At 39.6% G+C, this 70,835-nt stretch overlaps 4 protein-coding genes, 1 long non-coding RNA gene and 1 pseudogene across 24 annotated transcripts in view; 3 read left to right on the top strand and 3 right to left on the bottom strand.

Moving 5' to 3' along the window:
• The window catches only part of LOC126611877 (uncharacterized), a 5,193-nt pseudogene extending 3,018 nt beyond the window's left edge, over positions 1 to 2,175 (bottom strand).
• A 4,249-nt stretch (positions 2,176 to 6,424) lies between these two features.
• On the top strand, positions 6,425 to 7,782 carry LOC126610713 (uncharacterized). Of its 4 annotated transcripts, none has more exons than XR_007618612.1 (4): positions 6,429 to 6,763; positions 6,899 to 6,996; positions 7,081 to 7,178; positions 7,354 to 7,782. XR_007618612.1 is itself a non-coding variant. In XM_050278826.1 (3 exons), exons 1-3 carry the CDS (start codon positions 6,738 to 6,740, stop codon positions 7,539 to 7,541), a joined length of 312 nt encoding a protein of 103 aa, XP_050134783.1. In that variant the 5' UTR covers positions 6,425 to 6,737; the 3' UTR covers positions 7,542 to 7,782. The 4 variants fall into 4 exon arrangements, 1 of the variants encoding a protein (XP_050134783.1); XR_007618611.1 differs by having other exon boundaries at positions 6,430 to 6,768; XM_050278826.1 differs by lacking the exon at positions 7,081 to 7,178 and having other exon boundaries at positions 6,425 to 6,763.
• A 23,364-nt stretch (positions 7,783 to 31,146) lies between these two features.
• On the bottom strand, positions 31,147 to 34,600 carry LOC126610711 (uncharacterized). Of its 2 annotated transcripts, none has more exons than XM_050278823.1 (5): positions 33,936 to 34,600; positions 33,227 to 33,540; positions 33,059 to 33,115; positions 32,359 to 32,783; positions 31,147 to 31,902 (listed from the first exon to the last, which is right to left on the bottom strand). In XM_050278823.1, exons 1-5 carry the CDS (start codon positions 34,316 to 34,318, stop codon positions 31,594 to 31,596), a joined length of 1,488 nt encoding a protein of 495 aa, XP_050134780.1. In that variant the 5' UTR covers positions 34,319 to 34,600; the 3' UTR covers positions 31,147 to 31,593. The 2 variants fall into 2 exon arrangements, with proteins under 2 accessions (XP_050134780.1, XP_050134779.1); XM_050278822.1 differs by having other exon boundaries at positions 32,359 to 32,792; positions 33,936 to 34,599.
• A 3,531-nt stretch (positions 34,601 to 38,131) lies between these two features.
• LOC126610712 (uncharacterized) lies at positions 38,132 to 41,105 on the top strand. Of its 2 annotated transcripts, none has more exons than XM_050278825.1 (4): positions 38,132 to 38,448; positions 40,139 to 40,197; positions 40,522 to 40,703; positions 40,916 to 41,105. In XM_050278825.1, the coding sequence occupies exons 1-4, from the start codon at positions 38,286 to 38,288 to the stop codon at positions 40,986 to 40,988; spliced, it is 477 nt and encodes a 158-aa protein (XP_050134782.1). In that variant the 5' UTR covers positions 38,132 to 38,285; the 3' UTR covers positions 40,989 to 41,105. The 2 variants fall into 2 exon arrangements, with proteins under 2 accessions (XP_050134782.1, XP_050134781.1); XM_050278824.1 differs by having other exon boundaries at positions 40,136 to 40,197.
• A 2,821-nt stretch (positions 41,106 to 43,926) lies between these two features.
• Positions 43,927 to 55,587, bottom strand: LOC126610710 (protein THALLO). Its single transcript, XM_050278821.1, has 17 exons — positions 55,212 to 55,587; positions 53,611 to 53,742; positions 53,243 to 53,334; positions 52,803 to 52,869; positions 52,177 to 52,319; positions 51,854 to 52,000; positions 51,557 to 51,696; positions 49,702 to 49,789; positions 48,461 to 48,640; positions 47,415 to 47,588; positions 47,242 to 47,319; positions 46,972 to 47,111; positions 46,769 to 46,892; positions 44,770 to 45,023; positions 44,492 to 44,558; positions 44,319 to 44,387; positions 43,927 to 44,228 (listed from the first exon to the last, which is right to left on the bottom strand). The coding sequence occupies exons 2-17, from the start codon at positions 53,729 to 53,731 to the stop codon at positions 44,097 to 44,099; spliced, it is 2,016 nt and encodes a 671-aa protein (XP_050134778.1). The 5' UTR covers positions 53,732 to 53,742; positions 55,212 to 55,587; the 3' UTR covers positions 43,927 to 44,096.
• A 15,086-nt stretch (positions 55,588 to 70,673) lies between these two features.
• The window catches only part of LOC126612672 (uncharacterized), a 14,419-nt gene continuing 14,257 nt past the window's right edge, over positions 70,674 to 70,835 (top strand). For all 15 annotated transcript variants that reach the window (XR_007619235.1, XR_007619236.1, XR_007619233.1 and 12 more), the window contains exon 1: positions 70,674 to 70,835. This exon is cut by the window's right edge and continues 92 nt beyond it. This is a non-coding gene — a long non-coding RNA (uncharacterized LOC126612672).

Here is a 70,835-nt window from a genome sequence, read left to right as displayed (position 1 = left end):
TGAAAACATACTTGGCCACTGAGTGAGCCGCAGAATTACTCTCCCTAGACACAAGGGCAAACGCCACTGACGTCAACCTGCGTGCTAGAACCTCAATATCACCAAGAATGCAATCCAGACTAAAGTCAAATGGCATTTCCTTCCTGATCATCTTTATGATCACCATTGCGTCAAATTCAATGATGATCTTTTTAAAGCCGAGCGATGTGCAAGCCAGGATTGCCTCGCGATCAACCTGTAATTCTAACAATGTATTTTTATCACCTGAATCGTCTAGTTTTAAGCTCTTTCCTTAAATATTATTTTTACAAAAAATCACTCAAATTTGAAATTAGATATTTTTGTGGTTTCGAATTTGTCAAATTTTGTGTAAAGAAGATTCAAACCATTAAGTGGGGTCTTTTGGTATGGGTTCAAAGTAACTAAAAATTGGACATATTTCAAAAGTCAAAAGTCACTAAAAATATGACCTATTTCAAAAGTAGGCCTATAAAATTGGACTTATTTCAAATTTTCCCTAAGTTTGTAGATACTTATTCAAATATCACCCTTACAAATAATTAGCCGAGTCAGACAACAAAACTTCCCTTCATCTTTGCTGCTACAATGGAACCCTTAAAATCAGAAGAAACTTCCTCTTTGGGTCATCTAACTAGGAATTGGATCCTCTCCGAGGCAAACCCTTGGGATCCTCGGGATCCTCTAACATGAACCGTTGGATTTCGATCCAATGGCTACAATTATTATAATTTTTAGAGGAGCCTCCTGTTTGTAGCCGTTGGATCGAAATCCAACGGCCCGTGTTAGTGGATCCCGAGGGTTTGCCTCGAAGATGATCCGGTTCCATCTAACTATAACAAAACAAGACAAATACACAATACTTGGGAAATGGATGAGATGATGTTGTGGAATGAGCTAAACAAATATTTAACATCGTATTAACTTATTAACCAATAAGCGCTTGAGTGCTTCTGAATTTACAGATGTCATGTGTAGAAAGAGGGAGAGGATTTCAATCTGACATGCAATTTTTTTTTACGTAACCCCAATATGTTGATTATAAATAATGACGCCAACAGATGGTATCATGATTCATTCGTAGAGATGTTATTTTAAGAATTTTAGCCAAAAAGGTCCTTGAAATTTGCATAACACATCACTGTGGGCCCTAATATTTGAAATCAATAAAAGTGGTCATTGAGATTGTCCACCATCAATCATTTTAGTCATTCCATGCAAAATTATGTTAAATAAGGATCAAAATAACAAAGATACCCTCAATTTAATAAACAATGGGCGAAAATGATTTGACAAAAATTGAGGGTATTATGGTCATTTTATTCTTATTTAATGGAGATTTTTCATGGAATGACCAAAATGATTGATGGTGGACAAACTCATGAACCAATTCTATTGATTTCAAATCTTAGGGACCAAAGTGTGGAGTTATGCAAATATCAAAGATCATTTTGGCTAAAAAGCCTTTTAAGAACCCAAAAGCTGCTGCATAGAAAAAAGGCATGATTATGGGAGAGATTTTTTTCATTTGTCCCCTCCACTTGTATTATGACATGTGTGACAACCCGTCCCTACTTTTACGATTTTATTAATTTTAAGTGAGTGAATTGACAAAAATGCCCTAGAGACGATATTGTTGACTTTCATTGACCGTCATTTCATGACGTGTACGAGTTATTATTTTATCGTAGTCTCAAAGTACTCGACGGTGCGAATGCGTAGGCGCAAACAGAATCGAAATCGTAGTTACGATGAAGATTTTACGGAATTATGAATTCAAAAATACTTTTGTAAAAATTACTATTTTAGATTTTATATATTTATTTCAAAATTTTATATTCTTATCTCTTTATTTTAATATTTTTTAAAATAATATTTTAATATTTTACTAATTTATTTTGGGGCCCGTGGGCCCACACTCACCTCTCAATCTCTCCCGCGTGTCCTTTTCCCCAGTCTCGGGCACTTTCTTTCTTTCCTTCTCTTTTCTCTCTCACTCAGACTCTCACGCTCTCTCTCTTCTCCCTCACTCTTCCCTCACCTCTCCCGAGTCTCTCATCTGCCATAACATTGATGGCAACACGGCCACCGCACACCATCTTTGCCGGTGTACACCTCTTTCACGAACTCTCCACCGATGAACGATGACGGAGTCATGCACCCATCCACTCTCTCTCCCTTTTTCCTCTCTACACAATGGCACCGCCACTGTTCAAGAATCTCTCTGGTGATTTCTCGCCATTTTCGGTGAGGGGTTATAACATTTTTAAAAGGTTTTTATTAAAACTTTATTTTCATGCCCACTCATCCTTGTTTTTCGCCCCTCTAGGTTTTAGTAGATGAGTTTTCGTATCGACGAGGATTCTTGGCAAATCTTGGTATTGGAGATTACCTTCGATGGTATAATTCTCATCCTACCCTACTGTACTTTGCTTATGCTCTGACATCACGTGTGAAATGGGTTCATACCCGTTCACAGCGCACTCTTATATTTAGGCACTTTTAGGTTTAAATTTACACATATCTTCCACATCACTACACTTTATGGCTTCGTCACCTTCCAGGTGTTGGCCAGCACAGCTCGATTCAGAGTCCTGGTGGACATTCCAGGTTGGGGTGTGTTAGTTTGGTATTAAAGCATAAATTTGGGCAGTATTGCGCTCATCACACGCGTGAAGTAAGCATTCTTGGTTCTCGAACCTAAGTGTTGAATCTTGCCACCTCGTCGACTACGAAAAATGTGTTAACTTTTTCTAAGTTTTGAGTGACTTAGTTGATGTTGATGCACAAAATCAGCGAAGACTTTGGTACAACAGAAAGTGTCAGGTTTTGTGACCTTCGCTTGGTTGCTTCGATCACTAGTGAGGATAAGTACGTAAATGAATAGAGACAGAGAAGCAAACACAGGATGTACGTGGTTCACCCAGATTGGCTACGTCCACGGAGTAGAGGAGTTCTCATTAATTGTGAAGGGTTTACACAAATACATAGGTTCAAGCTCTGGTTTAGTGAGTTCTAGTGAATAGTTTAGTACAAAATGACATTAGAGATTGTTGTGGGAGAATGATCCCTATTTATAGAAGAGAGTTTCTAGTTTTGTTCTAATATTGACACATGTCGTGTTGTGATTGGCTTCTGATGTTGACACGTGTCGTGCTGTGATTGGCTTCTGATGTCGACACGTGTCGCATTGTGATTGGCCTTCTGGTTGAAGGGAAACTCTTCTGGGTCCTTGACGGTATAATGTTGACCGGTGCTCGGTGGTTTCGGGATTAGTCAAGTATGGTACAAACAGTGCTCCCCTAAGTTCCCGAGTGAGGGAAGCTCCTCGGTTGGGGACTTGCAAGATCCAAGCCGCTGAGTAATCACGAAACTTCTAAGTACCGAGGTGTGGTATCGTCTTCACTTGCCTTATCTTTCTCATAGGTAGATGTGGCATCTTCTCTGGAAGTACGCTTCCTCCATCCAGGGGTGGTATCTTTAACCGATGAAGATGCACAAGGTAATGTTTCAATTTCACTTGAAGCTTACTTGTAGTTTCGGGCTTGGTCAAGTGCGATACAAACCCTATAGTAGGAGTCCCCCAAGTCGCCGAGCTAGGAGATCTGCCGAAAGAGGTGACAGACAAGGTAAGCAGTCAAACTTCCAAGTAAGCAACCCAGGATCAGAGGTTTGACTTCGGCTTCCGGTTGATTGTTCTCCTTCTCCTTGTCTCTCATTCAACTGCCAGGATAAGGAGAAGCAAATGGATAAGAGATGATATGAGATACTTTTGCTTTTGAAGAAGTAACTTTCCACAGGCTTATTCTTGAACTATGCTGGAGGGTTTTCTGGTGCCCTTCAGAGTATAAGGCCGACTCAAAAATTTGAGGGTCAAAACAAGTCCATCAAATCTAGAGTACGTTCGACCTTGATGATATGGGATACTTTTGCTGTTGACGGAATAATGAATGTGGTATGGAAAGGTGTTGTGCTGTAGTGATCTGTTTCAGCTCACCGTTGAACCTTCTGCTTCAATCTTTTGCATGGCAGAAGTGGTGTGCAACCTTTGCATTTAAATGGTCATTCAGAACATTCCTTCATAGTGACTCATCCACGCTTGGCAGCTTCAGTGTAAAGAGCCAATATCTGATCAACTGTCATGAGGTATTTGCCGGTGGAATTCGTGACCTTGACAGCAGTTGAGGATGAGTACTCGAGAGCAATGCTAAGTAAGCAACCAGGCAAAGGCTCCAGGCAGTCAGTTCCAAATTGGAGGTTTGATTTCAGGTTCCGACTGACTGCTCTCTTTCTCCTTGTCCTGCAGGTGTGGACAAGGACAAAGACAAAGACAGGGAGAAAGCATGATATGGGATACTCTTGCTTTCGACCCTGATGATATGAGATACTCTTGTTCTTGGTGTGGCTTATTTGCTGAGGTATTATCGGGGGGGGGGGGGAATAAAGCTGAGTATTTCGAGAGGTTATGTTGAGGGTGCCTTTTCGAATGCGAGAAAGGGTTGAGCATTTTTGCAGGTTTGCCTGTCCGTTGAGGAGGGAGGTCAATGTATATAGGGATTTCCCAATAACAAGTAGTAATGCTATTCCTTTACCCTTCTTGGTCACAGCAATGTAGTGGGAGCTGCCAGCTTCACGTGTTTTAATTTTGTCAGAGCACTTTGAAAAAGTGGTATATGGTATCTGGAAAGCTGATGTTACGTGTGAAGATTACAGACAAGCTTTATCTAAGGAAATCTGGCTCTCGAAGTTCTGAGAGTTGTGCCTCTTCAGTTTTCGAACAAGCAATCCCGTCGAGGATCTGACTCTCGAGATTCGGAAAGCGGTGCTACTCCGGTTTTTGAGAAAGTAATTATGTTGGGAGTCTTTTCTCGAATGTGAGTAAAGGTTGGACGTTCTTGCCAACCTGTCTTGCCGCAAAACACGGAGGTCGACACACATAGGGACTTTCCAGTTGTCAAGCAGTGGTGCTGTTCCTTTACCCTTATGGGTAATAGTAGGGTAGCTGGAACTTCGAAATTCTCGTGCCTAAACTTTGTCAGAGATCTTTGACAAAGTTATATGTGTTACCCGAGGAGTTGATGGTGCATATGGAGAGCGGTGATTGAACAGTGAGATTCACGTGCTTTCTACTTCACCAGAAATCTGCCAACAGATTGCCCGTAATTTCCGCAAAGCTGAGTGTGCATGTGACAGGTGCTGACGAGGCTGAAAAAGCAGGTGCTTCTTCGATTTCTGAGATCGGCCCTCGTGGTCTATGAGCAGCCCAGCTTTTGAGAAAGCAAACGCCTCTTCGATTTCTGAAGCTCCGTCGAGTGCAGATTTTTATAGAGGCTGGCATTAAGTTCCACAGCACACTTGAATCTCTACCAGTAGAAGCTCATTTCTTGCACTTCTAAGATCTTGATTTGTCTGACCTCTTCCCTCTTCAACACATTTGAAAATGTCTGGACCCTCCGACCGTCGTTTTGACTTGAACCTTGGAGAAGAGACAGCCACGCCTTCTCCAGACAACTTATGGCGCCCATCCTTCATATCCCATACTGGTCCTCTTACCGTTGGGGATTCTGTGATGAAGAATGATATGACCGCTGCAGTGGTGGCCAGGAACCTTCTCACTCCCAAAGATAACAGACTACTTTCCAAACGGTCTGATGAGTTGGCTGTTAAGGACTCTCTGGCTCTTAGTGTTCAGTGTGCAGGTTCTGTGTCTAATATGGCCCAACGCCTATTTGCTAGAACCCGCCAAGTTGAATCATTGGCTGCTGAAGTGATGAGTCTCAAACAGGAGATTAGAGGGCTCAAGCATGAGAATAAGCAGTTGCACCGGCTCGCCCATGACTATGCTACAAACATGAAGAGGAAGCTTGACCAGATGAAGGAATCTGATGGTAAGGTTTTACTTGATCATCAGCGGTTTGTGGGTTTGTTCCAAAGGCATTTATTGCCTTCGTCCTCTGGGGCTGTACCTGGTAATGAAGCTTCAAATGATGAACCTCCAATGCCTCCTCCTTCTGGGGTTTTGTCAAGTACTGAGGCTCCGGATAACCACCCTCCGGTGCTTTCTCTTTCTGGGGCTCTACCGACTGCTGAGACTTCCCCTAAGCAACCTTTGTGAAGGCTCCATTTTGTTTGTTTATTTTGACTCATGTATATGTACATATTTGTGGCTTATCGAAAATATTAATAAATAAGCTTTGCTTCATTTCAACATATTGTGTTAAATACACCAAAGCCTTCTTCATAAAGTTCTTTGAATTTTTGCTTTTGTTGAAACCTGTATTGTTGAAGCTTTGTGAGTGAAGCATGTAGTTTGAGGTAGTGTTCCCTTAATTTCCCGAGTAAGGAAAACTTCTCGATTGGGGACTTGAAAAATCCAAGTCGATGAATAGTCGCGAAACTCTTGATTACCGAGACTTAGTAGCATATGGCGGGAGTCCCCCAAGTCTCCAGTCGAGGGAGTTGACGAATGAGGTGTCTAGCTAGTAGTCAATGTCATGAGTAGGAAAACTTCACTTGTTTCTTTTCGAAGTGGTAACCCAGGGCTCTTTCTTCATATATTGTTTTTTGTTATGAAGATGTGTTAGGCCCAAAGAAGTGGAGGCCTAGGCCCTTTTTTTTTTTTTTTTTTTTTTTTTTTTTTTTTTTTTTTACTCCCTCCCTTTTTCTTTGGAATGTTTGTACAGATATCTATAATGTGGCCTTTGTCATGATTTTGGAGGATGGGTGTATTCGAATCCAATGAGGGGTAGGGTATGACTCATTATCATGTGCCATGATTTTGTCTTCCTTTAGCTTTTCTTTTGCTTTGCTTTACCATTTTTGCTTTCCTTTAGTCTTCCTTTAGCTTTTCTTCAATATAACACCATTTTCTGTGGCTCAGATCGCAAAACCATCTTCATGAAAGTTGTTCCTTAGCTCGTGAACTACAACATATCCGAATTGGAGATCCATCGGAGCAGTACAACTCCAGAAATTCAGGTATGATGAGTGATTGTTCGTCATTTGTATATCAACGCGTCAGACTTGTTGTGAGCTTCAAAAACTCCATTTTCTCTTGCTCAGATCAACATACTTTCTTCATCGAAGTTGTTCCTTAACTTGTGAACTACAACATATCCAAAATTGAGATCCCCCGGAGCTGTATAACTCAAGAAATTCAGGTATGATGAATGACTGGTTATTATTTTTCTGTCAACCCGTCAGATTTGTTGTGAGCTTCGAAACTCCATTTTCTATTGTTCAGATCAGCATGCTTTCTTCATTGAAGTTGTTCCTCATCGTCTCTTTCATAACATATCAAAAATTCAGAATGAACTAATGGTTAAATATTTCCAGATCTTCGAAACATCACAGCAGCTTCGAAATCTGCAAGAATCCGACTGTCATGTTTGGAGCTTCAACACTTTAATTTCCGTCGCTCAAACAGAAATGGTTCCTTCTTGAAAGTTGTTCATATGCTCAAGAACTATAGGGTGTCCAAAATTCAGCTCCATTGGAGAAGAGCAGAGGTTGCAGAAATTTGATAGATGAAAGGAGGCGGAAGAGGGAGAGAGAGAAAAAGTCTCTTGGGTTGGATTTCTATTTTGGGGCAGATTCCAATATTTGTAGCACCTTCATTATTGATGAATTGCTTGTACTTTTGTCCATTATGAAACTTGGGACTTTGGCTTGTTGTTGGATCTATTATAATATGTTTGGGAACATATAGAAGTGAATAAATAAGAAGGAAAATTTTGGGCCCTTGTGGGTGTAAAACAAAAAATGTTTATGTTTACCCAAGTGTTTTTGTACAAGTTCAAGGGCATCTTGGGTTTTGTGAACAAAATTTGTTTATTTGGAGCAAGGTTTTGTGTTGAAGCTTTGTAGGTGAAGCTTTGGTGTTGAAGCTTTGTAGATGAAGCTTTCTAGGTGAAGCTTTGATGGTGAAGCTTTGTAGATGAAGCTTTGTCGATGAAGCTTTCGAGGTGAAGCTTTGATGGTGAAGCTTTGTAGATGAAGCTTTCTGGGTGAAGCTATGTAGGTGAAGCTTTGTAGGTGAAGTTTTTTGGCTGTGTATGAATAGATCTATTGTTTGGATATAAGTCATTGTTTGGTTGTTCCTTTCTTTGTATAGTCTTGTCGACACATACTTAGATTTTGTTTCGTGTTGGATATATCTGCTTTGAGGTTTCAACACTTGAGTGTTCCATTGATAGGAATGTAAAAGAGTGAGGGCCGAGTTGGCTAAATTACCTCTTTATTGAATTCATTGCCAAATGGCCTTCATTACATAGGATGCCGAACGGCTATAGCTCAACACTTGTACATCGTGAGTCTATTTGTAGTAGTACTTCAAGTGATCAGCGTTCCATGGATGGCCAAGGGTCTTGCCATCGGAGCTTCTAAGTGTGTAAGAGCCAGGGCGACTGATGCCAATGACTTCATACGGTCCACCCCAGTTTGGACTAAGTGTGCCTTCACTCGGGACTCTGTCGCAGAGTAATCTTTTCTTTAAGACCCAGTCTCCTATTTTGAAAGAGCGAGGCTTGACCCTAGAGTCATAATAGTTGGAGATGCGCTGCTTGTAGGCGACATTCCTCAAGTGAGCTTGGTTTCTGTGTTCCTCGACTAAATCCAAGTTGAGGGTGAGTTGTTTGTCATTTTCACTTTGAATGTAGTTCTGGACTCGGAATGTTGCTTGCTCGAGCTCAACAGGGACAACCGCCTCTGTGCCAAAGGCAAGTGAGAATGGAGTTTCTCCTGTTGAAGTCCGATATGAAGTGCGATATGACCAAAGAACTTGGGGTACAAATTCTGGCCAACAGCCTTTAGCTTTGTCCAAGCTGGTTTTCAAAGTGCGCTTGATTATTTTGTTGATGGCCTCAACTTGTCCATTAAACTGGGGATGAGCTGGAGAGGCAAAGCATAAGTTGATGTTGAACTTAGAGCAGAACAACCTGAACTTCTTGTTGTCAAACTGTCGCCCATTGTCAGTGACTATCGCATTGGGAATGCCGAATCTACAAAGGATGTTCTTCCACACGAAGTCTTCTATCTTTGCCTCAGTAATGGTTGCCAAGGGTTCTACTTCGGCCCACTTTGTGAAGTAGTCCACTGCAACGACTGCGTAACAGACTTTGCCCTTCCCTGCCGGCATTGGGCCGATCAAATCAAGTCCCCACTGGGCGAAGGGCCAAGGGCTGATCATAGGAGTAAGAGGCTCTGGAGGGGAATGAGGAATAGTCGCATATCGTTGACATTTGTCACATGAGCGGGATACTTTGATGGCATCCTGGTGGAGTGTTGGCCAGTAATATCCTTGGCGAAAAGTCTTGTGTGCTAGGGAACGAGATCCAGCATGATCTCCACAGACTCCCTCATGTATTTCCCGAAGGACGATTTCCGCCTCGGCAGGCGTAAGACACCTTAAGTATGGCAGGCTAAAACCTCGCTTATAGAGTTGATCATTGATGATCAGGTAGCGGGTAGACTTGTATCGAATTTGCTTAGCCTGGACTTTATCATTTGGGAGGGTGCCATGAGCAAGGAAATTATAGATCGGGGTGATCCAACTATCCCCCTGTTGTAAGTTGCATACTTCTGCGGCCATGGTGCTTGGTGTTGCCAACAGTTCGACATGAATTTTTCTTCCAATCTTGTCTTCCACAGCTGAGGCGAGGCGAGCCAGGGCGTCTGCATGACTGTTTGCCGTTCGAGGAACTTGGGTGATCTGGTAGTGGAAGTGCTTGAGCAAAAGTTGTGTTTGCGCAAGATATGCTGCCATGGAGCTGTCCTTAGCATCAAAGTTGTTGGTAACCTGGTTGACCACTAATTGGGAGTCACTGAAAATATCAATTTGTTTAACCCCGAGGTGTTTGGCCAATCGTAATCCTGCTAGAAGGGCTTCATACTCGGCCTCATTGTTTGATGCCTTGAATTTGAAACGAAGAGCATACTCCATTGCTACTTTGTCGGGCGTAGTCAAGACTAGTCCCGCTCCACAGCCCTGTTGGTTGGATGAGCCATCAACATACAGACTCCATGCTGGGGTTGTTGGTTCTATCTTCTGAGCTTCCGGGGGTAATGAAGCCACTGCTTCAGGTGTAGAAGCAATGTCAACCGGATATGTGAAGTCAGCAATGAAGTCTGCCACTGCTTGGCCCTTCTCAGCTGGCTTTGGTTGGTAGGAGATGTCAAACTCACCCAACGCTATTGCCCATTTGATCATTCGCCCTGAAGTGTCAGGACTTTGGAGTATCTGTCGAAGAGGATAATTGGTAAGCACGATGATGGAGTGCGCTTGGAAGTAAGGGCGGAGTTTTCGAGCAGACATGACCAATGCTAGAGCTAATTTCTCAATGTTGGAGTATCGTGTCTCCGCATCTTGTAGGGCCTTGCTAGCGTAGTAGACGGGCCGTTCGACACCACTGTCCATTCGAATAAGAACAGAACTGACTGCTGAAGCCGAAATCGATAGATAGATGATGAGAGTGTCACCAACTTCTGGTTTGGAGAGCAGAGGGGCTTTACTCATGTACTCTTTGAGGTTCCTGAATGCCTTGGCACATTCCTCCGTCCATGTAATGTACTTCTTATTTCCCTTGAGTGCTTTGAAGAAAGGAGCACATCTGTCTGTGGCCTTAGAGATGAATCTGGTTAAGGCTGCCACCTTGCCAGTAAGGCTTTGGATGTCTTTTGAAGTTATTGGCTCTTTCATGTCGAGGATTGCTTTGATCTTTTCAGGGTTAGCTTCAATGCCTCGTTGGCTAATCATGAAGCCTAAGAATTTGCCAGAGCCCACACCGAAGGCACATTTGTTGGGGTTCAACCTCATTCGATACCTCTTTAGAATGGTGAAAGTTTCAGATAGGTTGGTGATGTGTTGGTCAGCATGTTTGCTTTTGACTAGCATATCATCAACGTAAACTTCCATGTTCCTCCCAATTTGTTCGGCGAACATTGAATTGACCAGTCTCTGATAAGTTGCTCCTGCATTCTTTAGGCCGAAAGGCATGACTTTATAGCAATATAGTCCCCTGTCAGTAGTGAAGGCCGTGTGTTCTTGGTCTGAGGGGTTCATGAGGATTTGGTTGTATCCTGAATAAGCGTCCATAAAGCTCAAGAGCTCACACCCTGCCGTAGAGTCTATAAGCCTGTCAATAAGAGGAAGAGGGAAACTATCTTTCGGACACCCTTTGTTTAGGTCGGTGTAGTCAACACACATCCTCCACAAGACCTTTTGAAGCAAAAGACTTTCTTTGGTCGGATTTTTCCTAACAAGGACCACATTTGCTACCCATGTCGGGTAATTGACTTCGCGGACAAAGCCTATGCCTTTGAGTTTTTCAACTTCTGCTTTCATTGCCTCGTATCGTTCAGCGTCATAAGATATTCGCTTCTGTCTCACCGGCTTGATCTTGGGTCAATACTCAAACGATGACAGATGACATCGGGAGAGATGCCTGGCATGTCCTCGTATGACCAGGCGAAGACTTCAGTGTTCTCTTTCAAAAAAGATATCGATGCTAACCGAAGGGGTGGTGACAATGTGGTGCCAATATTCACCATGCGGTCTGGATGGTCTTTGGAGATAGAGATCTTCTCTAACTCTTCAGCGGGTTGTGCTTGCTGGGTGAATGAGTCATCTCGAGGGTCGTCGGGTTGACTGTTGCCATCCTGAAGACCCGAGTTGGATTCATCTGGACTGGTCTTTACGACTTGGTTATGTATAAAGAGAGTCTCCTTGGGGACAGGCAGGTGTTGTTGTTTGACTGAAGTGTTGTAACATGATCGAGCACTAAGTTGATCTCCCCTGATGTACCCATTGCCGAAAGGGGTTGGAAACTTCATCAACAACATATGTGTGGATACCATGGCCTTGAGATCATTGATGCCTGTGCGCCCAAAGATGACATTGTATGCCGTCGGGCAGTTGACCACTAGGAAGTTAGTGGTAATGGTAGCCGTGTAAGGGCCTGTACCAATAGTAAAGGGTAAATGTATGCTCCCTAAGGGTTGCACGATATCACCGGAGAAGCTTATCAGAGGAGAAATCGAGCGATCGAGCAAGTGTTCATCTACACTGAGTGCCCTGAAAGCTTCGGCAAACATGATATTGACCGAAGCCCCTGTGTCTACGAGGATTCGTCGAACATCAAAGTTGGCTATGTGAGCCTCCACGATCAATGGGTCGTTATGAGGGTAGATGATGCCTCTTTCTTCCTCAGGGTAGAAACATATCGGATCCCAGTTAGGCTTTTGATACTTCCCTCCCCTGATGTCTTCCACGTGAAACACTTGGTGACCAGGCCTCAGAATTCGTTCACTGTTTTTCATGGCCCTATTGGAAGATTCAGATATGGGTGTGCCGCCGCTTATGGAATATATGACATTCACCTGGCGTTGGTTACGGTTATCCCTTTGAGGGTGAAGAAGGAATTGATCAATTTTTCCTTCTCGTGCCAAAGCTTCAATACGATCACGGAGGATGATACATTTCTCGCTATCATGGCCGTTATGCTCATGGTAGCAAGAAAACATGCCCGCGTTATTCGGGGGCGTGTAATCTGGGTGCCTCGGCTTTGGCTTTGGTATCAGGTGAGCTATGCTGGGGTAAATGGTCGCGCATGTGGCATTCAAGGGCGTGTATGTCTCATACCTTGGGGTAGGGGGTATCTTGACGCGGGTTTGACCCACTGCATTGACTGCCTGGTGGCGAGCGTTATTGTGGCGATACCCTTGGTTATCGGGATAGTGTCCCTTACTCTTTTTACTGAAAGGAGAGTGGTGAGGATGGAAATCCTTCCTCTTGCCTTGAAATTGATATGTCTGTTGATTCGGCGAAGCATTATGCAAGGCATGGGGAGGTGCCACTGCTGTTTGGAAAGTCGAGGTCTTCTCATTTAGGTGAGTCTGGCTTCCACCTCCCACTTGTTGATAAAGGATGGTTGTAGGGGGTTTCTCCTGATATGTCTTTGCCTCGGCGGAGGCATGGTTATAAGCCTGCGCCATCACCTCAGAGTAAGTCTTCCAAGTATTGGCATTGATCATGTATTTAAAGAAACAATCACGTAGGCCTGCCATGAAGGCTTTGAGGGCAGTCTTGTCGTCTGCCTCGGCACACCGGGAGTATTCATGGCTGAAGCGGCCAGCATACATACGTAATGACTCGTCTGGCTTCTGGCGGATAGTGTACAAGTCATCTGCAGAGTGCAAGCGATCGGTTTGGAAAATGTGTTGGGAAACAAATAGTTTCCTCAATTCCTCAAATGAGTCTACCGTCTCAGGTGTAAGACGACAATACCAATTTAGAGCTCCACCAGAGAGGGTGGAGGGGAAGAGAAGACATCGCTCTTCGTCGGTGTGCATCCGGTATGCCATGGTGGACTCAAAGAGGTTAAGGTGCTCAATTGGGTCCTCTTTTCCAGTATAAAGTTGCAAGCCAAGCTTTTGCTTTGTCTTTGCTTGAAGGGGGGTGTTGAGGATCCTCCTTGTAAGAGGGCCAGGCCTGGGTTGGTTCCAGTCAGGTATTTCAGCCTAACGTTCAGCCTTCAACTTGTTTACTTCCTCAAGAAGTTGTAGGACAAGGGGGTCCTGAGCGGAGTTATGTGTCACTGGAGCTTTCTTTCGTAAATCTCCATCTCCTCTTGGAATTAGGAAGGTTTGATCAAGGGCATGTGATTTTTCCCTGGACTCGCTGTACTGGCTTCCAGGGTATGTCTGTCGGAACACCTCTGAGTCCCCTGTACCCTCATGTCTTTCTAGGACTTGTTGCCCCTTCCCCAAATTGGTGGCCGGCTTGGGCCGTGGCAGGGGACCGAGTCTCTCAGAAATCCTTGGGTCATTAATCTTTGAGCTTATATGGATGGAATTCTCTCGACGTTGCTTCAGGAAATCCCGACAATCGCGAAAGACGGCTTTCGATCCTTCTGCCCCTTCAGCAAAGAGGTGTCTCCCTCCACTTCTCATGGTTCGGGTCGAAGCAACTGGGTTAAGAGAAGCCTCATGTTGATTATCAAGTCGAGGGGTAATCTGTTCCCTATCAGGGATATCTATGTCGAATGCATGTGACCCTCCATGTTGGAGGGCACCCAGTTGATGGTTGACTTCCACGGGGGCAACAAGCTCGCGTGTCTGAGCTTGCCTAGCTTCGTGGAGTGTCTCGAAGAGCTTCTCATATTGCTCCTGGAGGACCTCATTCCTCATTGCTATCTTGTTGTTCTGAGCTTCCAACTCATCGACTTTAGCTTGAAGAAGAACTCGTTTTCCTTCCTTCTTTCGTTGTTTCGCACTATGTGCAAGGGGGGTGTCATTCTGTGTGCTGTGGCTTCCTTCGCTTCCCATGTTGGAGAGGGATGCCTGGTCAAAAGAAAGTGTACGAATGATAGAAACCAGCTTGACACAGCTGAAGAGAGTAGGAATAAGTGTCGTTTCCCACAGACGGCGCCAAATGTTGATGCACAAAATCAGCGAAAACTTCGGTACAACAGAAAGTGTCAGGTTTTGTGACCTTCGCTTGGTTGCTTCGATCACTAGTGAGGATAAGTACGTAAATGAATAGAGACAGAGAAGCAAACACAGGATGTACGTGGTTCACCCAGATTGGCTACGTCCACGGAGTAGAGGAGTTCTCATTAATTGTGAAGGGTTTACACAAATACATAGGTTCAAGCTCTGGTTTAGTGAGTTCTAGTGAATAGTTTAGTACAAAATGACATTAGAGATTGTTGTGGGAGAATGATCCCTATTTATAGAAGAGAGTTTCTAGTTTTGTTATAATATTGACACATGTCGTGTTGTGATTGGCTTCTGATGTTGACACGTGTCGTGCTGTGATTGGCTTCTGATGTCGACACGTGTCGCATTGTGATTGGCCTTCTGGTTGAAGGGAAACTCTTCTGGGTCCTTGACGGTATAATGTTGACCGATGCTCGGTAGTTTCGGGATTAGTCAAGTATGGTACAAACAGTTGACTTATCGACTTTCTAGAATAACATTTTGTCGACCGCCTCTAGACTTTAAACAAAGAATCTTCCTGCCAAGGAAAATTCCGAATTGAGACAAGTTGATGGCCTTGAAGCAAGGCTAATGAATCGATAATTGTGTGCCACCAGAGATTTAACAATCGATCCCACTACCATCTAGTCATTTCTACCAACCCTTTTGAATTAGGAAACCAGAAATGGTTTTGATTCCTTGGCAGTACCCGTTAGTATACCATCTATTAGAATTTCTATGAAGTTTATTTTGTCAAGATTCCAAAATTGCCTTGAGCGACAACCTGGTACTAAAGTGGTAACACTTGACGGAAGAACATCTGGGGGACAACCACTTTTGGTCCCCGATAACACTAATCTTCTTAAACGCACTAGTTATCATTCCGGATCTTCAGGAGGAAGATCGACTTCCGTTTAAGTCCATTCTAAGGTAAGTTTTTAGCAAATTCATTTTTCCGGCCTTAGAACGTTCCAACCAATACTAGTTTTCTGAATTTCTTTTGGTGATGTACTCGTCATCTCGATGAGCATAGGCACAATTGTATGAGTTATAATACCTACGATTAGTAGAAAACCCAGAAGTAGTAAGTATTTTCCCTAGAATTAATGAAACCACCTCACATGACCAGTTCCTTATCAATCCTCTGAAACCATTTACCTGAGCGGGATCTAACCTGTAATTAGCCTATGGAGGCGCTACTAATTGACAATATTGTTCGATATCCAGGAACTGTCAACCAGTATTTAGGCGGTATGATTTCTAATATTAAACATATGTACTAGTATTTGGGAGTGATATCTTTGTGCCAGAATGCCGGTTCACAGTTTCAGGGTAGTGAACCATATCAAAATATCATTTGTGCGTTAATTAGCGGCGCGACTAATAGACCGATTAACAGTGACTACCTGAGCCGAAGAAACTTAGGAACAAGCTTTGTACTAAGACAATAAACTCATAGTTTCTTTTTTTTACCTTATCGCCTATCTAGGTAAACAAAACCTCTTCGACTAGCCACCTTTTCAATTACTTTCGTAGGTAAACAGTAGAATCGAAGTACGAGTTAATTTCTCACTGTTAAAGTGAATTGAATATCGAGAAAGTTGTGAAGATCTATTAGCACGTGTCGTAGAGAAGGTAGTAGTATTTTACGTTTCGAGGACGTATATCTCTGGAGTCATTTCTCCAAATTTTACTTGAGATATCACCAAATGGTGAAGTGAAGTACATCATCGATCCACTTTCTTGTACTACACCAATTTTCCTCGTATCTTTCAAACAACTCATATTGAGACAACTTAGTTATAAAAGCTTACCGATTAGAAATTAATCTAATAAAACATCTTAGCTAGGGAACCTCAAACCTATCGGTAAAGGTGAAAGGCCAAACTTTAGGGTCGTACCTAGATTTTAGCAACTCAATTGGGTAATGATTAAAACCGTTAACCCATACTTCGAATTGTTGACCTTTTCGATAAACTTCTTGAGCCCTAGTTTTCTTCCATAGCCTGACAAATACATAGTAGTCTTGCTAACAACTTTCTCACCTATCCCAGCAAAGAGATTAAATTCCCTAAACACTTGCAGTCAACTTTATACAAAGTCCTTAACTGTAAACTTTGATTAAATTGGTACTTTTCTTGGGAGACGTGATCTCCATAAACGATATTCTCTTCTTTTTCCAAAAAAAGGGTTTAGTAGAAGAAGGTTGAATTCTCACAAAGTGTTGTGAAATTCGAGATATCTTTGGTCTTGTCAATTTTATTGAAAATTGGTTAGCAATTTTTCGGTTATAGTATTTTTCCTCACTTATTACTGAGGAAAGTTAGTTTAGTTTGGGATGTTGGATATGAATAAAGTTTCTGACAATCGAACTATTGTCTCACCTCACCTTTATTTTACACCTTTCGAGGACATTGATCATTTCGAAATCCATGGTGACATTTTCTTTGAATGTTTTGGCTGGGTAGATGTAGCATGATGGAGTATCGCTTATGTCTTAATGGTGGGGACTGTACAAAATGAACCATCATATTGGTGACCTAGAGTCAACAGTTATCATCTTCATTTGAAATATCGGATGACACTTCTCGGTGGAGAAACATGTCCAAAATATTTATCAACCCGAGATTTCTCAAATACATCTTCAATTGAAAGGAACTAGATTTCTGACATTGGTGATGGAAAAAACAAATCAACGTTACTATTATGTATCATCTCGGTTGTGCAAACGTAATTACTATTTACCACAACGAAAGACATATCTACCCTTGAACATTTCCAACATTTCCTATCCCATTCCAGTTGGAGTTCACAAGCATTAAGTTGACGTTATTTACAAATCATCAAGAAATCACTCAAGTGGTTATAATCACTTCCTGTATCCAAATGCAACTGGAGAATATCACCATAAACTTCTGATACGAGACATCTTGTACATGTGGAGATTATGGTGTTGTTTTAGTGATTATAGATCAACTTGACAAGTACCTTTCGTTGGTCTAGAGGAACTACGTTTAGACAATTTGGTAAAACTCCTCATTCTTGAAATTATCTGATTTCTGACATTTCGATCAACATCTACTCTAATTGCGATTCCATATTCACTTCTTGTGCTGGAAGGCATTCCAGTTAATTTCAGTACAATTATTTTAACTTTACGTTATTATATATATGTATTTTGACGGGAGGCTGTTATACATATATAAATACTTTCAACTTATTGTTTTTGTAAGAAGTATTATATTATAGTATTGTACTGAAGAAGAATGAAAGTATGAGTTTGGAGGTATGAAAGAAGAATCATTGCAATCCGATTGCAACGAAATGGCACTCTCTTTCATGCAACCGTCCTAGCTTGATTTCTTCTTTATATATATTTTTTTCTATCTTTGAGTATTTTATGTATAGCAACTTATTTCAAATTTTAGGGACAAAATTTGTTTTAAGGTGGGTAGATTGTGACAACCCGTCCCTACTTTTACCATTTTATTAATTTTAAATAAGTGAATTGACAAAAATACCCTAAAGATGAGATTGTTGACTTTCGTTGACAGTCATTTCATGACGTGTATGAGCTACTATTTTACCGTAGTCTCCAAAAACTCGACGGTACGAACACGTAGGCGCAAGTGGAATCGAAATCGGAGTTACGATGAAGATTTTACGGAACTACGAATTCGAAAATACTTTTGTAAAGATTACTATTTTATATTTTATATATTTATTTCAAATTTTTATATTTTTATCTCTTTATTTTAATATTTTTAAAAGGATATTTTAATATTTTAATATTTTATTAATTTATTTTGTGGCCCCTGGGGCCCACACTCACCTCTCAATCTCTCTCGCGTGTCTTGTGAAGCCAAAAATAATCAAGAGACGACAGGTGGATTTTTGGGCAGAAATGACAAAATTACCCTTAAGGAGCATCGGAATTCCCACGCACAAGCAGTGAACAATCATCCCACAATCAAGTCAAAAGTGCCCAAAATAGGTATTTATTCAAAACCTATTTCATTCATCTTCTCCACAAGGTAACCCTCAAAACATTCCTTTCAAATTATATTAATTAGCTAATTAATAGATTTATTACCTAATTAATCTATTAATGGCTAATTAAATTACCAATTAACTACAAAATACACTCAAAAACACCACAAGAGGCCGACCACCTTCTCCCCCAAGGAGGCCTGTCATGCCCTATATATACTACCTCATTTTATCTAAAACCTAGGTCTACACTCTTGCTAGATACTCAAAATTCTCCAAACACTTTTCCCTCAAAATTCTAACTTTGACATCGGAGGTTCTTCGGCCAAAGCCCCCCCCCTAAAAAAAAAAAATCATTGTGGGCGTGTGAGACTATTGGCCTTGACCTAAGGTGTTATTTGTTTTATAGGTGCAATTTTATCCAAGAACAAGGAGGAAGAAATTTGCATCCACAAATTGGTGCTTTCATTGAGAGTTAAGTCTCACACTCATAGAAGACTCTCGCATCCAAGGTTTTTCTATTTTTCTTGTCCATTTGTAGATTTTTCATACTTTTTTATTATTAGAATTTTTTATTTGTAAAAATTCTTTGATAAAACGTAAAAAAGAAGTACAATGGCTAGAAATTTAGAAAATTCAAAAAGTGAAAATTCCAATATTCAAGAGATGGGACAGCGGCAATCCACGAGGCTAAATGTGACAATAAGTGGAGCGGCACCACCACCAAGAGTTTCCACCACGGGAACCACCGCAGTGGCTACCACGGTAGCGCAGCAAGGTCCATGGTGTCACCACCACGGCCCGAGCAGTGCCATCCAAGGCCCACGACACCAAGGTCACAGCCCAAGCCAAGTCACTCTATGCTTAACGTGAGCCCAACGCATTGCCAAGCCAAGCCCAAACCTCACATCTGCATGCACCACACACCAAGCAGCCCACTCCCGTGGCCTAGCCTACTCCCACGGCCCAGCCTACTCCCACAGCCCAGCCTACTCCCATGGCCCAGCCTGCTCCGTTGGCCTTCCAAGCAGCCTAAATCAATCCAAGATTAGTTCAACAGTCCCGACGATCGAAACGGGAGCATTTTCACCACATTTTTTTACGGATTTGACATTTCCCAACTCAAATCTCGCGCTCGGAGTCTACCACACTTCCACTGCTCAATGAGATACATTTCTTCCAAGCTTTTTCTACCCAAATAGAGAACAACACTTGTCTCAACAAGTTATAGAGTTGACGAGCGCCCTCGCATAGCAGACGACCTTGGTTAATCAGCTCTTGAAGCGCACCGAGATACAATGTGCCCCTGGCGTGAATCAGCTTTTGCAGCGTACCGAGATACAATATGCCCCTGACGAGGTGTCCCGAAGTAGGACATGGGTAGACGAAGAATCTCTCCAACAGCGTCCCAGCAAGCAACCACTTGACCAGTCACAAACCGAGCGTTTTAACGGAGCACACTCCCGATTAGGCCCCTAAGATAACGTATACTTCCGTCTTAGCACGTGGATGAGGGTGCATTCTCAATTAGGCCCATGGATAAACATACATTCACGGTTGGGGCCACACTCCGATAATCAACATAAGCAACCTTCCAAGTGAAGTGTTCATTCACGGCAAGGCCCGCAAGGAGCATCATTCACCTCATATCAAAGTAGGTAGCACAGCAGACGGAGAGAAGTAGTCACTAAATCCGGCTCAAGTTCAACCAGCAGTCTGCGAGTTACTTGCTTGCTTGCTAGGAACATACCACATACACCGCAGCCATGCCGTAGATGAGTCGAACACAAGGATGAGCAGCCTAAACCGGCGGGTCACGACCGGGGGCTGCCGAGAGCTTCGCTACCCCCAACAAAGGTAAATTCAAGAAGAAGTAGAAAGGCTCATGACCAAGCGATTACGTAATTTCCCGCACAACGAAGCTATTAACAAGGTGTTCCGATGAGACATGACCAACATAAGCGAGTCATTTTTCAATGACAAGATCGAGCAGATGGGACTACCCCACATAGATTGCCAGATATAAAGACTACTTTTATTCTGAAAAACACAGCAGCTTAGCCTAATGGCACACTAGGGGGGCAGACGAGTACCAGAATGACACACCAGCCCAACTACCAAGAACCGGGGGCAGGCCTTGTTCTCAACACTTCAGACGATTCAATGTTAAAGCAGCACATCATCAGTAGTCGAGTATCATAAACCTAGTGGTCCAATTCTTCCTACTGTACATAACCTGGCCCAAGCCTTGCTTTCGCAGTCGTGTTTACCTGCTCCACGGCTCCCGACAGCCATTAACCTATCACCATGGCTTATAACTATCTCGCAGTCGTGTCTACCTGCTCCACGGCTCCCGATAGCCATTGACCTATCACCATGGCTTATAAATGTGCCAATCTTGCACCATGACTCCCAGCTGTACCGATTATGCCATGTTGCTGGCGTCAACCAAGCCTCAAAATGGTACACAACGAAACACCTAATGATGATGCAATAATTATAGGAGCAACTCACTGCGCTTACACCTTTACGTGGGTTCCATAAGTGATGTGAAATTAATTAGCACACAAATTAAACCCTCTTTTTTGACAATTGTAGTATGGATAGATAGGGATCGTTCTAGGCGGGGGATTAGGAGGGACTGCTAATTAACTCAAATTAGACTCAAAAATAGAAAACTAATGACTCAAAACAAACTAAAATGACTCAAAACAGCACAAAACAACCAAATTGACTCAAAACATAAACTAAGGGTGACTTTGGACGAATTCTAACTAAACTTGACTCAAAACACTAATAAGACACCAATTGGACATATTCTAACCTAAAGACACGACATATAAATAGGGGAGTTGGTTTTTGACAAATTTAAGACTCAAACTAAACAAATTTAAGACTCTAAATAACTTTGGACAAAATTGGTGATTTAATGGGTGAATGGCTAGTTAAATGGTCCTTTTCCACACATGACACGTATGCATACAAATCGATTTCCAGTTATTCTTTCTATAAACCATGAATGACAATGCTCTAAGTTAGCCATGAACTGCACAAATTAACCTTCATATTTTCCTAAATTCATTGAATTGAACTCAATGACACAACCAAATTATTCTTATCAAGTTCCCTACATGAACTGCATAATAGAGATACATATCAAAGATCATTAAGTTCTATGAAAATCATAAGCATTGATAAGGCATTCGTAACTATGAACTACATGATACTCCTGCCAAGAATTCACTTAACACAATCATGACTAGTGACTTTTACTACTTGTGAATATAAGTTCATAACGATTAGGTGAAATTCCCTTATATTCTAGCATCAAATCCCTGCATGCAAACTAAGTGTGCACCCTTAATCAACACACAAGAATAAGTTATCAATCAAACAGATAAGTAAATTGCATTCACGATTCATGGAATCATAACTGGATGTAATCAATTCATATCACATATATGTTCATGGCTTTGAATTCACCTCTAACTAAAACGAAATTAGTTCCTCATGTTCGCAATTAAACAAAGACAATTAAATTTAAACATTGAAAACAAAGATAGAATGACACACCCCAATACTAGAATCATGGCGTGCTGGCCGTCACGTGGGCGTGACGTAACCAAAAGTGCGACTCGGAAGCAACAAGGTAAAAGAAATACGAAGGAATAAAAACCAACTACTAGCAATAATATCCAACTAACATGCTAGAGTGAGTTTAAGTGTGAAACACACATAATCAGAACATAAGTACTAGGTGCAGTCAAGTAGGACCATTACTAAATTACAACACCCAAAGGTGAGTCCTACATTTAAGTTGTCTGTCAGAACGCCGTGGGAATCCTCGTGAGCCACCAACACTGCTAACTAGAACATGGAGGGGCGCAAAACAAGATTGAGTGGGTCAGTAAAACAAAGCTTTTCGAAAATATTTCATTTAATAACACTTCTAACCCCTCGTTGTAAAACCTGTATACTTTCCCAGAAAAATAGTATATGTATAACCATATATAACAGCAAATAACTCAAATCACAATTCTTTAACACTTTTCAGGAAAATATGCCATGCTATGCTTCAAAACATAATAAGGATGCATCAATATAACAGATGAAATAAGGAATCAACCGGAGACCCTGCAGCTGTCTTGTACGGTTAATTCTATAGCTTAATATCCAAACCAACTGGAGTCACCAACTATGACCTGTACGGCGCTACTCTACACATAAATCGGAACTACCTGAAGTAGTCTGTACGACAAGAATGGTGTAAGAATACGCTCTAGTGCTTTTCTCATCAACAGCTGTATAATAATCTAAAGTCACCTACAAGTCGGAACCACCTCTAATGGTCTGTACAACATGCACCTACTTGGAACCAAGGTGAGCGTGTGGTGCGAGTGAATAATATAAGCACTAACACCAGGGGTGCAGGTTATGAGCTCTCAACACAATTCACATCATTAATAAATCACATGAACAACATAAAACTCACCTGATACTCACATGTGTATCCATAACACCATTTCACATATATGCATCAAATACTAATTCATATATTTCATATATTATGCATGCATGGCATTTTAAAACATACTTTCATTTAAATTCAATTTCTGGGAAAAATCAGTAGTATATAGGTATAAACAGAAAATAATTGCCTACTCATTGGTATGTCGAAGGGTCGTAACCCCCGTGATGCCCTTGAATGCGCTCGTCCTCGTGATAGGTCTCACTTATATGCGAAACAACTATAAAAACGTTATTTAAAAGCACATAATCAACAATACGTAATAATCTCTCATACGATGCTCAATTTGGGTATATGAATATACCACAGTGACCTACTCGACGTCACGGACGTTGAGATATTTTTAGAAAAAAATTTCAATGCCGCACGCACCCCCATGTGCGTCATCCCCTACCTCCAAACGCTGGAAAATCTCGCTGGCACCGGAAACTGGGTAACCATGCAACTCCCCTTTTCTCGCTTGATTCTCAACCAAAATCTACATAATTGGTACCAATTTGAAGCTTACGACATGTAGAATCACGATATACCTGTCTCAAGCTTTGAAATCCATGAAAACACGTCGGGGAAAGGTTGAAACTCTGGCGACCTCTGTGAACTTCGAAATTGGGCTTCCCGTGGGCCAATTTTTACCAACGATGCACTCCGAGCATCGTGAGGACCTTCTTGAGCTTGCTATGGTCCTAAAATTCATAAAAACTTAAGGGTTTAAAAGTTCATGAATAGTGACCAATTCGGGGATTAGAAAAACTAGGGATTCTTACGTCCAATTCCTTCGATTCTTCTTCTCCGAGCTTCCTTAGAACCTCACTAAGCTTCCTAAAAGCTTCAAATTCCCTGAAACAACCATATTTACGTCCACATGAACAGTACTCAAAACTAAGGTTCGGATTTCATGAGTTTTCGAATGATTTCTTACCTGAAAATGGTATCCCTGGACTCGCCACGCCATAAGGAATACAATGGTACCTTCAATACCTTCGATTTGTGAAAATTTAAGGTTCTTTGGGTGTGGTCCGTACGTGAGGGAAGAGAGAGAGGGTGAGTTCTAAGAGAAATGAGAGATACGGGATAGGAGAGAGAGAGTGATAGGGATTTGTGTGGTCCTCTAAGTCCCTAACCACACAAAAATGCATACAATTTTTAGTCCAACTTAATTTTTCCAAAAACTTAGGAAGGTATGCATTATTCAAATAAATAAGTCACACATACCTTAGCAACCTTTAAGGGCAATTCCATCAATTCACATCCACAATAAATGAAATTTCGGGACGGGCTGTGATATAGAATACACCTAAGAACGTTCCAACAATCCAACGTCTTAAATGGCAAGCACGGCTCCAGGTGGCTCCTTCTTCTCCTTCCTTGCACAGCTACAGCACAATGAGGATTTTCTGAGTTTTATGGCTCTTATGTGTGTGGTGGTCGAAATTGTGGTGAGAGATGGGTTAGGACTCCTAAATTCAGATGGGAAGGATTTAGAATAGAATAAGGACTCCTTTTGTAACTGGAGATAAGGTAGGATAAGATTAGGATAGGATAAGATAATGTTAGTTTGGATAAGATAAGGTTAGATAAGGTTTTGGATAATGTTCCTTCTTTTTGGCTGATTCCTTATCTTCTTTGTCTTGAATTTATTTTCTTCATCTCTTCAGCATATTCCTAGCCTCTTGAACTTCAAAAATGTCCATCCACCTTGCTCCATTCATGTGCTATCCATTCTTGGCCCAAAACTGTTCCAAAATGCTCTAAATTGCACTTTCTTGCCAACTTTGTCATTTGGACCTAAAAAAACATGAAAATAGCTCAAATCACTATAATAAGTAGAAACTAGCTATGAAAATGCAAGAAAACAAGCTAACTAAGTCACATAAATATAATTCTATCAACAAGCAGTTCGAAATCTCAAGCAGTTCGCCAAACAAGACCTTGCAGGCTGAGGATTATTTCAATTGTCCAGTAGTCCAGCTTTCCTCAACTGTTGTCCACGACAACTGCTCAAAACCCTTTATGGGTCTGCTCTCCAGTGCTAGAGGATAAACTAATTGCTCTCTAGTGCGAGAGGGTAAACCAATTCCCCGACACCCATATGGGTCTGCTTTCCAGTGCGAAAGGATAAACTAATTGCTCTCCAATGCGAGAGGATAAACTAATTGTTTTCCAGTGTGAGAGGGTAAACCAATTCCCTGACACCCATATGGGTTTGCTCTCCAGTGCGAGAGGATAAACTAATTGCTCTTCAGTGCGAGAGGGTAAACTAATTACTCTCCAGTACGAGAGGGTAAACTAATTCCCCAACACCCATCTGGGTAAGCTCTCCAGTACAAAAAGGCCACATAGCTCAAAAGATCGAATGCTTGAAGATCAACTAGGCAGCAAATGGTCAGGGGGCAACAGCTACTTTTGCACTTCATAGTACGCTCATCCGACATTTCATCTTTAACAGCTCTGATCTTGGCAGTTCCACCCTTGACTGCTTCATCTGCAGTAGCTGAGAAATCAAACTTAAGCAGTTTCCTCATTTTTGGAAATCTTTGGCTTCAATCAAGCTGAGCAACACAAGCAATGGCCCCTGCCACACCACCTCATTGGCCCATGCCAAGCTGACTCCTGGCCCCTACCAGCCGACGTGCCACACCACCCCGACGGCTACCCCGTGGCAGCACCTCCCAAGAAGAAGACAAGGAAAATTAAGTTTTTCTTACATCGGTGCGGCGTGAAGAAAACTAAGAAATCAACGAAAGACGGTTCTTTGCACAAGCAAGCAAAGAAGAGTGCTAGGGGAGGGGGAACAAATATCCTCTAGCTTTCTTTCTTTCTTGTAGGGATAAATAATTGCCCTCTGAAATTGATTTAATCCCCTACTTAAGGTTAGCTTAAATAGGCTTTGGTGGCGACTTATTTCCCTTTCCTAGAAGAATCTAATTCCAAGTGCAATAGAGAATTTGCATCAAAGTTGGAGATCTCTACACCTAGTGCCCTTTCCTGTGAGTAGCCCAGCAGGTGTGGGGGCATTTGTGGAGCCAAAAATAATCAAGAGACGACATGTGGATTTTTGGGCATAAAGGACAAAATTACCCTCGATGAGCACTGGAATTCCCACGCACAATCGATGGACGCCCCACATTCAAGTCAAAAGTGCCCAAAATAGGTATTTATTCAAAACCTGTTTCATCCATTTAACTACAAAATACACTCAAAAACACCACAAAGGGTCGGCCACATTCTCCCCCAAGGAAGCCCGCCATGCCCTATATTTACTACCCCATTTTCTCTAAAAACCTAGGTCTATACTCTTGCTAAATACTCAAAATTCTCCAAACACTTTTCCCTCAAAATTCTAACTTTGGCATCGAAGGTTTTTCGGCCAATGCCCCCCTCCCAAATTCGTAGTGGGCGCGTGAGGCTATTGACCTTGATCTAAGGTGTTATTTGTTTTGTAGGTGCAATTTTGTTCAAGAACAAGGAGGAAGAAATTTGCATCCACATGTCCCTTCCCCTAGTCTCGGGCATTCTCTTTCTTTCCCTCTCTTATCTCTCTCACTCAAACTCTCACGCTCTCTCTGCTCCCTCACTCTTCCTTCACCTCTCCCGAGTCTCTCATCCATCATAACATCGACAGCAACACGGCCACCGCACACCATCTTTGTCGGTGTACACCTCCTTCACAAACTCTCCACCGATGAACGATGACAGAGTCACACACCCAACCACTCTCTCTCTCCCTTTTTCCTCTTTGCACAGTGGCATTGCCACTGTTCAAGATTATCTCTAGCAATTTCTCGCCATTTCCGACAAGGGGTTATAACGTTTTCAAAAGGTTTTTATTAAAACTTTATTTTCATGCCCACTCACCCTTGTTTTTCACCCATCCAGGTTTTAGTAGCTGAGCTTTCGTATCAACGAGGATTCTTGGCAAATCTTGGTATTGGAGATTACCTTTGATGGTATAATTCTCATCCTACCTTACTGTACTTTGCTTATGCTCTGACATCACGTGTGAAATGGGTTTATTTACACTCATAGCGCACTTTTATATTTAGGCACTTTATGGCTTCGTCACCTTCCAAGTGTCGGCCAGCACAACTCGATTTGGAGTCCTAGTGGACATTCTGAGTTGAAGTGTGTCAACATGTGGCGTACCAATCATGTTCTGGGTACACTGAGATTTTTTCAATAATTAGAAATGTTAATTTAGAATTTGCCCCCATTTAATCACTATTCAATCCTTTATTGTATTAATATAAAGGGAATTGTCTTTTATTTTTATTTTTTAGAGGAAATTAAAATAAAGTGCAAGCTTGTTAGTCTATAATTCACTACGTTGGTGGTACGTCAGACACGTGAGACTCGTATACAATTAAGAGAACAAAGTCATAGTTTGAGGTCCTCAATGATTAGGTTAAGATGGGAACCAGCTGTTGGGTTTCCACACTAACCTCAGATTTTTTAGTGTGATAGGAACAAATACACCAACTGTAATAATACAATTGATTGGAAACTTGAAAAGAAAAAAATTTCAACCAATTATATTATGACACTAGATATATCGAGCCGTGGTTCTTGACACACTAAAAAGTTTCCACTTTTTAGCCTACACGTCAACTCCCAAGGTTTTCCGATGAATTTGATGTTTGTCATAAGTTTTACCCAACAAAACTTTGACACAAAATTCGAAGCTCGGGGGGAGGAGGTGTCATTTTAATAGAATTTTCAAAGAGTCTCTATTATAGGAAAATGAACAGTTAGTGTTTAAGTTTGTAAAGCAACTGTTCATAAGCTAAATATTAAAAAATTAATAAAACTCATGGGCGAATTCATGAGACAATGAAAAAAGGAATAGAGAGAATGTAGTTTAAAAAATGAAATAGTGTTGTTACAGATGAAAAGTTTAAGAGATTATCTAAAATATTTTTTGACATTGTTCACCTGCTAAACTAACATAAATTAATAAAATTGTTAGAGGTGCTCTAAGAAATTGTCCTTCCAACTTGATAGTTTACCATACCCTCTGTTGAGCAAAAACTGTACAAGAATTAGAACAAACTCAGCAAGAAAAATTCTCTCCATGGTGAGAGCTTTTGTCTCAAAACTAAGAGTTATTCTCACTTCTTGTGTGAGGCTTTCAAACCCAAGAAAACCTAGTGGCGCCGGCCCTAGCTTCGGCCGGGGTTGGTTGATGTTGCCTTCTTGCTTTCTTTCTCTTTTGTTTTCTTTGCTACTACTGCTTTTTCTCCCAAATTTCTACTTCGATCTATTCTATTCCTCTATCCTCGAGGGTATTACTCTTCCTGGCTCTTCCTTGCTCCGATCTTCAGCCATGAATCCTACCAAGATTGTGCGTAGAGTTCTAGTGTATCCACCGGCATGGGTGTTTCCAATACCACCACTTTCTCCTTGTTGTCTGCTGGTTCCGGCAGCATCGTCGTGGGTTTCCACGAGCTTCATACTGATAGTTGGTTTCTCTCGCTTAGTTGTCAGTTATCCCTAACTTATGGTTATGCTCATGTAGTAAATCGGAGTTAGATGTGACGTCTGTTGAGGCGGTGCTTGGTGGTGGACAAGGAATCTGACTGATGGACTAGAACTGGACTGGTAGAGAAAGCTATGGAAAGCTGTGGATACTTCTGGTTTTGGAAGCTTGGTGTTAAGCTTGGGTCTAACTGTTTTTGGGCTAATTTTGTGCTTTCTAGTGTTTTAGGCATATTTTTGTTTGTTAATATGAAATCTTTTGGGCCTTGGTTTGCTTGTATGTTTGTTTGTGGTGTTTAATAAAATATCCTTTTACCAAAAAAAAAAATTGTACAAGAACTGTAAACAAATCATTCACTCGATATAATTTCACCCTCATTTATTTTTTTCGAAGAGAATTTTATTAATTTTGAGTTCGACTCATTCTAAACTATGCGTCTACTGTACAACTCTTTGTTTGAGAACGTAAGCGACAAACCCGAATAGCCATCATGCATATCAACCGATTTACTTCTCAACGGTTGACAACTGATCCCAAATACAACAAAGAACATTCGGAATTCCCCCAAACAACTCACTTCCGATTCCCCCAAAAAGACCCAGAATTAGAACACCACTTAAATGTAGAGAGTCCAATTCCATTGGCGTGTGTTCCACCAATTTTTTGATTCTGCAATATTTATTAGAGTAATGCTAGAGAAACGAATCTTTTAGACCAAATTTGCAAATCATGTGATATGTTACTAATATGAAATAAACATGTTAATCAACATTTAAGTAATAATCAAATCATCAACAATCATATCATATGGTTTATGCTATTTATTAGAGTAATGCTAGAGAAACGAATCTTTTAGACCAAATTTGCAAATCATGTGGTATGTTACTAATATGAAATAAACACGTTAATCAACATTTAAGTAATAATCAAATCATCAACAATCATATCATATGGTTTATAAAATTTGATTTAAAATAGTTGGTCTTCCTAGCATTACCCACTTAACAAACATCGGAATAATCCCGTAATCAAAATAATTCAATTCCGTAATTGATTCTGATTACAATTATATAAACGAGTCATCATTAATACATATTCTCCAAGCCATGCCAATATAAAAAATAAAAATAAAAATCAACGAGGTAATGCCTGTTAATGTTTCTAGTTGTTTATGATTATTTAAGTTTATAATGATTACCAACCACTTAACAATAAAGTCTAGTGTTATTCTTATTTGCTTGTAGGTAAGAGGTCTTAAGTCAATTTTCAACGATAACGAGTTCTGACCAATTATTATGGCTAACTCATTATGTTGCTTAGCTTAAATCCCCTACTCTGTGTAAATATTGTTGTTTTCAAGAAGTTTACTATAATAACCGAAGGAGTGCCCTATGTTCCTAGAGGTTCTATATTCCAAAACTCCCACCCTGTATCTGTGTTTTTAAACAATAAAAAAAAAAAAAATATATATATATATATATATATATATATAAAGGCAGCTTACAGTCGTCTTTTGCTTTTGTACATTCATGTTGTACTGAAAGACTCGTTACCATTGGTCAAGAAAAATAAAAAAGACTCGTTACCATGTATTGTATCACGGAAAGGGGACAGCGGTCATAATATAATGAAGGTCAAATATATTAAATTTCCTTCTTGTTCATCACATCAATTAGTATAAAAAATGAAATCAATCATCATACATGTTGTATATATTTACGGACCAGGATCCTCTCCTGAGCCGATGGAGAGGATCCTCCTGATCAGGCCCATTAGACCATTCATTTTTTATCCAACGGTTACAAACAGGAGGCCCTTCTAAAAGTTATAATAATTATAACCGTTGGATAAAAATGAACGGCTCAATGGGCCTGGTCAGAAGGATTTAGGAGAGGATCCTGATCCTATATTTACCTACAGTTTCTTTTCAAAGAAAAAAAGACATTTGTTTTTCACATACTTTTTTTAGCCTCTCTCGCACCCTTTCTTTTATTTATGGTCATCAAATTAAATGCATCAAATAGAAATAATGAAAAAGATGAAATAATGGTGCGGGGCTAAAAATAGAGTTTTTTTACACTTAAAAAAAATTAAATGATTTTTTTTGTTGTCAAAAAACCCAAACAAAGTTTGTTATAAAAACATAATATCTTATGACAATATAGGTACAACAAAATTACTCTGAAAATAAATAAAAGATTTTGTTTCATAAGTCTTTTCTCTTGTAGTGCACAACAATGCACTTCATGATTGCTTGATAACCATTTTCTTTTTAGTTTTTGTATGTGGCATAGAAGAGAGAAGAAGAATGAAAAAAGGGGAAAGAAAAGCAAAAGTATTGTTCTAAAAGTCGGCCTAGGCGTTGACTAGCCCCATCCTGCCGCCCAATTAGATGGGTGAAGTCCTCCTATGGGAATATCACAAATGATGCGATTCAAACTTCCATTATAGTAATACAATGGTCATGAGATATGATTGTGCTTCTTCTAGGAGGAGCAGTTCAATCAAAGAATGGAGAGTGATTATGGAATGAACGGGATGAAGTGACCATCTTAGCCTCACACGTGAGACTCACTTGCAGGCTACCCGAGGAGGGACGATGAAAGTTTCAATTTTGGATATAAATCCTAACAGATTTGACCACATAATGTAACATAGATAATAAGTAGAAGTTATAATCATTCCAATAGCCATTACAAAAGTAAAATATTTGTCACTATAAGATATTTTTTACTAGCATGTATTCCAAAAATAAAACACTAACAATTCATCAACAAAACAGCTCATGCCCGGTGATGCAAGAGAAGGCATTGGCATAATAGTTATCAAACGGGTCCTAAAGATTTCAGACGCTTTTTTGTTTGATGGAACACGAAATTATACCAACTATTCCACATATCACTTGTCAAACTACACTAAACTGGCTTGTCACAGTGTGTATGCGGTAATGCTGCAAACCGCGACATAACTCGGGAACTGAAACCACTTCCCTATATACAGCAAATGCTAGTTCACAGTAACTGTAATCTAGCTCGTGTATCCACTCGTGAAAAATAATAGGAAATGTCTATGTAGTTCCATGAACCAGCATAACTTAATGAAATGAAGCTCACTGGCTATCAGGCTTGCCCGAGCATTTCTTGCTCCAAACAACCGAACCTGCTTTTCGCTCCCCTCGCTTTCTCTTGTTTCTATGAAAACTTACATCTGAAGCCAAGCATGACTCTAGAGTCGATTGCTCCTGAGGAAGAGCAGCTTCTGCCGAGGGAGCAGGGTCTGATTGTGGAGTTGGAAAAACGGCTTCTTGTATGTCTTTCTCTGGTTGCTCATGTTCCTCTTTAGGTTGGTCGTTGATCATTTGGAAAGTGTGCTTCTCTGCTTCAGCCACCTCGCTATGTATCGGGACATTATCCACAATCTGTAAATTATAACATTCCGTCTACCATAAGGTAATTGATGGACTTGACCAAAAATTTGGGGATAAGTTTCTGTTATGCAGGGAAACAAAGGTAACTAAAAAGGTATCTTTATATTACCACTAAATGCACAAACAAAAATACTTCGAGCTACCAGCGATATTGATTAATTATCTTAACTATAATGATGGGAAAATTTCGGGTTTGGCGTAACTTTGTTAACTCCCAATTAGGCCCTTTGTTAAAACAAAATTAGTATCCACATGTGGTAGTTGTTGGAGAGATGACATCCACTGTGTCAATTTTACCGTATTTGATATGTGATATGTATCTATCATCACAGAGTAGAAATATTTTTGCTGCATATTTCAACTAATCATTTTAAACTCAGCGGAACAAAATGCGAAGGTTAAAAGAAAGTTGTGGAATAAAAGTTATGTTCCATAGGGAAGACTTACATCTTCGCTTGAGTCTCCAAACTGCGGCTGATGGAAGGTAACGTCAACAGCAGATGGTAGTCCCACAGTGCTTTCAATTATATCAGGAACAGTGATTCCCTCCACAAAACTTGAGACATGTTGAGCTGGAGTATATATAGCTCCCGCAGAGATTGTGTCTCCAGTGCCAGGAGACAATGCTGGACTATGTGCAGAGCTGGTCTGTGCATCACAGGGTACAAGAACACTCAAATTTTCGCTGGAAGAAAACCTAGCAGCATTTTTGGACATCACCACATCCATTTGATACTTTAACTTGTGAACCCGAGAGTGCACTGTCTCAATTTTCCAAAGGACATGCTCCAAAGGCTTGTCACCATCTCGGTACTCAAAGAATGCCCAGTTATCACCACTGCTGAGTTTATCGTTGTAATCCGCACTCTGCTCTGCGATTACTATCCCCTCAACAATAATAAAATTAGTCTTTTTTTTTTTTCGGAGTCTATCTTAAGGAAACAAATTATGCTTGAACAAGTGAATAAAGAAAAAAACTATACACAAGCATCAGAACAAAATGTAAAAAGCTGCTGAATTGAATAAGATTGGCAAGAATGAAGAGTCCTACAGCTATTATACATATGCAAGCACTCATACAAATATAGAAATACCATGCAAGGCAAGCCAACAATGAGAAAGAAACGACAAATGGTAAGAACTATACCTGCATTACTAAAGTCATCAGCAAAGGAAGTGCCATCATGATCGGATCTTTTATTTTCTGCAATACATTAGAATGCTAGGATAAATATCATTGCGGGAGGTGTATTTTGTAAAGGAGAGTGAAAGAGCAAAAACATGGTGTATTTTAGTATAAAGAAGAAGCTCCCACCAAGATAGGAAAAGACATTATGATTTGAGATATATGATGCTATATCAGTTGTGTCTTCAACTCTTTTGCGTTTCCTCCTCTTCATAGCTTTCTTTCTGCAGAATTGACTACAAAATGGCAATGACTTTGAACCAAATTCTTCCAAAGGAAATTGGTCGAGTCCTGTATGTCTTTTTTTACCATATGCTACTCCTAGGTCTCTGGAATACTTTAGTGCTTGTTCTTCAATTTCCTTAATTCTCAATTCCATCCAATTGCAGCGCCACATTACTGGACGTATAAAGTTTCTCCAGTGATTTGTCAACTTCTTCTTCCTGAATTAGAAACAAAGGCAGTTTGAAGATTCACGTGAGGGGTTATACTATTTCCCAGAAGTACATGCCCAAAAAATGACACAGAAGTATCAAAAACTCATGCCTATGCTTACATACTTGTAAAATTGGAGAGACAGAGAATGTTTGACCAGTGTTTTTAGATGGAAAAACCACCTTAGAATGTAGATTGTTCCAAAATTAAAAATGCTTGTCAAATCAAGATGTGCATAATACAAAGGGTTTCATCCTGCCTTTCCAAGGCTCAAGTCTAGAAGCAGTTAATCATGTATGAAGTAGCGTGCGAGTTACGACTTGCACGGTACAAATGGAAATCACAACTAGATATAAACTAGAAATAATAAATTACAAAGAGGGAAGAAGAAGCTGGCACACACCTGCTTTGAAATGCCCTCGCAAATGCATCAAAAGCAGATGTCAAAGTACTGTCCTCAAACGAATGGGACTGCACTTCACCTTCTTCACAAAATCCAGAAAAACTACCAGTGTCAGACGTAGTGTCGGCAAATGAGGTTGAATATTCATCAGTTGCATCAGCATCAGGATGGTCAGTTTCAGGCTGCTCCTGATTACTTGTGCACTGAATTATATCAATGTCGAAGATTGAAGCCATGTGTTTTCCCTCCGATGCCGAAGCAGAAGCAGAGTTTGGCAAGGAAGCCCTCCTGATTTCTGTATCATCATCAAGAAGTTCAACTTTTGGGTTGACAAATGGTTTACAGTCTTGGTCAGCCTCCATGAATGGTTGGGCAGGAGCCATAGCCACCAGCTGAGCTGAGCTATGTTCTTATAACATCAATTTACGAATGCTTACTTATAATATCAAGGAGGAATTGATGTTGGAATATCACGAGTATCGATCATTAGCATGACATACATGCATAATTGGCACATATATATATATAGAGAGAGAGAGAGAGAGAGAGGTGCCAGAGAGTGTGAGTGAGAGTGGGAGTGAGTGAGGAGCTGAGGAGAAGAGAAGGTGGTGGTGGCGGTAGCGGCCGATGAAAGCAAGTAGGGACTGATGAGTGCGTAACGTTATAAAAACCTAAACGCAAATTACACAATGGCCTCTAATTTCCTAATAATTTCTTAATTTCCTAGTCAGAGTTAAGGCTTTCCCGCTTTTGGTAACACGTGTGAGTGTGCCATTTGCCGCGTGTTACAATAAATTATAATATAAAGTGTTATACTACATGTTTCAATATAAGTGATTGACAAAATTGATATATCGCGCTTTATGATATATATTTTTCAATGTTCTTTCACTTATATTATGAAATGTGATCTACTCCCTTATGTTCCAGCTACACTGAAATAATGAGAACTTACTTTGTGCTAGTTGAATAATATATGATAGGGCACGAGAGAAGTAAGAAAGATGGTGGGAAAGGTGTGGTAGAACTATGTAGACACACACACACACAAAGAAAGGTAAATAAAATAAAAGCTGAAAACCAGAAACAAAAACTTACTTTAAATTGTTTTCGCTTTTAAGATTTTATTTGTATTCATCTTTCTTTATTTCTTACCCTCCTTCAGAAAAATTACATTAGTGGTTTGACAAATAATATGACCGTAATAATGTAGGTATTGTATTGCATTTCATTTTTAGCTAAATATGTTCTCCAATATACCCCACTGACTTGATTAGTCATCGCATGCGGCCAAGTGTCACTCATTACTTGTGGGACAGCTCAAGCATAAATCAGAAATCAACTAAGTGATACTCATTAGTCTATTTCTCTCTTCTATGTTTCATCTAACCACTCAAGATTAAGTCGTGTGGTGATGCTAAAGGTTGACTACTTTGACAACTAAAGGAGAACCAAAGGTGGAGAGTTTAAAGAGAAGATTTGAAGAACAAGAAGATTGGTGAAGCAATTTGTAAGGGTTTTTCTAATAGCTTCAAGGGTGAGTTTAGTTCATCCTTCTTCTATATTTCTAAAAGAAATATGTAGTTGTTAGAGGTATGTCCTAAAAACAATCAACAAGTTGATAAACTATTTCGGACAATACCACGATAGTTCATGAGCTAATCACCGGGCATGATCACCAACATCAACTAAACCATATAAAAATCTTTTGGGTGAGTCCATGGACAACTTCAATGAGTTGTATAGATAATTCATACATAAGAAGGAAGTAACATAATGAGTTAAGTTATTGAGACAATTATCTCATGTGTTTATCCTAAAACTATTCCCGAACGTGGAACTATCGAGTGGATATTGGTAATTTCGAAAGGATCAGTGCACACTTATGTTTGCATATGCAAAAACTCATTGCCTTAAAAGGATCATACGAGCAAAATAGTTTAAATTGGTGTTATGTTCATAACCAAAAGGGTTTGGCATTAATCATCTGTACTTATAAATGTAAACGAAAGTATTGTAGTAGAGAATGACTATTATACTGTGATTCCAAACTACACAGGTTCTCTGTATAATTATTCCATATCGACATGGACACCATAACATATAGTTAGCTAGGTGTTACTCATAGTTAGTAAGACTCGTGAAATGGATAATCTGTTTCACAATAAGGATAGTACTAAAAAGGTTTTAAGTTCGCTATACAGATTATTGGAGATTAATTGCTCTTACTGCCTCGTCGGTTAAAACCTAGTGGATCACACACCTTATTGGGAAGCTAACACTATGTTTGGATGAGGGAAATAAACTTAGAATTTTGATAAAAGTCAGAATTTATAAATTTACATGTACCAATTTCCTTGTTTGGATACATAAACATAGAAATTTAGAATTTCCGCGTGGATAAAAAAACTTGGAATTTGGGACCTCCGATTCCCAAGTTCAAATTTCATGTAAATAGGTGTCATTTCCCAATTTCTATGATTGAGAGTTTAAAAATAACAAATTCCGTATTCAATTCCATTGTTCTTTTAGGATTTCCGTCATTTTTAAATTCCTTAGTAATCTTAAATTTCTTCATCTAAACATAGTGTAAGATTACAAAAGCAGGTTGAACTAATTAATTATGATTAATCAGGAGATGGAATAATTAACTAAATGAATTTAAGTTATTCATAATCGTAGAGAAGCTAGAAAATAACAAATGGGCCTCAAATGTAACAAGCTTGGATTTTTGTTTACATTATTATTTGGGTGAACTGTCAATTTAGTCCCTTAATTATCACCTGAGTAAAAATTAGGTCTCTAAACTAATTTTTCAGAACAATCAGTCATTGAATTATAAAAATTTGCCAATTACATCCCTAATATTAGATTCAAAGTTACTATATTCAATTTTCTGTCAATTTAAGTCATGTTATTTGCATGTGATACATATTGGAGGGTAGATTGGTAATTTTTCATAAAGAACTAGTGTATGGAGTTAACTTTGGAGGGTGAATTAGATATTAGATTCGCAACCTATATGAAATGTCAAGGGCTTATAGGCAAGAAAATGATGGTATTACACTCTAAAGTGTGTCAAGTGACTTAAGTTGACGAAAAATTAGATAAAATAGCTTTGAAAATAATAGTAAGGGTGAAATTATCAATTTTTAATGAATTTAGGGACTTATTTTACCGAAAAAATAATTCAGGGACCTAATTTTCACTAAAGTGATAGTTCAAATACTAAATCGGCACTTCACCCTTATTATTTTAGTGGCACAAGACACCATGTTATTTTAGTAGCACATAACGTCATGGCGAGACATTCAATCCCGTCGTTAAACCCGCTACCATTCGCACTTTTCTTAATTTGGCAGTTTCTCGGGATTGGTCGTTACGTAAGCTAGATGTCAAAAATGTTTTTCCTTCGTTGGGGAAATATTTCTTTGTGGTGTGTAAGAGCACCCCCAATGCGGACTCTATCCTCCATGAGGCTACTATATTTCAAGTCTTAGCGAGAAATTTTATCCCCAATGAGCCGAAAAATGGGGCTAGATCCGCCACTAGGGCTAGCAACGTTCTTTCTTGGATAGCATAAAATCGGGCTACATCTAGCCCCAAAAAACAGTGGGTACCACAAAACAAGTAGCAACCCATGTGAGCAAAATTCTATCACTCTCTCTCCACTTGCAAATACATTTATACTCTCATTTTATTTTTATTTTTTAAAATCTTTTTTCTTACTTATTTTTCTTGCAATATGGGTAACTAATGATTGTTTTAAATTTCATAAGAATTAAAATTTCAAATTGATTTAACGTTCATGGGCATTGGTGGGCGAAATTTTCAAATAATTTTTTTCAAAATTGTATGATACTAATTTATCAATTGGTGCTAGGTAAATTGTTTATACATGAAAATAAATTTATTTCAGAGGGCGAAGTGGGAGTTTGTTTATTTCAACTGATGAGATTGAGATAAGAGAATCTAATCCAACGAACGATTCATAAATAATGAAATCTAACTTTGTCACAATTTGAACTTTTTAGGTTGAAAGGTTCATAAAAAAAAGAAATTTAAGATATCACGTCTAAAAATCAATTTAAGAAAAGCTAACACAAAAAAATAATAATAAAATAAAATCATCGCTTAATCAAAGTACTATATAAATAAATATATATAGCCTAAAAGATATAACCCCTCGTTAGAATAAGTTATATCCATCACTTTTCTAACCCAACACCGGATGCTCTAAAGCCCGGAACGATCCAAGGCCCGCCCAGACCAAGAGCAAGACCATCGTTTTGTTTTTGCTTTGAGTCTTGGGAGGAGAGACTGAGACTCGTGAGCTCGGAAGGAAGAGATATGGGAGCGTTGATGGCGGCTATGTTGGTGGTGCTCGCGGTGGCAGTAGCTTCCGGTGCATCGAAAGAGAAAATGAGCACAAGGGAATGCGAGAATCTTGGTTTCACAGGTCTCGCTTTGTGCTCTGATTGTAACAGTTTGGCTGAGTATGTCAAAGATCAAGGTTACCCATCCAATCCAATTCTCCTCCATTTTTCTCTTTCTTTTTCAAATTCCCACACTTTACCTTTGTTGTTGTTGTATATTTTGGTTGTGTGAATTGTTGTTGTTGTTGTTGATGGGGTTTGAAGTGTTTTAATCCAAATTAGAGTGAGTCTTTAGGAATTGTCCCAAAAAAAAAAAGAAAAAGAAAGAGTGACTGTTTAGGAGGTGTTTAGGTTAGCAAACATTGATTGGTGCAATCATAGAACAAAGTCTGAGAGTTTTAGCACTGGCAAATGGCAATTATTGACTTTTTGGGAAGGAATTTGTGATCTGAAGAGGAGGAGTCTCCATTTCTACAGGTTCCCAACTTTGGCAATTATCATTTGTATCAATTAAGGACATAGATATTAGGAGCACCGAAAGATATTTGAATCTTGAATTCCATAGATATTCCGTACCGAATAATGTAAATACAACTGCATAGCTGATGATCATGGAAATAAGTGGCAAGACGATGTAATTAGTGGCCATTCCTAATGGTGTTTGCGTTATAAGACATCACTATCACTTGCATTTTTTGGAGATCACTTGCATTTGTCCAAGCCCTTGGAAGGAGAGATCTCGTGGTTACGACTCTTTCATTACAAAATGCCACTTTGTTGCGCAAACATGTTGATAGAAACAAGTTTTGGGAATATGAGTGGTTGGGAAATTCTACCTTTAAATCTCAGTTCCAAGCTCTACAGTAGTACAGTATACCGGTTGTCGTAATATGGCCATTTCTAGTGTTGTGGATTTTTCCAGTGGATGGATGAACTGGAAATTTTGCTTCAGGAGAAATCGAAGGGGAAGTGGAAGAATCTTCACCCCTTTTTGAGATTGCTGTAAAATATCATTTTCCACCCTTCTATGATGGATTCAAGGAAATTGTCCCTGGAACCCAAAGGAAGGTATTCTTACAAATCTTACTATAGTTTCATTGCTAATCACGACAATGAACTCTTTCTTTACTATTGGACGATATGGAAATCCAGAGCTCCATCTAAAGTAAAGATGTTGGATAATTGCCCGTGTCAAGGTTAACACTTGTGACATGGTTCATAGAAGGCACCGCTCTAACCGCTGGTCGCCTTATTGGTGTATCTTATGTAAGTTAGATTTGAAATCTGTTGATCAATCTTTCTTCATTGTATGATGACATTGGGTTTGTGGTCGAAGCTGGTTAGGGAGATGGGTACTGTATAATTCCAAGGGACTGCCTCTCTCTGCTTAGTAAAGCTCACCTTTGGTTTGGCAGGGTAATAAAGTGAAGATGATGTTGGGTTGGATAATTTTCACTAAGTTTTGGGTGGTTTGGATGGAGATAAATAGAAGGGTTTAGGTAGATTATGCAGGAGCTGGTTTTGCGGAGGTTTTTGTCAGCCCTCCCGGTTTCCGTGTCTTGTGAGTTCAGTGGAATTACCCTCTCCTTAATTTGAGTAGATTGGAAGGCAGCTTCCTTTTAGTTTGTGACTTTGTGTTAGGGTGCTCTTCAGCTCTGTGGAGTTGTCTCTTTCTCTTTCCATTTTCTGTTTCGGGTGGTTTGCTTGACCACTCCTTCTGTTGTTTCTGCTTCTTTCCTTTTTTTTAATATAATTGTTTCTTTATAAAATAAAAAATAAAAAATAAAGACACAAACAAGCTTACTGAAGTCCTAGTTTTGACAGCAGAATTGGTATCCAACTGTATGAAATGTTGCACCGAGGATTCTGATGATTCAATGACAAAGGTAAGTAAAGTTATACACACGATGATTGCTCGAAGTTGAAATTATATTTTAATCTGCCGATATCCTGTTGGGTCTGAGACTTGCTAGGGATTGTTGATTTCATCAGTTTTAGTTGCATGAGACTTGCTATTTTAATGTCAGGACATGTTAGGGCAACTTTAGATGTTTTGAGAATTTTGATTCCAAGGGTTATGCTATAAAAATGTTATCCATTGGTACACGTTACCTAATTCTGCAAATTGTCAGTTTCCATCGGAGGCTTCTCTCTCTTAACCTTTATTTAATAGATAAGGAAATGCTTAATATGACTATTTATAACTACAGATCACGTATTCTGGTGCTATACTGGAAGTCTGCATGAGGAAACTGGTTTTCTATCCCGAAATTGTTGGCTTTATTGAAGAAGAGAAGAATTGGTTCCCTTCAGTCAAAGTCCAATACATTTTCAATTCTCCACCAAAGTTGATCTTGCTAGATGATGCAGGCGAACATAAGGAAACAATAAGGTGAGCATCCTTTTATCATTCACATAGAAACAGTGGACACATCCCTCTAATTTTCTTTCACAAGGTTTCTCAAAATATGGACGGCCCATTTGAATGTTGCCTGAACCTGGCCATGCACATCTATAATATCTTGCTTAGAAATTTACCATCATTGGTATTCCTTATGGGAAAAGTCGCATTTCTACAAACTTATTATTTTATCTCTATCACAGAATCGACAATTGGAAGCGTGAACATATCTTGCAGTTTCTGCAAGGGAAGGTAAAGCCTGCTTCTGCAATCTGAATACTTGTTATTATCTTCTGTCACCACCTTAATCTGTATCTCAACACAATCATGTATTTTTTGTATCCTCTTTTTGGAAATTTTGATCGTGTATTTATTCCAGAGGTTTTAAGCTTAGGTTATTTGCGTGCATGAGTAGTCAGAAGATTTCTTACAATAGCATCAGCAATTCATACTTTTTCTCTGTGACTGTTTGGATTTGGTCATCCGGCATTAACAATAGGGTGAACTTAGGTCCCTAAACTATTTTTTTTAAGAAAAATTAGTCCTTGAATTATAAAAATCTGCCAATTACATCCCTAATATTAGATTCGAAGCTACTATATTCAATTTTTCGTCAATTTAAATCAAGTTACTTGCATGTGACACACATTGGAGGGTAGATTGGTAATTTTTCATAAAGAAATAGTGTATGGGGTTTACTTTGGAAGGTAAATTAGTAGTTAGATTCGCAACCTATATTAAATGTTAATGGCTTATAGGCGAGAAAGTGACGTTATTATACTCTAAACTGTTTCAAGTGACTTAAATTGACGAAAAATTGGATAAAATAGCTTTGAATATAATAGTAGGGATGAAATTAGCAATTTGTAATGAATTTAGGGACTTATTTTACTTAAAAAATAATTCAAGGATCTAATTTTCACTAAGGTGATAATTCATGGACTAAATCAGCTAGGGTTGGGTTCGGTTTGAAACGGTTTGGTTTTTTTCCAAAACCGAAACTGAACCGAATTTTCAGTTCAATTCGGTTCGGTTCAAAAAAATTTTGGTTTTTTTCGGTTCGGTTTTTTTCGGTTTTGATTTTTTTCGGCTCGGTTTCAGTTTATTTCGGTTTTTTTCCATGATTTTTTTTTTAATCTAGAAGAAATCTGCAACGATTGAGCAATGGAGATGCAGAAACTTCTGCATCAAATGAATACAAACTGGGACGATCGGCCATGGATCTGACATTATTGGGTGTCGGTGCGTATTTCTTGTTGTGGATTTGAGAGCTCTCTCAGAGAAAATGCATGCATGTGTTAAATCTTTTGATTTTTCCCTAAAAATAAACCCAATAGAACTAAATAGCAACCATGAGAGTTTTTTACCTTGGGGGTTTATTTTTAGTCCCAAAGCTCTCGCCAGCCACGGAACACTTATGCATCTGCTGCCAAATTGGAAGATTAAAAGAAAAACTTATGCATCTGCTGCCAACATGCAAAACCCCAACAAAATAATTAAAAGAAAAAACCCCAAAAACACGCAGAAACAACAACAAAATAATTAAAAGAAAATCTGCAACAACAACAAAATAATTAAAAGGAAATCTGCAACAACAATCATGGTTTGGAAGAAGGAATCCGCGAGGAGGACAGGAGAATATTGGAGAGAGTGATTTGGAGGAAGAGATGAAGGGGAGAGAGAGAGAGAGATTGAGGAAGCAAAGGCAGAGACTCAAGGAGGAAGCAGCGGAGGGAGAGAGAGAGTTTGAGAAAACGTGAAAAATTGAAATGGGAATGTGAATGACGGCTAGGGTTTGTAAGTTAAGAAATTTTATAAAGCGTTAACTATTAGAAACCTATAAATCAATTACCGGTACAATTATAACAAAACAAAGCTGACAGTCAAGTTGGCTTGAAACGACTCCCCAACCTGAGGTCAGGGGTTCAAACCCTGATGCCAACATATTTTTTTATTATTTATATATGATTTTTTTTTTTGGTTCGGTTCGGTTCGGTTCGGTTCGGTTTTGGCAGTTTCGGTTCGGTGCGGTTTTCGGTTTTTTGAACCCACCCCTAAAATCAGCACTTCATCCTTAACAATATCCAAATTACAAGGCTCATAGGAATCATTTGATAGTGTTCTACAAGTGGTACCTAAGCCGGCTCATTTGGTAACTATTTCGTTTTCAAATTTTAGTGTTTTTGTGCATACTTGAAATAGAAGAAAAGTAGATGAGAAAAATGAGGAACGGAGAATGATGAAGGGAGGTGGTGGGAGAAATGAAGGAGATGGCATGAAAACAAAAACTTGGATGTTAAGGACATGTTTGCCTATTTGATGACCATTTAGTTTTTACGTTTTATTATTCACTTTTTCTACTTGAGATGTGAGAAAGTATATGGTTGAAAAACGGGTCCTAACTCCCAAGTAAGTTCATATGGGGAGCTTCTTGTATTCTACGACTAGGAGTTATGAGATGTCAAAATGGATCCCCTCATGGTTTTAGGGAGCCTTGTATGTAAGCCAGTTGCTTAAGTTAACCTCCCAACTGACATATTAAAGAAGCTAAACTTACGAATCAAGTCTTGCCCCAACCAATCTAAGTTAGAGAGGGAAGGGATTTGTTTTCCATAAATTCGAATATTCGATCTAAGCTCTTTCATTTGGATGATGAAGATCCGTTAGTATTGGTCTCTAAATTATAAATTCGTGAGTATTACTTCTTTAATTGTTGTAAAATGGAGTAATTTTCAGGGTCCAAAATACGTACAGGGTTTTAAGGAGGTTCATCGGGGGTTATAAATTCGTGAGTATTTCATTTAGTCAAAATATTGCGATGCAAGATTCTTATATTCTTAAACAATATTACTAAAGAAGAGTAAGCAAATCTTAGAAGTTAATCAATTGGGATGCGACGAGGATTGTGTGAGCTGAATTGCACACAAAGATTTGGTAGTCGAACTACACAAAACTCAAATCAATTACCCATTACCCTCGTGCCTAGAACAGCACTTGAAGTGCAGACAGAGCATTTGCGTCGCAGCGCCTGCCATTGGACTTGTCTTGAGTGCACTCGGAGAGAGATTTAGGAACTAATAATTTGGTGTGGGGGGAGTTCCCAGCCATTCTCGACAGAATCCCAGAAGCTTTCCTACAAGTTTTGAGAATTGGAGGTTTAGGGTTTGGGTTCTGGTTTCTACTAGTCAATCTCAAATCTCAAATCGATATGAAATTTGATTTTATCCCAACGACGACATTCAATTCCATTCAATTCATGATTTCGTCATTGTATACAAGTACATTTGGCGACATCATTTAAGTTACTCAAAATTATGTCACTTTATCAAAAGAAATTCTCACTTTACCAAAATTGGGACACAACGACAAAATCATGAGCAACATTTAGTTCTTGAATCTGGTGCTCCGACTGATTCCTGCATTGATTCCGGTGGCCTCTCCACCATACGGACCTAAAGGCTTCCTCACCTCTCTTACCTGTCCTTTTCTACTCTTCACTGCCTTCTGGTGCTTCAACTGCACACGCACAGAGAAAGAGATGAGTTAGTAGAGCAATCATTTAATAGCCTGCAACATTACGTGTGTTGGACTATTTGATCAAAATACCTTGTACTTCTTTCTTGGATTCTTGATCAGCTTCTTACGAGCACGAGTAAGTCCCCTGTTCTTCTCCATCTGGTGCAGATACAGAGGAAGAAAACAATACGGTGAGCCAACAAACAATGGTAAATATTATGTAGCCAATTAGATGAGCATGGTCAAAACTGGCTTGTATTTACCTGATAAGTAATATGGCGTTTCCCATCAACAGTTTCAGTTTCCACCAAAGATGGAACCATCGAGGACCTGCAGAAGCAAAGCACCAACACAAATTACCAACAATAACTCAAAACCACCAACCCCCTTCCTCAACCAACAATAACTCAGAGAGCAACAATGATGAAAACAAACTCGTACAAAAAAGAATGAACCCAAACATGAAATATGTTATGTAAGATTAACATTTATTGCACAGCAGCTAAAACAATGTAGCAACTAACCACAATGAAAAATGTACCTCGAATAAATCTCAGCTTTGGCAGCAAGTTTTGCAGCTCGTTTTTCTTTCACTTGTTCGTAGAAGTCATCTTCTGAATCTCCAGTTTCACTATCCTCCATCTCCACATCTCCATCATCCGAAATAGTGCCATCTTCATCTCCAGCGTCATCCTGAGACTTGATTCCAGCTCCTGCAAGCACTCGAATCTCATGTTTTCTCCGCCTTTCCCCAATATCATCTCGCCGAGGTAAATCATCATCACCTGAGATAGCCTTCTCAAAAAAAAAGGACGGAGGGAATTATTTTAATAATCCAATGATATATTTCAGCATAATGACAAAACACATCAGTGTATCTCTTTTTCTTTCGAAAGAGGAAAAATGCTGTTTTGCGAATGTACCCCTAGAATTTTATGGTCACTAACAATTTACCCCTACTGATCAAATTTTTCATCAGTATATCACATGATGGGCAACTGTGACACTTTAGAGTGCATATTGGTATTTTCAACACGAATTGGGTTGAGAGGGATCAAATACAAGTCTCCAACTTCAACAAAATGGGTTCAGAATGTGAAGTTTCCATGGAAAGTAACATTTAGTTCTTGAATCTGGTGCTCCGACTGATTCCTGCATTGATTCCGGTGGCCTCTCCACCATACGGACCTAAAGGCTTCCTCACCTCTCTTACCTGTCCTTTTCTACCCTTCACCACCAATTTACCGAATATCAGTAATTTCATGCCTCTGACAATCGAAATGGGGGGGGGGGTAAAGTATCTGTATTTACTTTCAACGAAAACTCAGTGCAATATCAAATATTGATTCTACGATGGAAAATCTCCAATATAACCGACCTTGAGCGAAATAACGATTAAAATTCGGTATAAACCCAGCAGAAAATCGACCATTTTTGGTGAGATTATGTGCTCACCAACTTCCCTCTAGATCGTGTGACCGAGATCAGACCACCCAACCTCCCAGCTAGGACCACCGTGGGCATGGATGAAGAAAATCCAGTCGATGTTCATAAAAGAGCTTCAAACTCTCAGAGAATGAAGAAGACGGTAAAAGTTCAAACTTCAGACTTTACACCCCTATTAATTAACAATTGTCTATAGTTTTTAATTCATTTGATGATAGACAGCTGTCCCCACTGCACTAACCAAATCTTTCTTTCCAAAACTGTTGATCTTTTAAATTCATTTAACAAAATATACCAAAATTAGTTGTTAGTCAACACAACTCTTCTATTATACATGAACATTAGTTTTTCCTACTTTCTATTCATTATAAAATCCATAATGCCTTTATATTTTTTACCAATATATCCATAAATTGGGACTACTGATATATCCACCAACCAATATCTTAACCCATGGATGTTTCTGACCCAAATTGGCATGGAAAAGACTTATGTACTCTGTAAAATGACAGACATGCCTAATGGTGACACTATTAGACAGAAAATTGAATGGAAAGTGAAAAATAAAAATTGACGACGGGGGAAATTTGCTAATTAAGAACCAAATTTTCCCAAAAAAAAAAGCTAGTTCAGGGGACAAATTGACAGTGGCCACAAAGATCGGAGGCAGATTTCCTAGAAACTACATGGTAGGGATGGCCAATGTGTACTCATTAGGTGTTACGTTGTATGTGTTAATTGGGGTGGTGACTGGTTGTGGTAATTGTGATGGTGCGGGTACCTATAGGTGTCCATTGCCCATCCCTATTCCTCACCAGGTTATCTTGAACCATGATTACATGATACTATGTTGAAATCATAACAACTAGACAGCTAATGTTCTGATTGCATTCTCCACAAAATCTACAACACCGAACATAGGAAAACAGCATCCAGATGTATAAGCCAGTGGAAGGAAATGCAGGGGTTTATTTCCAGTTCGAATCTCTAAAGGAAAAATGAAGGCATTAATTATAAATTTCAATAAGTATCATACCTAGGAAAGAAGTTAAAAACAAGTATTGATTGGGAAGGCAGCAGTGGTGAGGTCATACCTTGGACTTATTTGGATTAGCAGCAAGTTGGGAGAGTTTACTTGCACGACCATTGTTCAATCCATGGACGCCACCCTCAATATTTACAGTGTCATCATCAAAATCATCATATGATTCAAGCTTCCTGTTTAAATTGGTTGAGTTAGTAGTACTCACAATATAGGTACAAGTACATACTAGTAAGTATAGGAGCAAAGTGGTACCCATTCAATGGCTTCAGAAGTTTCCTGGGTTTATCAGTTTTCAGAGCGATGGAACTGAAGACACCCTTCTGCTTCAACTTTTCCTCAAGGGCAGCTCTTACTTTCAACATTTTCATGCTCTGTACACCAACTTCATCATTCTGCCACATACTAAGAGGTCAGCATAAAACAAAATGATAATCTTCTTGCAGCCACAAAGAGAAATACATTACAAAATTTAGGAAAGAGAACAGAATCAGAAACTAGTTAACAAATATGCCATGCATTTACCTGAAATTTGTGTTTTCCCACCTTGTTTTCATTATCCTTCAGAGGCTCCACTATTTCTACCTTAGCAATGTCATGCAACTGCAATGAATTAAAGTATGAATCTCTTAAGATATCATTTCTGAAAAACAATACAATGTATACTGCTCAAAGACAGTGATTAAAGCAGTAACTACCACAGTTGCTTCTTCTTCCTCAACCAAGATAGGCTGGGGTTTGTATTCTTTACCAAAAGAATCAGATGCGTCAATAGAAGTCTTTTTACCAGACTTTGCCACCTCTTCCACCCCATTATATTTGTTTAAAATTTCCTCAAAATCAGATGGTAGATTCCCATCAAGTTGCTTCATCTGTAAGGGAAACCCACATTAGCCAATATCTTTGGAACATGAAACAGCATATCTTCATACAAACCATTACTATAATAAGATCAAAAGGAAACGAAACCCTATACTTCCATACGTAATTGTTAATCTGCACTATGCAGGGATCATTATGAAACAAGCTGAAGTTCGACTCAAATGGGTTGTAATTTTCCTTTTGCCCCACACCAGTTCCAGTTATAAACAATACCAAGTTGCAAAAGTATCCTGATCTCCAATGTGACCTTTAAATTGCAAATTAATTACAACATAGTTCCATCGAAACCAATAAAATATAAATTTGAAGATAACAATTAAAAATCCTTAATTAATTGGGACAACATTTTACGAGAGCGATTAGAAAACAGGTTCAGACATTATTGTCTGGTCAGTTATACTTATATATCCAAAGTCACAATAATTGTAATATGCACCATATAAGTGATATAACCACTATTTCAGCAGGCATTTGATTTTTAGAAATGGTTTCTGCCCTGATAATTAAAATTCCAGTGTTGCTATAGGTCTGCTACCATGACCACAAACCCAAAAGAAGTGGCAGACAATCCAACTAAATTTATGCTAAGTATCAAAAGGAGAGTTGCTTATTATAGAGAAGGGACACATTCTCATTAGTCAATGGTCACACATATTCCATCTTTTCAAAAGAAAACATGTAAATAAAATATAACTTGAGAGATGGGAGCAAAAGCACTGCATCAAATGTATATGCAATTTGTACGCACATATGTGAATATTATTTACTTTTTCAAATTAAAATCTTTATGGAGACTATAGATCTGTGTAAGGCCGGCAAGTTCAAGATGCTGTAGGGAGTGAGCTAAAGGAAAAAAGACCACCTTATCCGACAAAATCTTGATCTCTATGAGGCGAGCAAGTACTGGATGGTCACGAACTGGTTGTCCTTCAGACTTGAGAAGAAGGTAGAATGTTATTGCTTGGCAATAGGAAAGCAGAAGAAGCTGCTTAATCTCCAAATAGCGCATCCCTCCTTCCAACATGACCTCCCCTTTTTTAACCTTCAGAAAACACGAAAATTTCAATAAACTTAACACAACCGCGCAAATGTATCAAAAACATTTGCATGTAACCAGGGGGAAAAATCAAACAAAATTAGACAATAAGAAGAAACCTAAACAAACTTGCCCCAGTATTTGATATACAGACATTGAAGTTTAAAATCATAAGAGCATATTTACAGCTAGAAGGAACCCAATACATGGATGATTATGAACTTATCCCAACATATTAACTCCTCAAAGGGACTGATCATCATACCACTACATCTACAGGCATTCATGCTGAAGACAGAAAAACATGAGTCCTGTGTCTTAAAATCAGTGTATGCTTTGAAAAGGGTACAACTTGGACAATCAAATTGTTATTCCAAAATTGCCACTTTAAGTTTCATCTTGGCGTAGGTTAGAAATTATTTTTGAAGTTGCAGGAAATATAGATAGAAACGCTATCATCACATCTTTTAGAACAGTCACATTATTTTGGGGCCAAAAAGAAATCTGTGAGACAGAATCAAGGAGTAATGCTAAAAATGATTTAAGAAAAATATAAAACAGATTCCCGATGCAGACATGAACATCCCATCTCCAGGCACGATTTATTTTATTATAACTATAAGCAGTGAAACCCATGAATGCAAGAATAAAACCGACAAATATAGAACAGGGAAAAGTATCAACATTGCAAAGCCTAAGAGAAAAAAAGGAGACCTTGTCAAGGAAACAAAAAAAGTAGAAAGGAAACCTTCTCCAGGAAACAAAAAAAAAAACAGAAACAAAGGAAACATCAGAGTGGGGTAAATCCATAAGAATGATACTATAAAGGCTTTAGTTTCAACATCAGGACAAACAAGACACAACATTATCCTGAAAAAATGCCTCTTTACTGTTCCTAATAAACCCTCCATTTTTTGTAATAAAAAGAAACCTTCATACCAAGATGCCAAGAAAAGTGTTTTGCAGTGATACTTAAGAGTGCATTCAAAAAAAAAAATGGGATAACACCTCAAATTTGACGAAATATAGGTAGATTTTGCAAAAAAACAAAACAAAAAGAACAATACCTTGCCCAGAAGTGGATTAACTTTTCTTTCAAGCTCTTCATGTGCATCATTCAGCTCTGACAACAACCCAACTAATTCTGGTGCGGAACTGGACGGAAAAAGCATTAACTAAGCAGGGTACAACAGAAGAGGCAAAGAAAAACTAAAATAAATACAAAACAAAAGGATGTGCAATTTTGAATCAGAAACCCAACAAGGCACAGGAAAAGTAAAATAAATGCTTAAAAGCATTTATAAAGAAGCAGAAATCCGCATTATACGGAAAATTTAAACTTTTCATAAACCAACTGGAAAAAAAAAAGTGTTAAATCAAACAAAACACTGCACAATTACTTGGTGCAACACCCCAAACCAGTCCAGTTGAAAATACTAAAGTGAACATCCCCTATAGTAGGTACATGTAGTTAAAACTACATTTAAAATATATTATGGTTCCTAGACCCTCAGGTTCCAAGTGCTAAAAAGAGAAAGAGAAGAAAAGAATCCTAACTCTTTAATGCCTAGTCGCTCCATAGAAATAATTTAAAATGGAAAAAAAACTGCATACAACAACAACAACAACAAAGCCTTTTCCCACTAAGTGGGGTCGGTTATATGAATCCTAGAACGCCATTGCGCTCGGTTCTGTGTCATGTCCTCCGTTAGATCCAAGTACTCTAAGTCTTTTCTTAGAGTCTCTTCCAAAGTCTTCCTAGGTCTTCATCTACCACTTTGGCCCTGGACCTCTGTCCCGTAGTCACATCTTCTAACCGGAGTGTCAGTAGGCCTTCGTTGCACATGTCCAAACCACCGTAACCGATTTTCTCTCATCTTTCCTTTAATTTCAGCTACTCCTAATTTACCTCGGATATCCTCATTACTAATCTTATCTTTCTCGTGTGCCAACACATCCAACGAAGCTTCCTCATCTCCGATACACACATTTTATGTACGTTTTGATGCTTCGCCGCCCAACGTTTTGTGCCATACAGCATTGCCGGCCTTATTGCCATCCTATAAAAATTTCCCTTGAGCTTCAGTGGCATACGACGGTCACACAACATGCCAGATGCACTCTTCCACTTCATTGTATTCTATGGTTGAGGTCTCCATCTAATTCTTCGTTCTTTTGGAAGATAGATCCTAGGTAGTGAAAGCGGTCGCTCTTTGGTACTTCCTGGTCTCTGATCCTCACCCTTAACTCATTTGGGCCTCCATTTGCATTGAACTTGCACTCCATATATTGTCTTTGATGGACTTAGGCGAAGACTTTAGATTCCAACACTTCTCTCCAAAGGTTAAGCTTCGCATTTACCCCTTCCTGAGTTTCATCTATCAACACCAAGGAATATCATCTTGAATATGTCCCGTTAACTCATCCACTACAGTTATGGGAAAGCTTTCGGTTTGTCCTTCATGAGTTCTTACGACAATTTTAGCTCCATCATACATATCTTTTATAGCTTGGATATATGCTACTCGTACTCCTTTCTTCTCTAAAATCCTCCAAAGAATGTCTCTTGGGACCCTATCATATGCTTTTTCCAAATCTATAAAGACCATGTGTAAATCCTTCTTCATCTCTCTATATCTTTCCATCAATCTTCGTAAGAGATAGATTGCCTCCATGGTTGAGCATCCTGGCATGAACCCGAATTGGTTGCCCGAGACCGGTGTCTCTTGCCTCAATCTATGCTCAATAACTCTCTCCCAAAGCTTCATTGTATGATAGTTCATGCAATTTTGTACGCACATATAAAATATAAAACTGCACAACACTCAAATCTTTAATTTAAAAAGAAAATACAGAGATGAAAAAAAAAATTACTTATACTTTAATATTTTTTTCAATAAATATATAAATGAAAAACCTTACTTATATAAAACATCCATTTGCTCCTCCTTTGACAAGGCACTCAAATCTTTCTTCACCTCCTCATAAGCTGTACCCGTGCCATCTGCAACATCAATTTCCATTGGAAACCTTTTTGTACTGTTTCCCTTCATTGAAACTTCCTGCATAAATAAAGAAATTTGATGGGCATTTGAAAGAATATTACATCATAATCCCTCTTTTGAAGTTTGGTACAGACCATATTTAACTTAATAATTTCATCCATTTCTCCAAATCCAAAGAAGAGATTCAAAAGAAACCCTTGTCTTCAAACCTCACCTCAAAAGTTAATTCCTTATTATTCTCATTTTCGCAAATATCGTCAAGCCCATAGTCATCCAGCGTTGAAAATTTTGCCCTTTCTTTCTGCAGCCTCACCACTTCTGCTTCTTCCTCTTCAGCAGATTCATCATCACTTGATTTTTGCTACATCAATAACAAAATAACTAATTTAAAAAATCAACACAAAAGAATATTAATGTGTACACAGGACATTGTGATTGAATTTGAAAGGGGGAAGAAAAAGCTTAACAGAAAATTTGTCTAAACTCCAGTAAGTAGAAATAGGTATATATATTAGCACTTAATGTACATGCCCTCACCTCAAAATCGCCATTATCAACACCATAATAGTTTTGCTTCTTTCCACCCCATACAGGCTTTTCTTCTTCCTCGTTTTCTTCATCATCATGCAAATCATCCTCAGCACCAAACTTCTCCCTTAAGAACTTCTGCTGCCTAACAACTGTAATCATACATGACTATGAGCAATTATGTAACTTCAAATAGGGTGTGGTCCTAAAACTAGTAACTTGTAATAGCCACGAGAATGTTAAGAATGACACTTTTCATGAGTAATTACATAAATATAATGATTTTTCAACCCAAAAGGAACAAAAAGTTTCAAGATAGAATAATGGAGTTTGAAACAAAGTAGTTTGTTCACCTGATGAGGATAGAACCATTCATACAATGAATATAAAGTGACCAATAACATATCATGTATATTTCATTATACACCCTGTCAATACGTGGCATTGCAAAGTTCATAAAATTTCAAAAGATGATTACTTTCTTCATCTAATGCAGACCTATTCACATATACTTCATTAAACATTTATTCTTGACAAAACTCAATTTTCCCAAGATTTCAACTGAGAACTATGAAATCAAGCATAATAGGAAAGTTTTTGTAATCTGAAAACCAAAAAATCTTAGAACATCTTACTTTTTGCAGAAAAGCCGGTATCCTGCTCATCATCAACGTCATTGTCGTCGTCGTCATCATGAATATTCTGTTAAGAGTATTACCAATACAAGATTAGAATCTGAAGATATAAATATCAATTATCACTTTTAAAGATGGGAATAAAATGAAGTTCAAAAGTTCATATACAAAAAAATTTCATAAAATTCATGGAAAACTGAAGCTCTTTATAGAAACCATCAGAGAGTTATTTCAGTTACCAAGGAGTAAAAATGAACCCATAATTGTGAATGACACAGACCTAAGAATTTCATCAATAAAAAAACAAATGAAAAGCACATTGCAGCAACTAAAAACTGATTCTGCATCACTCCAACTAAAGAAATTAAACTACTAAATAGTTGTAAAAGGTCCATAGCAATTTTAGAACTTAATGAAAGGGAATATAATGAATAGAAAACCTCCAAACCAAAGACGGGTTGCTCGTTGTCTTCATCGGAATCTTCATCCTCTTCATTAACATCAAGAGGAATTATATCTCTTTGTTTGTGAACTGCAACCAAAGGATTCAGTATAACCCATCAGTTTCTTGTCCAAACATGAACTATACACAACCATCGATTTCGAAATATTATAAAATGAAAGCAAAAAGAAGATTAAACACCTATTAAACCCGTTACTTTCCCAGTCCAAATTTCATTCTCTTGCGATAGTGATTGTAACAAATGTTAAATTAATTTATAAAAACAATTTCAACGAGGTATTAAACAAGCAAACATCAACTCAATTAACAAGACAACAACAAATGATTTTAGTTAAAGTAACATACAGGCATCAATTTCGTCATCCATGTCGTCATCTTGAATGGGACTGTATTCATCCCGGAGCTTTCTCTTACTCTGAATTGGGTTTCCATCGCCTTTCTTCAGACTCTTTCCTCTCTTGCCCATTTTTTCGCAACCTTTTTCAATAAGAATATACAAAATCAAAGTAAATGCAGCAGTTGAGTTAATTGGTTCTACAGACTTTCATGGTGCAACAAATTCAATTTACCAAACAATGCAAATACCAACTTTACTACAACTATCAGGTTCAGAAGTAATACCATTAATTTTGCAAAAAAGAGAGAAAAAGTAAAAGGAATAAAAAGAAGTTAGAAGTCTCTTTGACAAACATGCATCAAGTTAAATACCCATTTATCAAGAACATTGACAGTCATATTTAAGGGTGGGTCAGTTCCATTCGATTCAGTTTTTTTATTGAAACCGAAAACCAAACTGAAGTCACTGTTCACAGACACATTTAGGCTGTCTGCATTGATGGGTCAAAGAAAAATATCTCATACAAGCCATGGTAACACAACCTTGTCGGTTGTCACCTACCCCCGATTCAATTGCGTAGTTCCTTTTTTCTCCTATAGGGTCCTTGCCAAACTCAGTCATACGAGATCTCGTCACTTTGAGCGGGTTCTTGCTATGTACACCAAGCCTCTACGCTTAGTCACTCACGGGATTCGGAAGGGGGGCAGCAAGTGTTTTCTGAAAAAACTCACTATCCCACCCCCCACCCCCCTCAATATATATGTGTTTTAGATACTAACTCTTTGGTTGGACCGAGCACGGACTCCTATAAAGATCTTTCCACTCATTCATCATAATCAAGCATGGAGGGCTCCCAAAAAAACAAGAATCGGTGTCGTGGTGGTGCTACAAGATGGCGATTTATTGTACAGAAGAATAGATCTGTGAGCCTATTGATTTACCATAGACATTTTCTATGTAAGAGTTAGAGAGTTAAGCGGAAATAAATATAAACAAAAGAGACCGTTTCCCCCCAAGATTGGTTGATTGGTCATCCTGACGTGAAGCGGGTTCAAAAGATCAACCATATTGAGTTTTCACTATCATTTTTATGTATTAGCATAGCAGGGGATTGAGCAAAAACGAATGGATGCCAACAAACTTAAATTCACCAGTTGAAGATGAACAGTTAAACCCAACTTTCAACCATGTGTAGAATGCAGAAATGATAACTGCAGAATTATAGTTTTATGTTGGACGTCTCCTCGAAAGAAAAAGGTTACATATTCATTTGAGAGAAGATGATCAATAATCTTTTTCTTTTGTATTGATTCTTACAATATCATAACAATAAAAAATGCAAACTGATCGAAGTTCAAATAGAACAATAGGGTCCCTCTCTGCTAATTTCTATTATATTGCCTGATTATTCAAACAATTAACCATTTCTAATTTGCTAATTGCTAAGATCTATCGTCAGCAATTAACCAATTAACCATTATTCAACCAATTAACCACTTCAACTAGAACAATTGGGTCCTTCTCAGCCAATTATCAGCAAACAATTGAATTGAAGACAATATATATCATGTAGTGGGAAATGGGCTGCTCATGGCCGCAGGTAACTTACCTCCGCGAATCAAGGTGGCTTTGACAGCTGTCGACCGAGACGGCTTTAGGGTTGACGGCGAGGCAGGCGAGTGGTCGACGTCAAAATGGGTTGTCCAGATTCAAGATGGTGAAAGGGTTGAGGCGTGCTGCAGCCTGCTACGAGCCTGCGAGCCTGCGAGCCTGCGAGCCTGCCTGCGAGTCTCTCAAGTTCGAACCAAGAAAATTATCAGAGTGGTGACCGACTGAGGAAGGCGCGGCGCGGGGAGACAGAAGAAAGTTATCAGACGGAACGAAGTAAGTTGAAACTTGAAAATCTGCTACGGTTATCCAAAACAAATGATCGTTTTCGCTAGGTTTAGGGTTTTTAGGGTTTAGGGTTTAAAACTTTAGAGTGAGACTAGTAAGCTAATGGGGCTTTTAGATCTAGGTCCAAAATCATAAAAGGTTTTTAGGAGTGAGTTTAATTATTTAATTATATGTATTATTTCTTTTATAAATATTTAATGTTTTCTAAATATATTAAAAATCAATTAAAATCTTTTAATATTATGCATTTTCCAACTCCAAAATATCTAATTAATATTGTGAACACGGAAAATTCCTGAAACGAAAGAGACAAGAACAAACGCGCACAAACAAATATTAAGTATTTGATAGTTTTGGGTTACAATCTCTCTCAAATTTGGTCCTCTGATTCGATCTCCGTAAGGTATTGATTTGTGGATGTGTGATTGATCCAAAGGGCCGTGGACTTGATCTTAAAGGTGGATTTGAGCGGATCTTCAAAGGGGCTTTTGGGCTTGATCTTTGAAGAACAGTGACGAACGGATCTCCAAGGGCTTTTGGGCTTGATCTTGAAGAACAGTGACGAACGGATCTCCAAGGGCTTTTGGGCTTGATCTTGAAGAACGGTTGGATGTGTGGATTTGTCGACGTTTGTTGATCCAAAGGGCCGTTGGGGCTTGATCTTGGATGAACTGATGATGAACGATGGTGCTTTCTTCAAGGGCCGTCGGGGCTTGATCTTGAATTGGTGGATGGTTGATCCAAGGGCCGTCGGGGCTTGATCTTGGAAGAACGATGAACGAAGAACGAAGAACACTTTCTTCAAGGGCCGTCGGGGCTTGATCTTGAATTGGTGGATGATTGTTGATCCAAAGGGCCGTCGGGGCTTGATCTTGGAAGAACGATGAACGAAGAACGAAGAAGGCTTTCTTGATTCTTCGGGAACCTGGATGCTTGAGAGCTTCGGAGTTTCAGAGCTTCAGAGCTTCAAGGTGTAATATGAATTGGTCCCCCCAAATGAATGAAATGGGCTTGTATTTATAGAATTTTCCAAGGCCTAATTTTGAATATAATATCCCAGATGAAATAAGTTGTTTCTGCCAGGTGTTGACACGTGTCCTATTTGACGACTTTTCCAACTCATTTCAATTTTCGTTGAGTTGCATGCTACGTGTAAAATTTATGTAATACATGAGCGTTGACACTTTAATTTATCGGTCAACATTTATTTACCGAAATTTCGATGTCTACAAATGCCCCCACTTCAAGGCGCGTCGTATACATGTGTTTGTCACGTGTAGGAGATGCGTTTTGAAGTCCCCTACTGTAGATGTCGATCCAAGGGCCGTCGAGGCTTGATCTTGAATTGGGCTGGAGATTTCTTCAAGGGCCGTTGAGGCTTGATCTTGAATTGGGCTTGAGATTTCTTCAAGGGCTGTTGAGGCTTGTTCTTGAACTTTGTTTGAAATTTCTTCAAGGGCCGTCGAGGCTTGATCTTGAAGGTTGAAATTGGACCACAAGGAGCTTCATGTGGTAGATGATCTTTGGCTTTGGTAGTGGGTGAATCGGCACGTATTTTGTTGCGCTTGTTGACTTTCCACAGCTTTGATTTTGAACTGGGTTGAAGGATTTTCTGGATTCCTCCAATTGTTGATTTTCCACAGCTTATTCTTGAACTAGGTTTTGATTCAAGGGTGGTAGACACTTAATCTTGAATCGGACTTGTGATTTCTTCCAGGGCCGTCGAGGCTTGATTTTGAATTTGGCTGGAAGCTTCTTCAAGGGCCGTTGAGGCTTGATTCTTGAAGGCTGACTCGAACGCATGGCAAGCAGGCACGAGGTGAAGGTGACGACTTGTTGCTTTGTTCAATCTTTCTAATTCACACCTGAGTAGTTTGGTCAACGGTATGATCTTCGAGATTGATGGGCTCCTCTTCCAATTTGTGACTTGGTCTTTAAGGATTTGATTCAAGGGTGGTGAATCGGCACGTGCAGCCCACAATGCCTAGTAAGTCGACCCAAGAATTTAAGGGTCAAAACGAGTTCACCGTCCTCAGGCAGATGCGGCATCTTCTCGAGTTCTTCATCTCAGACTCTTTCTGCTGAGTTGACTGTGCATGCTGCATTCTTCTGTGCTTGTTTCTTTAGGCGGATGTGGCAGCTTCTCGAGTTCCTCAGTTCGGACTCCTTCTGCTGAGTTGATCGGGCATACCGCATTCTTCTCTGCTTGTTCCTTCTGCACCTTGTCTCCACATGCTGCAAGGTATCATTTTCACTTGCCTTATCTGTCCTCCAAGAAGATGTGGCAGCTTCTTTGAAAGTACAGCAGCAGTGGAAGGCGAGTACTCGAGAGCAGTGCTAGGTAGGCAATCAGGGAAGGGTTCCAAGCAGTCGGTTCCTTACCCGAGTTTGAGTGGAAGTTCCGGCATATTGTTTTCTTTATCCTTGTCTTTGTAGGTAGGAACAAGGACAAAGGAAAGGACAGGGAGAGTGCATGATATGAGATACTCTTGCTTTCTACCCTGGTGATATGAGATACTTTTGCTTTGGAGTCATTGGCTTGCAGAGGTACTCCAAGGAATAAGGAACACTGAATGACTCGAGAGGTTTCGTTGGGAAAACATTTTTTTGGATGAAGAAAGGCTCTGTATGTCTGCCTTGCTATGGAATGCGAGGGTAGACAATTATAGGAAGTTCTTTAACACCTGTAGATGTACTATTCTTTCACTCGTGTCGGCAACCGTTGGATGATTGAACAGTATACTTCACGTGCTTTCTCCTTCACCGAAAATCTTCGACAAATTGCCCGTGATTTTCGCCAAGCTGAGTGTGCATGTGACAGGTGTTGACGCGGCTGAAAAAGACTGGCGCCTCTTCAATAACTGGGATCGGCGCTTCGACAAATTACCCGTGATTTCCGCAAAGTTGAGTTTGCGTGTGATGGGTGATGACGTGGCTGAAAAAGACTGGCGCTTCTTCGATATCTGGGATCGGTGCTTCGACAAATTGCCCGTGATTTTTCGCAAAGCTGAGTTTGCGTGTGACGGGTGCCGACGCGTCTGGAAAAGCAAGATGCTTCTCCGATTTCTGAGCTTGCCTCTTCGATTTTTGAATGGCCTCTTCGAATTCTGAGCTCGCCTCTTCGGTCTCTGAAATCCCGTCGAGTGCTGATTTTTTATAGAGGCACGCTGTTTGTTTCAAAGCACACTTGAATTTTACTTGTGAAAACTCTCTTCTTGTACTTCTAAGATCTTGATTTGTCCGATCTCTTCTTCCTTCAACACTTTGAAAATGTCTGGACCCTCCGACCGTCGTTTTGACTTGAATCTTGGTGAAGAGGCAGTCCCACCTTCTCCAGACAACATATGGCGCCCATCCTTCATATCCCCCACTGGTCCTCTTACCGTTGGGGATTCGGTGGTGAAGAACGATATGACTGCTGCGGTGGTGGCCCGAAACCTTGTCACTCCCAGAGATAACAGACTACTTTCCAAACGGTCTGATGAGTTGGCTGTTAAGGATTCTCTGGCTCTTAGTGTGCAGTGTGCCGGCTCTGTGTCTAATATGGCCCAACGCCTATTTGCTCGAACCCGTCAAGTTGAATCATTGGCGGCGGAAGTGATGAGTCTCAAACAGGAGATTAGAGGGCTCAAGCAGGAGAATAAACAGTTGCATAAGCTCGCACATAGCTATGCGACAAACATGAAGAGGAAGATTGACCAGATGCAGGAATCTGATGGTCAGATTTTACTTGATCATCAGCGGTTTGTGGGTTTGTTCCAGCAGCATTTACCTTCGTCTTCTGGGGCTGTACCGACTGCTGAGGCTTCAAACAGTCAACCTCCGGCACCTCCTCTTTCTGGAGCTCTGCCGAGTTGTGAGGCGCCACCTGATCGTCCTTGAAGATCCACTCTTGTAAATTTGATTTGATTTTTTTTTTTTTTTTTTTTTTTTTGTATGTACAATGCAAATTTATGTAAAAATTTCTAGAAATAAAATGGACTTTTATTTCTCTTAATACATTTGTTCCTCTTTTCTCTTTTTTTTTTTTTTTTTTTTTTTTTTTTTTTTTTTTGCACATGGTGCCAGATGCACCATAACTCTTTAAATATATATATATATATATATATATATATATATTTTTTTTTTTGCCTTTAATTATGGTGACAGCTGCACCTCTCCCCCTTTCTTCATAAGGTGCCAGACGCACCATGTTCCTTCATCATCTTTTTATTATTTTATTAATTTTTTTTTCTTTAATTATGGTGCAGTGTTCCACCATCCCATTTTTTAATAATTTTTTTTTTGTATAAATTTTGATGATGGGATGGGGAATTTGCAGGGAGGACGAAGACGACGTAGAGTTGGAGTCGAGGCTTCATGACCGGCTAGTCGTTTGACGGCGGTTATTGAGGTTTTTCGCCATTGCTGTTTGCCACTGCCACTGCACAACCATTGCACCGCCACTGCATTCTTGTTGCCCTGCACCGCCGCCATTGCACAGCGACTACACAACCATTGCACTGCCGTTGCTGTTTTCCTGCGAAGATGAGGACACACCGTTGCCTAAGGACGAGCCGGGATGTTTTTTTGTACCATGCAGAGGGTGACCCCTGGATCCTGCACAGAGCTTAAGCGGCAGCAGCTGATCAAAGGAGCCTCTGAGCATCAACGTCGCCATGTTTCAGCAGCCGCTGTTCAAGCTTACTTTAGTTGACATTCTTGAAGCCACCAACAACTTCTGCAAGACAAACATAATAGGAGATGGAGGCTTTGGAACTGTGTACAAGGCCACATTGTCCGATGGGAAAACAGTCGCGATTAAGAAGCTAAGCGAGTATAAAACTCAGGGCCATCGAGAATTCATCGCTGAAATGGAAACCCTGGGTAAGGTAAACCACCAGAATCTCGTTCCATTACTCGGGTACTGCTCTCTTGGCGAGGAGAAGCTCCTTGTTTACGAGTATATGGTAAATGGGAGCCTGGACATTTGGGCTGAGAAATCAGACTGGGGATCTTGAAGTCCTAGATTGGGACAGACGTTTCAAAATCGCCATGGGTGCAGCCCGCGGCCTTGCTTTTCTTCACCATGGATTCAGCCCCCACATCATCCACATGGACATCAAAGCCAGCAACATCTTGCTCAACGAAGACTTCGAGCCCAAAGTTGCAGACTTTGGACTCGCAAGGTTGATCAGTGCCTGTGAGACTCACATTAGTACTGATATAGCCAGAACACTTGGCTACACAGATTGTTCTGAAGGTATAGCTCCTTCCAGATGTTGCCAGGATCCCCGCAGAGCCCAGCTGGGCTTGACCCAAAAAAGTTGTTGGAGCTGAGATCCAAACTCTCCAATGTGGCGAGCTTTAGACAGAGAATCGGGCAGAGTACCATAGAAATTGTTGAAAGAAAGCGACACAGCCTTTAAGTTGGCGAGCTTCATCAAAATCTCAACGGGCAACTCACTGGAAAAGTTATTGCCGGATATGTCCAGCGACTCCAACAAAGAACAAGAGCTCAATGCATCAGGAACCGAACCCGAAAGGCTACTTGCCGATAGATCGAGCTCCACAAGCTCTGCACACGAATCCATTAAGCTCATAGGAATTATACCCTGAAACCCATTACCTCCAAGGGACAGGAACTTCAAACTGTCGGTGGGCATGACTGGAATCGGACCGTTGAAGTGGTTCATAGAGAGGTTCAAGAACGTGAGCTGCTTGCAGGAGGAGATGGCGAAATGGGCAGATGACGGTTTGGGGAAAGAGTGAGAGTGGTAGGGGGCTGAATGATTTGCGGAGCTCCGACGTCATGTGGAGATCGTCACTGCCGGTGTTGAAGGAAGAATAGAGCTTGCTTCTGAAAAAAAATCCAGGTCGAAGCAGTTGTGATCGGCGGGACCCGAAACGTTGTAGTTCATGTTGAACGATGGCGGTGGAATCGGGTCGGGTTGAACCGGAACAACGCTGTCATTACATGCACCCGAACCCGAAATAGTGTGTACTGAGGTAGGGTAATCGAACTCTAGCAGTGAATCCATTTCGGGGAAGATGAGATCATCGGAGGACTTTAGGATGTCCGGAGCGATATCCATATGGAGCTTCGAGTTGAAATTCGGGTTGGGGATCAGCCAGCTCGATGCGGCGTTGTTTTCAATGTCTTTAGTGTTAAATACAACGTCTCCGTTTGGGACGAGGTAGTTGAGAGCTGCGGCGGCGGATGACGGGCCAGTTGTTGACTTGACAACGATAGACTCGACGGCGTCGTAAAAAGGCTCGACCGGGACCCGCTCGTGGCGGCGGGCGAGGGGTTAGCCGAGTGGATGTTGGTATCGCAGCCGACGCAGAGAGCGGCGGTGTCAGCCTTGCAGGTGACGGCGGCCGGGGCTTGCTGGCAGACCCCACACATCCAGACTCGCTGGTGGCTTGTGGTGAGCTTGTTGGCGGAGAAGGCGGGATCGGAGACGCCCTGGGAGTGGCCTTCGAAGGTCTGGGCGGCGGAGATGGTGGGAGTGGAAGAGTCATCGGGGAAGGAAAGGGAGTAAATTCAGATCTCTGAGGCATTGAAGAGGATGACAGCGCCCTGTAGCTTGAGGGGTGTATGGATCAAGAGAGGACCGGGCCTGGATTTGTTGCTGGTGGAATTGGGTCTTCTTCTTGGAGCTGGATTTGGACATAGGTTTGGGCCTGGTCGCTGCCACTTGGGTTTGGATGACCTCCTTTTGATGGGCTGGCTGGATAGAGGTCATATATATATATATATATATATATATATATATATATATATATATATTTATATAAAAGGAATCTGTTTTTTTTTTTTTTTTTTTTTTTTTTTCATTTGTAAAAACATAATAACATATGTATTCTCTTTTTTTTTTTTTCTTTTTTTTTTTTTAAAAATATTTTTTTATTTTGATGTGACTGAACTTGAAATTGAATATTCAAGCTGCCTACGTACCCTTCCAAAGAAAGAGATCAAGTCAAAACATAGTTCAAATACATACATTTTTTTTTCTTTATTTTGGTGCCGTTTGCAGTTTCAACTCGTGCAGACAAGGAGTATTTGGTTCGTGCAGTTTAGGCTCGTGCGGACAAGGAGCATTGGTGTTGCCTTTTATGCTCGTGCAGACCAGGAGCTTTGTGCCATGCAGTTTAGACTCGTGCGGGCGAGGAGCTTCGTGTCCTACAGTTTAGGCTCGTGCGGACAAGGAGCTTTGTGTCTTGCAGTTTAGGCTCTTACAGACAAGGAGCTTTGGTTCGTCAAGCGATCTGAGAGAGTCGTTCCTCGCAATCTTCATAGCAAGGAGCCTTGACTGAGTAGTTGAAGAAGTCTTCTGGGAAGATGTCACGCATCGTGATGGGGATGGATGATCTTCGTGTCAAAGTTTCATTATCTCCAACACTTTCACATTGTTCTGGAGGTGAATAGGAGCTGTTTTGCCCCCTTTCCCATTGGTGAGCTTGTGGAGAAGACATATGCTTCTTGTGCAATTTCTTCGGAGTGACATAAATCCATCCTTCAACTTCACTCGGCTTGACTAGCATGTTTTTGGAGCATGCCCCCAGCGATTGAGGTGAAAATTTTGAGTTGACAGAGCCGGAAGTGACGTCTTTTTCCAGGATTTCGTCTTCTTTGTCTTCTTGGGTTTGTTGCCGTGAAGATTGGCCGATGTAGATGATGGTGCGCCTCCTTACCTTCAGTGGTCCTTTTGTGTCGACTTCCAAAGTTGCTTGGCGCTTCATCCTTGAAGGAATCAAGCTTTGAACATCGTCTTTTCCTGCTAGACTATCGAGCTTCTCTCCCTTTGGCGTTGTCTTCCTGTTTCTAGAAGGCTTCTTAGTTTCTTCAAGTCTGTCCAAAGCCGACCGTTGCGGAGGAGATCTAGCTGTGCCGCTTTGTTTCTTGGGCTTTGATAACCTTTCAAAGACTGATCTTTGCGGTGTTGGCGTCTCAAGCCTTTTGAAGACAGAAGTTTGGTCTCGATCACTGATGCGATCAAGTGCTGCAATTCTAGGTTTTGAATAATTCAGTCTTTCGAAGACTGAAGTTCGAGGGGCGAGTTTAGGCTCCTCTTTTGGCCTTGTGGCTTGTGGTCTTGGCTTCCTCGTTTTTTTGTAGGTCACCGATGTCCGCCATTTCTTATCACCAGTAGATGCATCTTGGTTGCTTTCCCCCGGTGATGGTTGTGTAGGAGGTGCCATATGACTTGAACATTGACGGGAATGATCATGCATGCTTCGGAGATGCACATGATCGAGTGATTCAAACACGATAGTAGTAGTGTGTGCCGCCACCGTGTCTTCGAGGTCAAGCTCGATTTCCCCTTGCTGTGCTAGCTTCAGGATGAGATCTTTCAGTACGAAGCACTTTTCCGTTGGATGACTAATGAAGCGGTGGAATTTACAGTATCTTGGGTTGTCGGTACGATTCATCTCTTCTGGCCGTCTGCACTCAGGCAAACTGATCACCTTCTTGTCCAACAGGTCATCCAGCATGGCAACTACATCAGAGTCGGGGAATGGATAAATCTTCTCCTCAAGCTCCTTCAAAGTGCGTCTACGCATCTCTTGATCACGAAAAGCTTCGGTTTGAATCGCCTTGCCTCGTGTGGATATTTTGACGGGAGCTGTGTTGACTGTCATCGCTTCCTTGGTGGGTTTCCATGCGGCCTTTTCCACCTTTGTCCCAAGAACTTTGTCGTTCTTGTAGTCGGCGATCGGTTCTTTCTTCCCATGATGGGCGATGCTCAACTCCATGTCATGGGCGCGAGTAGCCAATTCCTCGAAGGTCCGCGGTTTAATGCCTTGAAGGATGTATTGCAAACCCCATTGCATGCCTTGAATACACATCTCGATTGAAGAAATCTCGGAGAGTCTGTCCTTACAGTCGAGGCTTAGATTACGCCATCGGTTGATGTAGTCCATGACTGGTTCTTCCTTCCATTGCTTCGTGCTCGTCAGCTCTAGCATGCTCACAGTGCGGCGGGTGCTATAGAAGCGGTTGAGGAATTCCCGCTCTAATTGCTCCCAGCTGTTGATGGACTCAGGTTCTAGGTCTGTGTACCACTCAAAGGCGTTTCCTTTCAGCGAGCGCACAAACTGCTTGGCGAGGTAATCCCCTTCGGTTCCTGCGTTGTTGCAAGTTTCAACGAAGTGGGCAACGTGCTGTTTCGGGTTTCCCTTTCCATCAAATTGCATGAACTTTGGTGGTTGATAACCCCTTGGCATCCTTAAGGCGTCGATCTTCTTTGAATACGGCTTTGAGTACAACCCGGAGGTATTTGAGCTCCCTTCGTACTGTGCCTTGATGGTGTTGGTGATCATCTCTTGCAGCTGCTGGATAGAAAGAGATCCCATGAGTGCCGCCGCTTGGTCTGGCTCGGGCTTCGCATCGTTTTTCTCCACCTGAGGCTCATCTTCTGGGTTAGGGTTCTCGTCGTCCTGTGGCTCCAGTCGGCTGACGAGTGCAGCGATTTGCAAGTCTTTTTCTTCCACAGTTCGGGTTAGCCTTGCTATTGCTTCATTCATCTGAGCCAGTTGTTCTTCAACGGAGGTAACGCCGATAGTCATGACTTGTGCGACCAATAGACGTGACTTTCCTTTAGACATCCAGGATGCTGATGAAGAACGTCGTTGGCTGCTTTGGGATGTCATCTTATGTGCCTCAACATCATGCTTCGGTGCCCCCAGCGAGGTCAGGTTGATGACAGACTCACACCTTGGATGCTCCCCTTGCTCTTTTAACGGCACCAATTTTGAAGTGGCATGTTGAGGAGCGGTTGTGGCGCCAATGGATTGTCCGTTTGCGGCAGAAGTGCTTAGGATCCTTCCCTCAGTGGTTGCGAGAATGGCTTGTCCCTTGCTTGATGCCATTGACTTTGAGGTGTGCTTGGATTCCTTGAACGGAGAAAGAGATGAGAGGTAGAGATTGTCCCACTGGGCGTGCCAATTTGTGAACACGGAAAATTCCTGAAACGAAAGAGACAAGAACAAACGCGCACAAACAAATATTAAGTATTTGATAGTTTTGGGTTACAATCTCTCTCAAATTTGGTCCTCTGATTCGATCTCCGTAAGGTATTGATTTGTGGATGTGTGATTGATCCAAAGGGCCGTGGACTTGATCTTAAAGGTGGATTTGAGCGGATCTTCAAAGGGGCTTTTGGGCTTGATCTTTGAAGAACAGTGACGAACGGATCTCCAAGGGCTTTTGGGCTTGATCTTGAAGAACAGTGACGAACGGATCTCCAAGGGCTTTTGGGCTTGATCTTGAAGAACGGTTGGATGTGTGGATTTGTCGACGTTTGTTGATCCAAAGGGCCGTTGGGGCTTGATCTTGGATGAACTGATGATGAACGATGGTGCTTTCTTCAAGGGCCGTCGGGGCTTGATCTTGAATTGGTGGATGGTTGATCCAAGGGCCGTCGGGGCTTGATCTTGGAAGAACGATGAACGAAGAACGAAGAACACTTTCTTCAAGGGCCGTCGGGGCTTGATCTTGAATTGGTGGATGATTGTTGATCCAAAGGGCCGTCGGGGCTTGATCTTGGAAGAACGATGAACGAAGAACGAAGAAGGCTTTCTTGATTCTTCGGGAACCTGGATGCTTGAGAGCTTCGGAGTTTCAGAGCTTCAGAGCTTCAAGGTGTAATATGAATTGGTCCCCCCAAATGAATGAAATGGGCTTGTATTTATAGAATTTTCCAAGGCCTAATTTTGAATATAATATCCCAGATGAAATAAGTTGTTTCTGCCAGGTGTTGACACGTGTCCTATTTGACGACTTTTCCAACTCATTTCAATTTTCGTTGAGTTGCATGCTACGTGTAAAATTTATGTAATACATGAGCGTTGACACTTTAATTTATCGGTCAACATTTATTTACCGAAATTTCGATGTCTACAAATATCTAATAACAGAAAAAACTAATATACTAACATAAATCTATCTGCAAAACATTCTACCCTAACTCAAGTAGCAAATTTATGAATGTATATTATACCTATAAGTGAGATATGAAACCTAACTAAAAGGTAGAAAAAACATAATATACCTACAAGTAAGACACATTAATCTGTGGCATAAAATCTATAAATAGGATAAAGCAAGAGGAAGAACAAGAAATAACAAAAAAATAAATAAAAAGAAATAATCAAAGAGATAATTAGAAAGAAATTTGATTTTTACAATAAATTTTTTCATTGAAGAGATAATTATTGATAATTAAATAATTAAATTTAAGGAATTGGACTTATTTTATTAAATTGGATTATTCCCACTATTGACTCAAAAAATTAGACTTATATCAAATTTCCCCTAAATTAATTGAGGTGCACACACCCTTTTTACTTCTCAAACACCTTTTTAATTGGCTGTCAGATCAGATGAATTGAAGAATATTAAAGGATACAAATTAATAAGGGATGTGTAAGAAGTAAAAAGGGATGTGTGGATAGCACACCCCAATTAATTATGTTTTAATTTAATTTTTTTTTTGTCGAATTATGTTTTAATGTTTGGTGGACTTCTTTCTTCGAGTTAACAAATTGCTTGGTATAATAGAAGATTCAAAGTAATTACTTAATTTATATTTGTTCCTAAAGTAAACAACGTTTCATTTGTTTCTGAATAGCTTCTTTCCGAATGAACTTTCGCTTCAGAGTATTTAGCCTTGCAAAGTGATCCATGCTGATTCACACAGAATTTACGTGTCCCATGCTATTCGGGGATAAAAAAGACGTCGTATTTTATAAATTCGGTTCGATTCAGTTTCTGAATCATGAAAATTGAAATCTAATCAAGCCATTTTGGTAAGGTTTGGTTTTGTACTTTCAGTTCGGTTTTTTCTTCAATTCAATTTTTTTAGTTACGATTCTGTTTTCGGTTTATTCAACCTACCCATAGTCATATTTTTTATTTTGCACCCTAAAAGTTATTAGTTTATATGAAAGAGACTAACTAGCTCTTCAATTTTATTCTGTTTTTGGGTTTGTACTTCTGCTGGTGCCCCTGATATGTCGTTATTATTATGTTAATGCTGCTTTGATATTTGTTTGTTGTATTTTTAGTGCATGAGATCGATCTTTGTCTTATTATTATTATTTTTTTTCAGCTGGTGTTTAATCTTTCTTGCTACATCAATTCGAAGAATTGGCTAAGAAAAAAAAATTAGAATGAGTTGGAAACTGAGTAGAAAAAAATGTTAGAAAGAGAAACAGAGATTGTGATTTGATAATTGGTAATATGATCAATCCTTGGGGGCATATATATTATATCAATTTATATGTATTGGAAATATGCATTAAAAAGTTAAAATCTCACATTACATTAATAAGAATGACTTTTTTAGATGTTTAAATGTTTTTAACCGAAGAGTGTTTTGTGTTCCTACTGCCGATAGCCAAATGTTGTAATGTATACCTTAATATATATTCTATGCTGGTAAGCAAAGAGGTTTTTCGTTAGAAATATTAGTTGCTGTTTTCAAGTTGCTCCATTTCTTTCAAAGTTTATTTCCTTAAGGGAATTAAGGTGTATGAAACAACAAGTTATTATGGTTCTGATGCTTCTAAAATGTATGATTACAGGTTTCATTTGGTTGTTTGTTTTGCACGTTTCATTTTTGCAAAGTAAAGGACATATGCAACACACTCCATGATTTTAGAACACTTGAAGGTGAGACCTAAGAAATAAAATAGCGGTATGAAAAGTTGTGATGGCATGTTAATTCCCTTTTTTGTGAAATGATTTTAAACCATATTTACCCATTTATTTTTTCATATTTTGTTTACATTTGATTTATGATAGATTACGCACATACTTAACGTGTTTGCATAAATTTAATGCCTTATGCTTAGGGCTGGTTTGGTATTGTTGTGCTTTGAAAAAAAGCTGCTGTGAGAATAAGCGGATGTGCTGTGAGAATAAGCGGCTGTGAAATAAATCAGCAGAGTGTTTGGTAAACATTTTTGTAAAAGTGCTTTTGGAAAAAAAAGTAGTCTGATAGTGGGTCTTTTCATTAAAGGAGCACTGTAGCTCCGGGTGCTTTGAAAAAAAGCCAGTTTTCCAAAGCTACAAATAGCAGCTTCAGCTTTTTCCTTTGATTTCAGCTTATTCTCACAGCAGCTTCCAAAATAAGCCTTTTTTTTTTTTCAGTTTACCAAACACCTAAAACCCTCACAGCTTTTTTTCATGGGTGTTTTTTTTAAGCACCTCACTCCCAAACCACCCCTTACACCCACTGTTCTAAAAATCCCCGCCTAGCGCCGCCTAGGCCCCAGCCCGCGCGCCCCGATTAATGCCTAGGCCCTAGCCCACCTCCTAGCCCGCCTAGGCACCCGTCGAGCCCGCCTAGGCACCCACCTAGCCCGCCTAGGTTGCAACTCACTTAGACATAAAATACATAACTTTCATTTTGCATTTTGTTTTTTTTCCAATAAATTGTAAGAGACTTATTGCATACTTGAATGAACACACATTATACCCTTATTTCACATGTTTTCATTATGTTCCAATACTTCATGATATATATGCATTCTATTTGGTAGTTTATGATGAAATTATATATATTTCAAGTAGAAGCAGTCACTTATTTACCCGAAATATGATAGATTTACTTAAATCCGCCTAGTCCGCCTAGGCCCCACCTAGCTGCCTAGGCGTTAGGCCCCAGCCTGTCGCCTGATTAGCGCCTAGCGACTTTTAGAACCCTGCTTACACCTTAACAAATACCTATGAAATCTGCAGTATTATCTAATTTAATTGATTAGTTTTGATTTGCATTTTGTTAATTTTTATATTTCTAATAGTCGACTGTGTTGAAATTTTAGTGTATCACTTTCTGTCAACACTCTGCTTCTTTTTCTTATTATATTTTCTGTGTTTAAATAGAATGAACATACTAAAAACCTGTTAATTACAAACTATCCATTACAAGTTTGTACTGCCTGTTTTCTTCTTTTACATCCAATAGTTTTAAGACCCGCAGCAACGCTTGGGCACTATTGCTAGTGTTTACTATACACATATTCATGTTAGTGTGAACTCCATCGCTGCAAAATGGTAGCATTAATCCTTGGACTTAAGATATCTCGCATGTCTTGTGAATAGGTCTCAATAGTAAAATATGTCAAATAAAACATGATGGAGTAAAAGAGAAATAATGCCTTCAATATTTTAGTTTTTGTTTCTTAAAAAAAAAAACTATTATTAACACTTTAAAATTTTAATTGTGCACTGTTTATAAAAGTTTTTTTTTTTGTTAAGAAAGTATTTTTATTTTAAAATAGAACGCACATTTGAATTTTTTTGGAATGAAAATAATAATTATCCTTTATAATTTTATTCTTAATTTTGGTCCTTTATATGTAATTTTATAAAAGGGTAGTTTTGTTACTAAACTCTATAAATACATGTTTACTGAATGTCAAAATTCACACAAAAAAATGTTTAGTGAATTTCTAACTTTTTTCGAGTTAAAATGTTCACAAAAATAAATTATGATAACCTGCATATATTTTATTTTGAAAAAAAGTTAAAAAAATTTAATTTAAATTCATTCTTTAATAATCTGCGGTTAAAATTTTAACTGGGAACTATTGAAGCAAAAAAACTATTTATGATTTAATAATTTTAAGTTTTGACTCAAGAGTTGGATGGTCTTAAAAGTTTTAGGTGGGTGGAAGATAATGTTAGTGGTTGCCCATTACACTCTTTATATGTTTTTGGGCGAATTGTTAATTTAGTCCATGAATTATCACCCGAGTGAAACTTAGGTTTCTAAACTATATTTTTAGAAAAAATAGTCATTGGATTATAAGAATTTGCCAATTACATTCCTAATATTAGATTTGAAGCTGATATATTATATTTGGAGGATAGATAAGTAATTTTTCATAAAGAAATAGTGTATGAAGTTAATTTTGAAGGGTAAATTAAACCTTAAATTCGCAATCTATATGAAATGTTAAAGGCTTATAGACGAGAAAAATGCGATATTACGCTCTAAAGTGTGTTAAGTGATTTAAGTTGACAAAAAATTAGATAAAATAACTTTGAGTATAACAGTAGGGATATAATTAGTAATTTTTAATGAATTTAAGAATTTATTTTATCGAAAAATAATTCACCTAATTTGTAGTGAGGTGGTAGTTCAGAGATTACTTTGGCACTTTATTTTTTATATATATTTTTTTTAAGCAAAACGGTAACTGGAAGTCTGAAGAGATGATGGTTACGGACAGAGGCGGAGGGATGTGACACTGTTTTCTGTGCGGAGGCAAAGCTTGCGGTTGCAGCGTTTGTGATTTTGACCCCGGGGATGGCCTGTTGTCACTCCCACTCTTGGCTGCTCCC

This window comes from Malus sylvestris, chromosome 17 (genome assembly GCF_916048215.2).
Source record: "Malus sylvestris chromosome 17, drMalSylv7.2, whole genome shotgun sequence".
Classification (NCBI taxonomy): Eukaryota; Viridiplantae; Streptophyta; class Magnoliopsida; order Rosales; family Rosaceae; genus Malus; species Malus sylvestris.
The sequence above is the reverse complement of the archived record's forward strand: the minus strand, read 5'-3'. Positions and strand labels throughout refer to the sequence as shown.

Bases quoted from the DNA above. Each gene is read 5' to 3' on its own strand.
- LOC126610712 (XM_050278824.1), top strand. From the start codon at position 38,286: ATGGGAGCGTTGATGGCGGCTATGTTGGTGGTGCTCGCGGTGGCAGTA. The intron at 38,449-40,135 runs GTTACCCATCCA...TAGTTTTGACAG, and splicing joins TGAGTATGTCAAAGATCAAG to CAGAATTGGTATCCAACTGT. The intron at 40,704-40,915 runs GTGAGCATCCTT...TCTCTATCACAG, and splicing joins GAACATAAGGAAACAATAAG to AATCGACAATTGGAAGCGTG.
- LOC126610711 (XM_050278822.1), bottom strand. From the start codon at position 34,318: ATGGCTCCTGCCCAACCATTCATGGAGGCTGACCAAGACTGTAAACCA. The intron at 33,541-33,935 runs GTGTGTGCCAGC...TTTCTAATTCAG, and splicing joins GCGAGGGCATTTCAAAGCAG to GAAGAAGAAGTTGACAAATC. The intron at 32,793-33,058 runs GTATAGTTCTTA...TTGAGGGGATAG, and splicing joins TGATGACTTTAGTAATGCAG to TAATCGCAGAGCAGAGTGCG.
- LOC126610710 (XM_050278821.1), bottom strand. From the start codon at position 53,731: ATGGGCAAGAGAGGAAAGAGTCTGAAGAAAGGCGATGGAAACCCAATT. The intron at 48,641-49,701 runs GTATTGTTCTTT...TGTTTTCTGAAG, and splicing joins TTAATCCACTTCTGGGCAAG to GTTAAAAAAGGGGAGGTCAT. The intron at 47,112-47,241 runs GTAAATGCATGG...AGTATGTGGCAG, and splicing joins TGGGAAAACACAAATTTCAG to AATGATGAAGTTGGTGTACA.
- LOC126610713 (XM_050278826.1), top strand. From the start codon at position 6,738: ATGGGTGTATTCGAATCCAATGAGGG. The intron at 6,764-6,898 runs GTAGGGTATGAC...TCTGTGGCTCAG, and splicing joins GTATTCGAATCCAATGAGGG to ATCGCAAAACCATCTTCATG. The intron at 6,997-7,353 runs GTATGATGAGTG...AAATATTTCCAG, and splicing joins GTACAACTCCAGAAATTCAG to ATCTTCGAAACATCACAGCA.